The sequence below is a fragment of the Populus alba genome, chromosome 13 (assembly GCF_005239225.2).
Source record: "Populus alba chromosome 13, ASM523922v2, whole genome shotgun sequence".
Taxonomy (NCBI): Eukaryota; Viridiplantae; Streptophyta; class Magnoliopsida; order Malpighiales; family Salicaceae; genus Populus; species Populus alba.
The window spans coordinates 6,131,660-6,191,531 of NC_133296.1; the positions used below are offsets into that span (position 1 = coordinate 6,131,660).

Genomic DNA, 59,872 nt, shown 5'->3' on the forward strand with positions numbered 1-59,872 from the left:
TAATTTGAAATAAAAAATAAAATTTTTTTAAATTTTTTAAAATATAAAAATAAATATGTTTGTAGAAATATTTGAGAATATAATATGGTATTTGTGATTACTTTTCAAAATAATTTTTGTTTAAAATATATTTAAATAATTTTTTAATTTTTTTTAATATTAACATATAAAAATAATCCAAAATCATAAAATAAATAATTTAAAGCAATTTTTTTTTAAAATTGAAAATAATTTTTGAACAAAATAACAAATAATTTGTTCTTTATTTAGATTTTGGTACACATCGATATAATTTATAGATTTTTAATAATGAGTGAAAAGGTTTACTCAATTCTTTTCGTTTCCGCCTAGCTTGCGAGTTCAAAGGTTTGAACTCAAGAACAGAGTGGGAAAGAGGAGAGAGACGAAATGGAGGCGAAAAGTCCATCTGAATGTCCAAACACAGTCACCGTCCGGCGAAACCCTCACAGAAGAGCGAGGCCTACACCTGCCGCTTCCACAAACCCTAATCCCAATGCTCAAAATCCAAATATGAAAAGAGAAATCTCTTCATTCCCAATTCAAGACATTCTTGCAATGGAAATCCCTCAAAAGAACCCACCAGAACCACCAGCACCTGCTACCTCAGAAAACCTTAAAGTTTATCTTAGAATTCGACCCATTGTTACGCTTAAGCCAAACACCAAAGATCAAAAAATTTTTAGGCAAAGACAGAAAAACGCTTGGCCTCAAAACCCTTCATCCAAAAACAATAGTGCGAATGTAAAGAAAAACACCACCACCACCACCACCACTAGTAGTAACGAGGTTTGTATAGATGTCAATGATTCTCATTCGGTTATTCTATCACCACCTGCATCCTTACAAGACTCAAAAAGAATTAAATCCGAGGTTTATGAAGGATTTTCTCATGTTTTTGCCTCCGATTCCACTCAGGTAACCCTTCTCTACCCAGAATCTTCAGTTTTCACGTAAAAATTGAATAATTTCAATTTGCGGGGTTGGGGTTAATTTTGAGTTGTGTGTGTGTGTGTGTGGTGTGTGTAGAATGAGGTGTTTGAGAAGATGGTGAAGCCATTAGTGGATGATTTTCTTAATGGAAAAAGTGGACTGTTAGCTGCATTAGGTCCAAGTGGTTCAGGGAAGACTCACACAGTTTTTGGGACTCCTAGGGAGCCTGGGATGGTTCATCTAGCACTAGAACAGATTTTTAAGGAGGCTCAGCAATGTGGTTCTAAGTTGACAAGGTAATTGGTTGTGTTTCATTTTTGCCGATTCTGGATTTCTCGATTTTGTTTAAGGTAATTGCATTGTTATGTATGATAGTTATTAATGAGAATGAATTTATTGTAAGAGATTAACATTTAGAGGGGTCTAAGAAATGCTGAGGTCTTTTTTTTTTTTTGATATACTCATTGTTACATGGTGTAATTTCAGGGAATTCAAAGTCTCTGTTTTTGAAATATATTCAGATCGAGGCAAGGGAGAGAAAATCTCTGACTTATCCCCAGATGGAGGTGATTTGTCTATGCAACAGGCTACCATTAAAGGTCTCCAAGAGGTTGATGACTTTTCTTTTTAATCTGCCATTAGTGTTTTATTTTTGTTGTCTATGTGCACAGTGCCTCTAATGTTGACATCTGTGTAACTTGATTGGTGCAAACAGGTTGCCATTTCTAGTGCTGCACAGGCAGAATCCTTGATAGCTTGTGCAATGTTGAAACGCACAACAGCCATGACCAATATGAATAGCCAATCAAGGTGCATTGCAACCAAACTTTGCTTTCTGCATGGAATTTTATAGATAGATAGAAAGAAATTCTGGATTGAGTTTTTGTGAGTGCTTTAGGGGTAGGAGTGTCAAGAGTTAGGGTTAATGGATGAGCCTTGTCCATTCCTTGGTGTTTTACACTAGAACAATGGAGCAGGAACTTCTTTGTAATTTGCAATTAATGTAGGATGTTAATAAACATGTTACTAATGTCAATTTGTAGAGTAAAAAATAATTTATTGCTGATCATATGTCCCGTTGCTTTTACATCTACAATTTATTAGAGTTTAGTCCATCATGATAGATAATCTATTTATAGATTTCCATTTAATCATGCACCTATCTATGGAAGATGGACATATTTTCTCCTATTTTACAGATCTTTATATATATATATATATATATAAATGTTATTTTCAGTGACATAGATTACTAGTTTAATGATGAGTTTTATTTTAATTTTCTTGCAATGTTGTTAATGAACTTTGTTGGATTCAATTGTTACAATAAAATTGTACCAACCTTATGATTTTCCTCTTGTAACATACTTGCAGCCGGTCACAGTGCATCATTAACATCCACAGTTTTGTCAGAGATCCAGATGCTGAACCAAACAATGCTGTCCTTACCATTGTTGATCTCGCTGGAGCAGAGCGCGAAAAGAGAACTGGCAATCAGGTTTTGCAATTCTACAAATCTTCCTTTAGTATGATTGCACGATCTGTTGATAGTTTTGTAAATACATGCAGCTTTAGTTTTGAAACACACAATGGGTTATTAACAGATAACATATTGATTTTCTTTCTTTCTTTCCTTTATTTTATAAAGAATTTTGAGTTTTTGGTCTGATGTTGAACTTCTTTAGAGGTTTCTAACTTGTCAAAGTATCACATCCCAGGAGTTTCTAACTTCTTTAATAATCCAACTGTTGAAATTTCAGGTGATGATTTATATTTACTGGAAGTTAGAAAACCGTTGCAATGTTACATTTTTTATGGAGATATAAGCATGATTGGAAAACATAAATTATGATTATGCCAGTTGTATTCAAATGAGTTCATTTGAGATTCCTGATCTCAATATGATGTGCAACATTGACAATCGCAGAGTGGTTCTGAAATATATATTTGTAACACTTAAACTTTGCTTTATCATTTGCAGGGGTCAAGATTGATCGAGAGTAATTTCATCAATAATACATCAATGGTTTTTGGCCTATGTCTTAGAGTACGTGATCTAAGTCCTTTTTGGATTTCCAAGGCATCTGTACAGTGCTCATTTTTTATGCAATGTCTTGATGCCTTAAGAGTTTTTAATTATGTCAACCTGCACAAACAATCCAAGAACATCTATTTCCTTTGTCAGTGTGCTCTTTCTCTCCATGCATGTTATCATGTGCTATTATTCTTTTTGTCTCAGTCACTGTTGGAGCACCAGAGTAATCCCAAGAAACCATTAAAGATGCACTTCAAGAACTCCATGGTAAAGCCTCCTATCAATGAATATCTTGGTTATCCTCATTAATCCTGTTTCTTGTGATGGTTGAACTTATTTTTATTTGTATTTCCATTGCCTCTGAATTATTGGCAGCACTGTCTCTAAAGATATCATAATCTGTTAACTTAGTTGCTTATGAATTTGCCTATTCTATGCAATTTGACTTCATCTCTCCACAGTTGACTCGGTATCTACGAGATTATCTAGAAGGAAAAAGAAGAATGACTTTGGTATGCAGTTTTCATTCTATCATTGGTTTCCTGAAGCTAAAATATTATATCCCAGATAAAACTCCTCTTTTTTATATGAATCATTTATATATATATATATAGCATCAAATAAAGTTGCATCTCATATTCTCATTTCTTCAATTATATTCTCCAAAAAAAATTAGAAATCTCATGCCTTTTCGTTCTTTGTTGTACTTTTGTAGATATTAACAGTAAAACCAGGAGAACATGACTATTCCGATACATCCTACTTATTAAGACAAGCTTCTCCTTTTATGAAAATCAAGTAATCTTTTTTTTTTGCAGCTGTCTCATTCAAATTTAAGTTTCTGTTTAACTTATTTTTTTCATATATCTCATTCAAGTTTCAAGTTTTTTTTTTATAATTAAATTACTTGGTTTTAACATTTGCAATTCATTAGGTTCACTAATGTTGAGGAACCATCTATGTTTCTTAACAAGAGGCACATTGAAATGTTGCCTAGAGTTGAACAAGCAAAAAAAATGAAATGCAGCGGACGTTATGCAAAGGTGCTACTGTATTTTTGTTACTTTCATACTCTTTTATCAATCTTTTCATAATGTTTCATCTTTAATTTAGGAAATCTACTTGAAGTTGTTTTGTATTTTTTGACACTGTAATTAATGATGTTTTCTTGAAAGCTTCATTCCTACAAGAAACATGTTCCCTTAGAAAAGGGATCTATCCTGTGTAGATCATTTCGGATTGTAGATAGAGAATAAGTCAATGATCTTTACAATATCCTTCTTAATATAGGACATTAATTAATTTATGAAGGGTACAACGCTTTGCTGATTGATACAAACTAAGGTTCAAGATTGTACTTGTTTGTTTAAGAACATAGTTTTAACATCTGGTTGAGTGCTTTGTATTTATGTACATTTGCTGTCCATGGACACATTGCTCAAGCTTAATTCTCACGGTCTAGCTTCCAAGTGTTATGAATGTAGTTTCTTAAGTCAGCAATCTGTTTATGCATCACCAACTTTTATTCTTGCTAGAGACTCTGTTTTGCTGTGACTTTCTTTCTTATGTGTAATAAGTTCTAGTATCTAGAGTTGTCTAATGTCAGTAAAGGGAAAAAAACACTATGAGAGTCTATTGCCCATAAAAAATTGAACAACTTGCTTAAAATATGCTTGTATATAAGTCATTCATTATCTTTTCCATGACAGAGGTCCATTCCAAGAACAAAGATGAATTTGAAGTTTATCATATTTTTATGGATTATAATTTGAGACTTGTGGTTTGAGTGAACGTAATTTTCAGTTTTCATTGCAATTGTTGTGGTTTGCTTTCAGACCGAGGAAGGAAAAAGTGTTAGAGACGAACACCAACTCTTGCCAAAAGGTTGTACAAGTCTACCAATACACCTTTTTGAATCTTCATTTACTTGATTGATCTACTTCTTTAATTTTCTCTAGAATGACATGGTTGCTTGGCCACAGTTACCAAAAGAATCTACACATCGGACTCTGTTTCTGCTGCTCCAGTCAAGCTTGACTCTGTTGATTTGCCAAGGGAGAGAAACCATCAAGTTATGCAAAATTTTGCTAAAGCTTTATGGAATGTCTTGAAGCAATATAAAGAAAAACTCATGGTAAAGTTATGTTTAGTATCCTGTGCTAAAGTTCAAGTTTCATTATTTTGCCAAGTTCTTTCTCAAAGTTAACTAAAGATACTTGGCTTTGAATTGGCAATTAAATGTAATTTTGGGTAAACTAACTAGCAATCTGCTCGACGAATGGTCATAATTAGGTGGCAGAAAGGGAAATCGAAAGTCTCAACGAGGTTATTGGAAATGAAAAGACAAGATATCTTAAGCTAGAAAAGGAGCTCAAGGATTTTAAATCATGCTGTTCTTACTCCTTGGAAAACTCAACGGTGTCCACCTTAATTAACATAGATACCAAGAGCAAAGCCCTAGTAAGCAAGATAATGCCATTATCTCTTATTTTCCTCTTTTTGTTGTTGATATTTAAAATGCGTTGTCTTTTCTTGCTTAGCTGGTGAAATTGCATCACTCTTAGTTAAACACCTGTGCAATCATGTATAATGAAAACAATCAATTTCTGAAACTTTTGCTTTGAATCTTGACACCAAATATTAAGGACCCCAGGTGTCAAAATGACTTTGAACTGGGAAATGATCAAGATGTATTTGCTGAGGTTTGTAGACTACTGATTCTCTTCTTCCATGTCTCACTTTGAAATTTTTTACAGTATCTTTGGATTAAAATAATCATTCTCTCTCCTCGTTGTAGGCACCTGAATGCAATACAACTCAAAAATTTGATGGTACTCCTAGACATGATCAAAATATAATTTCTGAGGTACATACCCCTGCTCATTTCCCCCCATCTTACTATCAACTATATCCCTACTTAAATTGGGGTATATACATTGTTGACTGAGATGTTACGTGTGCATTTATGCTTCATGAAAGCAATTACTATGTAAGTCTTCTGTATTCAGATAGAGGAGAGTGTTCATTTTCTGAACTTAAAGGCAATTGAATGCGATGGTTCTCCAAGAAAGGATCGAGAGGCAACTCCTAAAAAATATGACTCCACCCCAATACAAGATCAAAATGTAATATATGAGGTATATAGCCCTATAGATTTTTTATCCTATGATCATCTAAATCACCATTATTAAATTAGAAAATGTCAGACTGTTCACTGAGATATTAAATGTGCCTTTATGCTTAAAGAAAACAATTAATATTTGTTAGTCTTCTTAGATTGAAATAACTGAAAAAAAGAAGAAGCAAAGGCAAATGAGCTTAGAATATCCTAAAAAATCCCCAAATATCTTGATCAAACGGTCCCTAAAAATTGGAGTACTCAAAAAATCAATTATGACCTTTCTATCAAACTATCTCTTTACAAATTAGCAAAGCAAATGACACTAATTTTTGTTGAAACCATGGTGCTTTTGTTGGTGGGTAAAAGAGCTTTCAAATTAGTGTTCTTAGTGCTCTAATACCATTTGGTTTTCTTAGATTGAAAGAATTGAAAATAGAGAAAGAAGAAGAAAGGATGAAGAGAGGAAAATATAAAAGAAGAGAAATAGAAAAAGGATAGAAGTTTTGTGCCTTACACTTTTAGACACACACTTATATAGAATATGTAGGAAATTACATAAATACCCTGACAATACTATATGAGGCTTTTATATTCAGATAGAGGAGAAAGATCATTTTATAAACCTCAAGGCATCTGAATGTGATGGTTCTCCAAGAAAGGATCAGGGTGCAACTAAAAAATGCGATTACACCCCAAGGCATGATCAACCTATATTTTCTCAGGTAAATAGAATTGTTGATTTTTTATCTAATGTTGTTTCTATTCCTGTTTTAGATTGAGAAATGCAATTTTGTTTCTTGATATATTATGTATGCATTATGCTTCAAGAAAGCAATTAATCTTTCTCTTCTATATTTAGATAGAAGAGAAAGATCATTTTCTAAACCTCAAGGCACCTGAATGCGATGGTTCTGCAAGAAAGGATCAGGGTGTAATTATAGAAGAGAAAGATCATTTTCTAAACCTCAAGGCACCTGAATGTGATGGTTCTGCAAGAAAGCTTCAGGGTGCAACTAAAAAATACAATTACACCCCAAGACATTATCAACATGTATTTTCTCAGGTAAATAGACTTGTTGATTTGTTTATCTAATGTTGTTTCTATTCCTATTTTAGATTGAGAATTGCAATTTTGTTTATTGAGATATTATATATGCATTATGCTTCAAGAAAGCAATTAATCTTTCCCTTCTATATTCAGATAGAAGAGAAAGATCATTTTCTAAATCTCAAGGCATCTGAATGCAATGGTTCTCCAAGAAAGGATCAAGGTGCAACTAAAAAATACGATGACATCCCAAGACATGATCAACATATATTTTCTCAGGTAAATAGACCTGTTGATTTTTTATCCAACGTTGTTTCTATTTCTATTTTAGATTGAGAATTGCAATTTTATTTATTGAGATATTAGATATGCATTATGCTTCAAGAAAACAATTAATCTCTAAGGCTTCTATAATATTAAACAGAGGAGAATGTTCATACTTTGAACCTTAAGGCATGTTTTCCAAAAAAATAGATCATGATGCAACTTCTAGAAAATATGATTTGATTCCTGGACATGATCAAGATCTATCTTCTCAGCTAAATTGACCTACTGATTGTTATCCTAATATCATCTCTCTTCCCATTTTAAATTAAGAAACATCATGAAGTTCAATGAAATATTACATATGCATTTATGTTCCAAAAAAAAGCAATTAGCATACGATGCTTCTGTATTCAGACAGAGAATGTTCATTCTCTATACTTTGCATCTAAATGTGATGGTTCTCCAAGAAAAGATCAGGATGCAATTTTAAAATGTGACTCCACCCTAGAACAGTATCAAGATGTATTTTCTCAGGCATATGGACATGCTTATTTTTATCCTAATATCATCTCTATAACTTTTTTAAATTGGGAAATCTCTTTGTTCACTGAGTTATTATTTATGCATTTATGCTCCAAGAAATCAATTAATATATGAGGATTCTGTATTCAGACGGAGGAGCATGTTCATTCTCTAAACCTTAGGGCATCTGAATGTGATGATTCTCCAAGAAAGTATCAGGATGTTGTTACTAAGGTACACAGACTGCTAATCGCTAACCTTCTCTCTCTATTTAGTCTTGACTAGATCTACCCGTGCTTCTCTTGGATAATGCAACTACAAATATGTGAGTAAGTAATGGTAATTTTCAAATATTTTTTTTATTTCAGAAATCTTTGGATCCATCTGTATCACCCAAAGATGTCGCATCCACTCAAAAGTGCAACCTTGATGTGCCAGAAAGTGAATTACTGTCAGATAGTTCTTGCAAACCATTGAATGTTTTGAAACCAAAAAGGTCAGTTTTCTGTCTTTCCATAAATTACACATTCGAAACACTATTCGAGTTTGTTTATGGTTTCTTGAGGTAAATTAATTTCAGTTTTTATAAGCTCCTCATCTATGATTGTAGGAGACTGTTGCCTGCCTCTTCTACATTACTGAGGGATATCCCTTTGGGCATTGAGGATGAATCTGAGAATCCAAAAGTGAGTGAACTGTCCCTCTCCTCTTACTTTGCTCTTTCCAGAAAAATAGCATGTTTGGATAACCGAAATTCACTTGAAAAGGGTGTGAAATGCACATGGGTTGACTTGCCTTTGTTGAGATGTACTTGCTTAGAATTCCTTTAAAGAACTAACAGAGCAAGGTCGGCATGCCAGTATTGGCATTGTTGAAAATTCTGAATGTATACACTAAATGATAGAAGGAATGGATTGGTGAATCTATGCAAATAATATGAAGTCATGGCCTGGTTCCAATATATACACTAAATGATAGAAGGAATGGATTGGTGAATGAGAACTGAAAGGAGAAAATATCATTTACCTTGACCATTGATTTAGTGATTCAGATAGATTCCATATCTGTTTGCTATGCAGGGAAATAGAGGTGCGAAGAAATCAGCAGCAGAGGAAACAAAAAGAACTCAGGGCAGCATCTCTCTCTTGCGTTTGCTTCAAAGCAATCTTCATGTCTAGCATCTAGAAAGATTGCCTTTTGGTCATATTTTTTTGTTTTGTTTTGGGTTCCAACAAAAATTAAAGTAAAATAGTTGATTATACAGCAATTTGTATAGAAAATGCAAGTAAATATAAGTTGCTAGAAGGAATGTAAGCTTTTGTTGCGACGTTGAGGCTCTGAGTAGTAACCTTTGGGGTTTGTCTAGTTTCTAATCAAAGAACGAGGGCTTTATAAACAGAATGCTGCATTGTACTAGGCTTGGATTCTTGTTTTGTTCATTGCCTTTTGCGGAAATGTTGTATACCGCTAATCTTAAAGTTGTTCACATAGAATGAGTCTCGGATCGTTTGTAATGGAGATGTATGTTAGCTGATTTCTTTCTTGATGGCTGAGCTTTGAATGGATGACTTTCGATTTTTATGACCTGATCAAAACAAATCGATACTCTCTCTCCGGTCTTGGTTCCCATTTTAATTTTACCCGAAGGCTTTTTTTTTTTTTTTTTTTTAGGAGAATAGAAAGTTGGGTGCCTTAAAACTATAGAGTTTTCTTTTTAAGTTAGAAAGTTTCCTTTAAAATTAATTGTTAGAATTGTCTATATAAAAATATAGTTTTGACAAGGTAACAATCATAAAAAAAAACAGAAATGAATACTGCAGAAAAACTTCTCATCATTCACTATTATAAAACTCTCATGTCAAAATTCTCAGTAGAGAATAATGTATAATTTTTTTTTTTTTTTTTTTTTGTTTGTAGTATGAAAAATAAGAGATGAAGTAAACCTGAAAAATAATATTGTAATTACATTATTCACTAAAAGGTAGAGGATAGATTCTTGTCTTAATCTACATTATAAAAAATTTAAGTTGTGATGTGTTTTTATTATTTACTTTGCACTTTATTCTCTCACATATTATTATGAATTGAAACAATCAATTTTTTCATATTTTTAATTTGGTCCTTGAATTTTATTTTTTTACTTTTAAGTTTAAATTTGTATTTTTTTTTAAAAGGATCGAATTGAAAGACAAAGATCTAAATGAAAGGGCAAATAAAATAAATGGTGACTTTGAATTTAATTTAAAAAGTTTATTTTGGTCTCTATCATTTTTAGTTAATTGGTTAACCAGTCTTTTAGTTGTTAAAGATTCAATTATGGCACTAATTTTTTTTTTTAAGTTTTTTTTTTTGATAGGAAAGAGAAGGAGAGTCATAGGATTTCGGTATAGAGAGAAAAATTTGTTATATATACAAATTCTAGCCATAAAAAGGTCAATTATGGTGTCAATGAATTTTATTTGATGAAATAAGTTTCACCTACGTGTTACTTTTCCTTCTCTTTGCTGCAAAATGTAGATATGAGTATAGGAAAATTTTGGAGTTCGGGTTGGCTTTAAGTTTTTAAGTCATTTTTTTTGAGTCATATGAGGCCATAAATAGTTTATTAAGGTGTTTAAGGTATTTTCTAGGTGTTTTTGATTAAAAATAAGTTTTTTTAGCAAAGAAATCCGAAACCTAATTTTTACAGTGACTCTCTAGTTGTTGGATTTTGCAAATGTGAACAACATATCGTTTTTTTTTTAAAAGCAATTCGTATACTGGAAAAATAAAATCATGTAGAAGACTCTCTTATTTATCTATACTATTCTCTTGCCTTTTTTGGACTTAAAAAAAAAATGGAAGTTGATTTGCTAAGTTCAAATGTGTTTGTTTATATGTGAAATTACTTTCGAAAAACAACAAATTATATGCTAAAATAACTTATGGAAGGGGTTGAAATATTAACTTTTATAATATTATCAAACCTTTAAAAGCCATAGTCAATCAAATTGATGATTCCCAAACAAACACTTAAAAAAACATCGGTTTTCTAGTGTTTTATCATTTTATATGAATTCACAATGAAGCATTTTTATATATTCTTTTAATCGTTTTATACAAATCCAATTTGCAGTTTAGTTAATTAGCGCTCATAACAAGTTAGATGTTATAGGTTTGAGTGTTGGATAATACATCTATTTTCTAATTTGTGATAAGCAAACTCTTTTCTATTTTTGAAAAAATAAGAAATGGATTTGCCCCTTTAATAGAAAAATAAATAGGGTTAGGTGAGCGGGCCTAGCCTGCTACATGTACGTGGGCTAGGCACTTTGTTGGCCTTTTTTTTTTCTTTGTTTTTTTTATATCCCAAATTGTTTTTATTGAATTCACTTACTTTTCAATTTTGATATGGTTCTTAAATATTATTATAAATTTTTATTTTTATTTAAAAAATTGCTATGAATTATTATGTATTTGATATCAAAATAATAATACTAATAATAATTTTTTTTTATAAAAAATTGATATAAATCGGTTGTTTGTTATTAAAATGTTTAAATAGATTTGGAACATGATTTTATCACATTTATGGTTTTTTTTAGCTTTCAATTACACAAAATATGGACATACTATTTTAAATATTTTTTGTTAACTTGCTTTAACAATTATATATATATAAGAGAAATAATGCTTCTAGTTAAAAATATTGTGTTGAATAAGATAAACAAGATATATGTTGATAGAAAATTTTATCTTCATAAAAAAAATCAAAATAATTTTATTTAATCATGAGATTTAATGACAATTCCTATGAATTTTCTAAGACATGAATTTTTATTTTTAGGTTTTAAAAAATTTGAGTCCCCTTACAGTGTAGCATATACATTCAAACTAGTTACTAATCTATACATATAGATAAATAACAAAGATGTTTATTTTATCATTAAACATGTTTATTACATTGTTTTTTTTTTCCACAATTAATGTTAGATTTTTGCAATTCAATTTAATTAATATTATTTGAGATTATATAAATGTGGTATATAACTGCAAAGTTAATCATGTTATGAAGATAATAGATGGCAAAAAATAGTGTTAATAATACTAATACATCGGTTATCCTAGCAGCCTCTGTTATCCTGGTTATTCCATTAGCTAACCCGATTCCTAAACATGCTTCATGTGAAAAGAAAAGAAAAACTAAAACTTTAAGTGGTATGAACTTAAATATGAAGTATAACATGATAAATTCTCTAACAATCCTAATGATGATGGTGACACTAAAATAAGACTTACAAGAACATGTTTTATTTACAACAAATTAGGACACTACATTGAGGACTACCATCATTGTAAAGGAAAAAAAGAAGCTCAAATCAACATGATCGAGAATGTTGATGAGAAAATTATCAAGCTTACTAAATTTATATCAGAAGTTCACTTGATGGACAACTATACATAATGATGGGTTGGTATTGGAACCACATGTCATATATGTTTCAACAAGAATAGGTTTTTGAGTATGTAGCAGTTGCCAATAAAGAATAATTGTTCATGAAAAAGTTTTTTGTATGAGAAAAATCCCAAACCTTGGAAAGACGATGTTGAGGATGAAATCTAGGAAAGAGCTGACTCTAAACAATGTGATTCATGCTTTTAATATTCAAAATAATATGGTTTTTGGCTTATTGTTGAGCAAGAACAAGTTTATAATGGTTTTTAAGCTCAATAAATTTATCCTTACTAGGAATGAGATGTTTGTGGATAAAAGGGTATTTAAGTGACGGATAATTTAAGCTTAATATTAACTAGAGATGGTAAATCTTTTTCTTTTATTTAAATGGTTGTCTTTTTGATCTATTCACATTAATATCTATGATTTAAAGTTTGTATAAACTAGAGGTGGTAACAAGTATTTTATTATTTTTATTGATGAATGCACAAGATTTTGCTATGTTTATCTATTAATAATCAAATGCAAAGCCCTAGAAATGTTCAAACATTTTAAAAAACAAGTTAAAAATAAACTTAGTAGGAATAACAATATGATAAAAAGGGATAAAAATGGAGGAGTATAAGTTACCTTTTGATGAATTTTATTCTAACAATGGTATGATCCATGATCAAACCATGTCTCTTTATTCATCATGATAAAATGATATTACTGAATGTAAGAACCAAAAATTAAAATAAATGATCAGGTTATGTTGAAAAGTTTAAAATTACCCTGAAACTTGTTGCAGAAAGCTATTTTACCAACAAGTTATATTATACATAAAATATCTTACAAAAAATTAAACAAGTCATTGTATGAGTTATATAATGGTCAAAGACCATCCTATAAATACATATAAGTGTAAGGTGTTTAGACAAAGTTACAATTCTTTTATCATAGCTTTAAGCAAAAAGGAAAAAGAAGCATAATATATAGCAATAAGTCTTGACATGTTTATTTAAGACACTATATTGTAAGATATTTACTTTTAATGAAATTATATCTATTGACTATCTGATGTTAAAGGATAACATTACAAATTTGCTTATAAAAGCTTAACAAAAGATCAAATTGATAAAAATCAAGGGGATGAGATTAAAGCCTATTTTCAAAGAATTGCCATGAAAGCAACTAGACAAGTTGATAAGAGCTAAAATCCATGCTCAAATGGATAACCAAATTGTATGTCAATTCAATAGTAATACTATTACCTATTTCTATAATGAAAAGTGCTACCTGCAACAAAATACATAAATAACTAAGCTTTTAATGATTCTTATAGCTTGAAAAATTCAAGTAGAGGTATTGTATGATAAATAATACACAACTTTCTATAAGTAAGGGTATCTGCAACAAAAAACATGGATAACTTTATAAAAATAACCAATTTGAGTGTGAAATGAGGCTACTTTTATGAGAATTAAAAATCTTAAATTCTCTAAAACACTATCCAAAACCAGAACATGTTCAAGGCTAAAATAAACACAATTGTGAAAACCAAAATTGTAAGAAGAGGAACTGTGTGATCTCTATAATCTGAGTTCCTACAAAAAACTAAATTATTCAAGATATCATGTTCAATAGTTAGCTAAGTGAATCATATAGTTTTCACCAATGAAGGTTCAAGGCCAAAAGCTATCTCACCTAATGCATTGACTTTTTGTTAATACTATTTATATCCGTGTCGACTTTGTATTTTATTTTGATTAAACAATTTTCATTCATATGGACATTATTGGAGTGAATGGAAAGTTGTGTTTGTTAAAACTCTTAAATCAAGAGTTATGTTTGTTAAAAATCTATTTGAAATAGAGTTATGTCTTTTTAAATTAGAAAGTTGTGTCTTCTTGTTTTAAAAGTTTATTTTTTTTTAAAATTAACTATCAAAATTGTCTATATAAAAATATAGTCTTGACAAGGCTTTGAATATTAAAAAAAAAAAAATGAATAATGCCGGAAACTTTTGCTCTTTCAAAAACTTTTCTTTTACAAACTCTCTTGTCAAAGTTCTTCTATCCCTTTTATAAAGAGAGTAATGTATAAATTTTGATTCGTTATTTGTTTTTATTTATACAACCAAGAATAAGATATTAAGTTAGTAAAAAAAATGATAATGCAATTACATTGCTAGTATTAGGACATAAAATTGATTAAATTTACATCAAGTTTATATTTTATCAACAAATATTGTAAATTGATTTTATTTTATATTGATTTATATGTATATTTTTATATAAAAACCAAATAAGAAGGATAACTTTAGATATATCAAAAGTTTAACTTATATGTTGATTTTTTATGACATAAATGTACTTGGATAATATATTTCCTCACTCGACAACCTTACCATAAAAAAAAATCAATTAAAACAAAAAAAAAGTCTTGCTTTCATTTGTAAGCTTTTATCAAAATTTCTTTTTAGACTAATGTTTTTTCATTTACTTTTTTAAGAGATATAAAACAATTAAAAGAATTTTTCTAGTGATTGATATGATCATCTTACCTTTTAATTTCTCCAGGATAAGATCTTGGCTGGTCAAGTTTATCAAGCTACTAGCTTTGGTAGTTGAATTACTAGATAATTGGTTCATGTTATGCTACGGGTTTGATTTATTATTTTTTTAATATAAACTTTTTTTTTGATATTACTCATGTTTTTTCTATATATAAAAATAAATTATGTGGGAATTGATTTGACGTGACCCGATCATCTTGGTGGGTCTAAAAGTAATTTAAATAACCAATAAAAACATAGTTTGACTCAAAATTAATATTTAAGATGAGATTTTTTTTAATAAATATTGAGATGATAACATATTAGATTGATTTTGATCAACCCTCCACGTATAAAGTTATGATTATGATAACTCCATGGTTGTCAAACTCGTAAGTTAACTTGTAAAATCGTACGATTTTACGAGTCAACACAGATATATTGTGTTAAATCAGGTAGAAAACTCGAAAATCAACAAATTCGGTCAAACTCAGTGAAACTCCGTAAACTCGAACTGAGTTTATCGAGTTTGACAAAATTATCAAAAACTATTAACACTTTTGGTTCTTTTGCCTTCGCCTTTCCTAAAAACAACTATTATTAACAAATTGCGTGCTTTAGTTTTCAGTGAGGTAGAAGAGAAAGTTAAATCAAAGTTATTTTTATTGAAAGAAAGTGGGGTGGGAGGAGGTGGAGGAGGGGAGGAGGACTGCAAGAAAAGGAGATGCTAAAGAGTGCAACTTTTGTGAGATCTGAGGGTTCAGTAAGAATGACAACCAAGTAATGAGCAAAAGCCATGGAAATAACACTAAGTTGTTAGTCCTGACAAAAGAGAGCGCAAGAGATGAGCTTTGAAAAGTAAGAGAGGAGAAGGAAAAAGAAAATTGATGATGATGATGTAGATTTGAGAAAGAGAGCGAGAGAGATTGTGATTGTCTGGGTGGCACATGCGGGACAGTCATTTATCATGTTATCTTTTTTTTTTTTTTTTTAAGAATTCAAAATTATTTCAAAAAATTTAAATAAAAAAAATCAAAATTGTTTTTCAAATACAAAAATAAATAAACTTGTTAAACCCCATGCCAAGTTAATTTTTTCATAACATTAAAAAAAAATTATGTAACATCAATGATTTCAAATAAATTAAAAAAAATATAAAACTAAGGTAATTGGAAAGGACCATTTATATTGTTAGAAAGACAATCAAAATAGCAAATTAAAAAAATAATATAAAATAAGTATATTGTATTTATATTAATATAAATTTTAGTTTAAATGAAAACACCATATTGTTTGTTTTAAATTTGTTAATTATTAGTTAATGAAAATTTATTTAAATTATACATGAATTTTTATTTGAACAATTTATTTTAAGGTGGTTGAACTATTTATGAAAAAAAAATTCCTTATGATTTTACTAATCCGAGTTTATTTTATACTTTTTGTGTCGTGTTAAAAAATTTTTTAAAAATCTTAAATAACTCTATATAAATAAATAAATAAAATTAAAAAATATATTTTTTAATAAATTTAATATGGAGTCGAATTAACCCAAGTAAACCATCAAATCAGATTATAAAATTATTATAATATAATGAAAAATAAATTAAATTAATTTTTTTTAAAAAATAATTTTAATTAAATATATATATTTTCCCGTGAAACTTGACACATTATTCAAAGTAGTGGTTGCGGAAGCAGGCGTGGGGAGGTGCATTTTTCTGGCTGCAGATTCTAGACTTGCGGTATTTGATTGTGACTGTTGCATAACTGTTCGGGCACAAACAAAACTGGGCCACGGAAAACGGATATACGTCTTACTATTAGCATCCCATCACATGTCAGAAATGAAATTCAAAAAAGAAGGGCCGAAATCTCATAAAAATCACCCTTCGTTATCCATTCACCGGGCAGGAGAACAGAACGAGGCCAGGAGCCAAATACTCGTCTTCAACAACTGGTCAATCGAACACATCCGCTTTCAAAAGCTACCTCAAAATGCCAGCCACCTGCCCTTCTTCCTGTTGTGTTTTGTCTCTCAACACTTCTTCTTCTAGGCACATCCTTTCTGTTTGTCCAAATCCACTTGCGACTAACAACAATCTCGGAGACTGAAAATCTATCATCCAACGTTGCACCACACAAGGTAACTGTATCTATCCATTTACCCTCTGAATTCAAAAGCTTTTTCCAACTGGGATTTCTTTTCTTTTTTGCCCTTCTAGTGGAAAATCATGTTTTTAATGGCAGAATATAAATGGGGAATATTCATTTGTACAGAAATGAGACTTTTTGTTTCACATAAATAGAAAGAAATGGGGCCATCTTGTTTAACAGCTAAAAGGTAATGAAATTCAAAAACCCAGTTTTTTCTCTTTTGTTTTGATTTGAATATCATATACAAAATTTCATCTTTTTAACGGGATATTGCTTTTCTGGCTGTGGTGATGGATACGAGTGCTAAAGGACTCATGCATGAAATATCTAATTGATCTTATTAGTTCACCAGGGATTTTCAGAGATACTTATGATTGACTGGTTAATTGTTTTATGTGTCTCTTGTTCTTGATAAGCTATTGTTTGTGCTAAAGCTAACCAAGAAAAAACAAAAAAAAAAAAGAAAGAAAAAAAAGGAAAGAGGGTATTAATGTTTATGCTATGGAAAGATTTTTCATTTTGCTCCTTTCTTACTGATCGGAAACAGAATCAATGGATCGTTGATGGTAAGAAAGTGGACGGAACATTTCAAGACTACTTGGATTTTTTTTTTGTTGGCTAAGATTGAATCTCTGTCCTTTGTTATGCTTGTGATTTGTTTAACGATTTAGGCTTTTGGGATTGAGTTTGAAATTATTGGCGAGTCTTCTTGTTCGAAGGATTTCCTTGCTATACTTGCTTGAAGAATCTGAAACCATAAGGAGGAGCAGAAGAGGTGAAACAAGAAACGATATTTAGAATATGGGAAATGGGGAATTGTTAGTGTTGATAGAGAGACCATTGATTTGAAAAGGGGAGCGAGTAATTGAATTTTGTAGTCCTGGATGCTGCTATGCTTGGATCATTTCTTTGCCAGCTCTTGGCATCTGAATTTATAAAATTAGTTTGTAGGTACCATGCTATCATCTTAAATTCATTATTGAGAATATTGATGGGCATGGAAGTGGATTTTCTAGCTGCATGGAAAAGTTTTAGGAAGAAATACCCTTGTACAACATGTGGGGGATATTGAAGATGGGAATTTTTAGAATGGTCAGTTAAAAGGTATTTTGCACTATTATTTTTGAGATATCATGGCTTGGAGAAGTGGAAGAAGTTCTCTTGATAGCCAGCGTTGTGCACTCATATTTCTTTGATATAGATTTCAACAAAGCAAAACAGTTTGTTTTTCTACCGAAGGATCTGAATTGGTAATGTCTTTAGGAGTCCAATGCCATAAGAATGGTCATTTCTCCATACAAAAGGAAGGAAGAAGCCTTATTTTAGTTGTTTAATAGTTGTATGATCAATTTTCTAGCATTATAGTTTGGCTCAGCATGAAATGGAACTAAACCATCATAAATATGCACGTGCCTTCTTGTTGATCGTCGTGATGTAGTATGTCATTGGAGTCATTGGAATGTATTTTCCTTTTATGTGGCATATCTACTTTGAATAACTGTTTGATACTCGAATTAATTGATTACTCAATGTTGGTTTCAGCTTTACAAGCGTCACTAAATTTTGCGAAGATGTCTATCAGAAAGTTGCGAGGAAGCAGTACAGAAAAATCTTTGTCGGAGCAAGAGCAGCTGGCTAAGGTATGTATGTAATGCCTAACAGTAGCTTTAAGAACCATTGATATTTTTTACTTCAATAAAAATGACTTTTGAAATTCAGAGGAGAAAGTCCTGTTGCCTAAGGGTGATTTTAATTGGTTCCTATCAAGTGGAATGATGATTCAGCAATGAATTTCATCAGATAAGCTATCAATTTTGTAATAGGTTTATGCATGAATTCTTTGCTAACTATACACTTGCTTAACACAAGGGCAGGGGGGTTTGCTTCTAGTTTTCCTACTTCCATGGTCATTTCTTTTAATCTTTTCTGCATCATGAGAAACGAGTTTTATTATGCATGCTTAGCAGCTAGTAAAAACAAAAGCATGATCCTGCTTTCTCCTTCAGCAACTTTTTTGCTTCTTCTCTATGGTTCAATGCCTTCTAACTGGGCCTGGAACATAGTCTACCAATCATTTGGAGGGCTCTTCTTTTCTTTAGATTAGGATTTGGATTTGTCTTCTTCTCAAATTGTCACCTTGGGTTGATCAATTTTAATGCTGCCTCTATTTTGTTTAGCATCCAGCATACTGGAAACTTTAACCAATTTGATTTTAATCATTTTCTTTTGATGCTAAGCTCATCATCAATCAAAATAATTCTTTCCATTCCTAGATTTTTCTTGTTGGGTTTTAAATTCTATTTCTCTTTCAAAGCCCCTACCGAGTGATGTATAACTACAGTTGATCAAATCAACTATGTGGGGAGGGAACTAACTTTCTTCCTTTTTTTTCAGATCAATGATGTTAGGAAGATACTAGGTCCTATAGCCGATAAGCTTCCAGTGCTTTGTTCTGATGCATCAATATCAAGGTATCTAAGAGCAAGGAACTGGAATACAAAAAAGGCAGCCAAGATGTTGAAAAACACATTGAAATGGAGGTTGGAATTCAAGCCTGAGAAGATCCGATGGGTATATGCTTCCAGTACCTTTTGAATTGAATTTCTTTGACATAGACTGTATGGAAGTCTTTATAAACGAAGTAAAAGAAAAGAAAAGAAAAGAAAAAGAGCTTTTTGTGCATACCTTACATGGATGTCTGGTAAACGAAGTAAAAGAAAAGAAAAGAAAAGAGCTTCCAGACCAATTATTGCCCAAACATATGGATGTCTTGCAATTCCTTACATGGGCATTGTTTGAAACTGGTATAAACTGTGCCCTGTTTCTGTGCAACTTAAGATGATGTTTTTTCCTTTTCATGTTTTAGGAAGATATTGCTAAAGAAGCTGAGACTGGAAAAGTCTATAGAGCTAATTATCTTGACAAGAAGGGACGGACTGTTCTTATCTTTAGACCTGGTTTCCAGGTGGATCCCTTAATATGAAAAATTCAGCTTACTACTATTTTTGTTTTGGTTCATTATAGTATCATGCTTTCCTGGACTTATGACAAATCCTTTTATATCAGAATACAAGCGACATAAGAGGACAGATCAGACACCTTGTTTACTGTATGGAGAATGCCACAACAACTTTAAATCCAGATCAGGATCAGATGGTATGGCTAATTGATTTTCAAGGGTGGACAATGTCCTGTATATCAGTGAAGGCTGCTCGGGAAACAGCTCACATCCTGCAAAATCATTATCCTGAGAGACTAGGTGTTGGAATCCTCTACAACCCTCCCAAAGTATTTGAATCCTTTTGGACGGTATGTGATGATATACATAATGCTTTATCTTGAGATTTAATATTCCTTAAACCTAACGTAAATGTGGCTCTTGCTTCATGGTTCCTAACGCTTTCTGCTGTAGGAAGAAATCCTGGCATCTATGCACAAATTTCATCATCTATCTTCATATTTGCTCTATCAGTTTCATTCTCATCATTCAGTCGAGTTGTGCCAATTTCTCTTAATTTAACTTCATATTTACTTTATCGTTTGTATTTGCAACCCAATAAATCTGATGTGTTTGTGGTGTTGCAATGCAAAAACTGAGAGATCTTGGAGCAGTTCAGACATGTAAGAACACATTCAATGTAGAATTTTGTTGGGGAAATTTATCAAGTTTAGGTGATGAAGTTCTTTCAGACCCACCATCTTTTTTTCCCTCATGCATAAAGATTTGGACTTCTACTCGAGGGACTACTTTATTTCTAGGGAAGGACATGCACATAATTATATTTGACTGGATAGGTGAGCACCATAAGAAATGGTTTACTCTAAAAAAAGGGGGAAAAGGTAAGAAAGAAGGCTGATTCCCTGTACTCTATTGTTAATATGTTCTTTGATAATGGAACAAATGTATGGAAATTATATTTGATTAGATAGGTGAGAAACATAAGAGTTGGTTTACTCTAAAAAAAAGGGGAAAAGGTAAGAAAGAATGCTGATTCCCTGTACTCTATTGTTAATATATTCTTTGATAATGGAACAAATGTATGGAACTATGAAACAAATCCAATTAATTTTGTATTTGTCCCTGTTGTGTCAAATCTTGTCACTTGGTCATTCCTTGTGGCCTTTATAACGTTACTTCTCCAATGCTAACTGTGATTCCAAAATTTACAAAACTTGCTTTTTTGCAGCTGGTGAAACCATTTATTGAACCCAAGACATCCAAGAAAGTGAGGTTTGTCTATTCCAATGGACCACAGAGCCAAAAGCTGATGGAAGAACTCTTTGATATGGATAAGCTGGATTGTGCATTTGGTGGCAGAAACTCAGCTGGGTTTAACCATGAAGCTTATGCCCAATGGATGAGGGAGGATGACAAGAAAAAGTTTGATATGATGAACTGTGGATCGTCATCACCGCTACCATCCACCATGTCTGAATCACAGAGCTCAGAGACATTGACTCCAAGTGGTATCTCTGTGGCTTCTGACGAAGATGACAGTTCATCTGGTGATGAAAAAACCTTAAACTTGGAGAATATTGATGAGAAAACACAAGGTTTGCCACTTAGTTGTGAAGATGTTGCAGTTAGTGAAGCAGAAGATGTTGCAGTTAGTGAAGCAGTTGACGTAGGAAAAGAACTAAATAAAGGAGAGCTGGCATGATTTTCAAACTTGGGAGAGTGTGGATGAGCACAAGGCTCAGCACTTGGTGTCGATCACACTGTGATGATGAAGCTGAAGTGGAAAGAAGTGAAAATTAGGCGACCTCGAAGTTGGCACGAGAACAAGGATAGGTTCTGGTTAACATTATTTTTCTTTCAAATTTTGAGCATTTGGCTTGGCACCCAAACAGTAGCATGATGAAAACCTTGATTGAAAAATTGGTTTTCGTTCATGTTGAATATCAAAATAAAGCTTTTACAGCCAACTAATTGCTTTGCATACGTTAATCTTTCCTGCACAGGCTGAGACAATAGGTATATCCCACTGAATTTACTTTCCGGGGAAATTACAAACTCCATTGCTCTTAAAACGTTCTTGTATATATCTTTTGTTTTACAGTTTCTTGTTCTCAAGATCTCTTTTTGATGAGTTCAGATATTTTGATTGCAACGTTCAAATCTAGATAGATCAAGCTAGACAGGAAAATATTGGCTCAAACTTTGTCCGTAACAACACATGCTTCTGTTACAATTTCAGGAATTTGTAAGAAAAACACAACATTTTGTTAAAGATATTACGACTAGAGTGCCTTGGAGGAATGACACTAAAACAGCTTGAATCCAAATGATAGCAAAGTCTTTTCACATCAGGCCATGCACCAAACATGAAGATTAACCCAGAGAGGGGGGAAAATAACAGAACCACACCATGAAGGGTAGCCAGTTTTTAAACGACCTTTTTTCCCTTCCAATTCTTAGCAGTGACCAACTTTTTTAGTGATTCAGACCCATTGACACAATTGGTGGTTAAAAAATCGAGGCCCTGAATGATTTGTGCAGTCCACACTTGGTCATCTCCACCATTTGAAATTTCCATTGCTTCTGGCTTGATAGCTTTTGACAGTTTCAGTCCATTTAATCTCCTCTCAAAATCTGATAGCATCTGGGATCATAAAATAGAAAAAAAAAGTCATTTTGTGCCTACAATCTAAGATCAACTTGGTCGAAATACATTAAAATTATATACATGGAAGGGAGTGGACGGGTGATGGTTGGGCACACAGGCCCTAGCTGCCAACTTGGAAAGAATGAAAGAAAAGAGAATAAATCCCTTTATCTAATGGATGTAATGATCGATCCCACACTCTCTCTTTTAAACCAAACCAATCAGCTGCAAATACTTAAAATATTAATTGGGTTATTTATTTTGTGGAGTTCTAATCATATGCTATCATGTGCTCCCTAATCATGATTAGCCTTGCTAATGCTAATCCAACAGTCAGAATTGAGAGTGGTTATCTTAATCCAATGGCAGAAACTCAAGGAGCATCGGGTTGTTCTACTCCTTGACTGTAAATTGAAATATCCTCATAACAGAAAACAATATACTAATTCCATAAAAATAAATAAATAAAACTTAATTTTCATTTCCTTTCACATTCAACCTTTTCTCTTTCTCTGCTTTTTTTAGTACTATTATTATCATACCACCTCCCTCCCCATTTGATCATCTCTGTCTAATACAAAATTTAATCACACTCTACAAAAAGAAAGCTCCCTCTCCATGCCTATTGCTGACCCAAAAAGGAGAAATCTTGGTTAAAAGAGAGAGCTGCAGAGAGAAAGGAAAAGAAAGAGAACAAAAGCAGAGGATTCCATTTCCTTTTTTCGGTTTTGAGTCCTCTGATCTGTATATCAATCTGGTGAGTCATTCATTCATTTCATTCTGTTCCTTTAAAAAGTCTCAAACTTTAGCATCGATCTCTTGCCTTTCTATTGTGTTCTGCCCCTCAGGTATTGATATTGCAATGATCACTAAGTTGATCATAATTTGAATGGTCCAGATTTCTATTTGGATTGAATTTTTCTCCTATCTTTTTTGAACTCTACCCGGAACCCATCACTTAGATTTTCTGATTTTTTTTTTTGTTGGATTTCAGGAGTTGAATTTGATCATCGTTTGATTGCTCTGTATTTCATTTGATTGGGTTTTCTTAGGTCGGTTTTGCTCAAATTGTCAATTATCAGCTCCTTTTATATGTTTTCTAATGTTATGTTTAGCAATTGGGTTTCGTGGATCTAGTGCATTTTAGTTAGTTTCTAATTTCAAGCTCTTTTTGTTTGTTTGTTAAAAAACAGGTTGTGACAGGAGAAGGAGAGAGAGACGAAATGGGTATTGATGCAATGAGAATTAGAGTTCAAATCAGGAGATTTTTGGTGATTTCATTTGAATTATGTTATAGATCAGTTTGCAAACATCCATTTCTTGTGGGCATGGTTTGTTTCTTGTTATTGTTGTATAGGTCATTTCCTTTTTTGTTTTCCCTTTTAGTCACTGCATCCCCTGTTTTGATTTGTACTGCCATTTTGCTTGGGACCCTTTTGAGTTTTGGAGAGCCAAATATACCTGAAGTTGAAGAAGAAGAAGAAGAAGAAGAAAAAGAAGAAGAAGAAGAAGAAGAAGAACAAGTTAGCCATGAGATTTCATATTTAAAGAAGGAAGGGGTTGCAGAGGATGCCACTTTTGTTGTTCAGAAAGATGAAAGCTTTAGTTTAGAGGGATTTGTAGGGAACAGAGATATTGAAGAAGAGAGCTTGCTGGAGAACAAAAATAGGAAGATTGAGGTTCATGGCGATTCAGGAGATTACGTGCCGCTGATCGACGAAACTTCCCGAGAAGTTCAATTTGAGAAGCAAGTTGTTGAGGAGGTGGAGAGTTATTTTGATAATTTAGAGTTAGTAAAGAAAAGGGAAATTCAAGAGGAGAATCTTGGGATCAAAGAAGTGTCAAGTCATGCAGAGGGTGTCGAAGAACAATATTCTTTGCTTCAAAATTCAAGAGATGAGAATCTTGACGATGATAATTCTGTGGGAGAGTTTATTGAAACTCATAATGGTTACTTGGAATTTTCTCAGGAATCATCTTGGAAACGTGCATACCATGATGATGAAGAGGATGATGATGAGGCTTCTGATTCTGGATCTGATGGGGTGGAAAGCTCCTCTCCAGATGCTTCAATGGCAGACATTCTTCCAATGCTTGATGAGCTCCACCCACTTTTAGATGAGGAAGCTCCACAGCCAGCTAACATTTCCAATGATGGATCTGATGCTGGTTCAGAGGGGTCTCATAAGAGCGATGAGAGCAGTATTGAGTCGGAGGAGGATGTGGGAAACCAGGCAGATGAAGACGAAGACGGTGATGATGATAATGATAATGAAGAAGAAGCACAAGGCAGTAAAGAGGATGAAAGTAAATCTGCAATCAAATGGACAGAGGACGACCAGAAAAACCTCATGGATTTAGGGACTTTAGAACTCGAAAGAAACCAGCGTTTGGAGAGTCTTATTGCAAGAAGAAGGGCTCGTAGAAACATGAGATTGATGGCTGAGAAGAATCTTATAGACTTGGATGCTGCTGATATTCCCATCAACATTCCATCTATTTCAACAGCTAGGCACAACCCGTTTGATTTTCCTTATGATGATGTTCCTGGGTCTGCTCCTTCTGTATTGTTGCCAAGACGAAATCCTTTTGACCTTCCCTATGACTCAAATGAAGAAAAGCCCGATCTTAAGGGAGATAGTTTTCAACAGGAATTCTCTGCAACTCAGCATAGGGAACCATTTTTCCGAAGGCATGAAAGTTTCAGCATTGGGCCATCAACCTTGGCGGGGACCAGGCAAGATCTTCGATGGAAGCCATATTTTGTACCCGAACGATTTGCTACTGAAGGGACAAGCTATCACACTTTCCAGCGCCAATTAAGTGAAGCTAGCGAGTCAAAGGTGAGCTCAGTTCCAGATACCGAGTCAGTTAGTTCAGCTTTGGAGGAAGAGGACAAGAGGATCAATGAAGAAGATGTTTCTCAAGAAACAGAAATGATTTCCAATGTTGACCATGCTTCTCTCCTTGTCGAAAGGGGAAGTTTATCATCGGAAGACGTAGATTCTGTGGAAGATGAACAGGTTGAGAAGAGTGATTTACTCCATGACGGGGCTGAAATTGCATTAGGGGACGTTGAAAACCACCACGAAATAGATTCTGGCTTGTCTGAATCAGGAGGGGTAACTCCTGAGGAGCTTAACACAAGTGAAATTCTTCTGCGTATGGGACATGGTGAAGAGGATTACAGCAGTAGATCAAGCCTATCCTCGTTGTCAGAGATAGATGAAAAAATATGTGATGTGAATAGAGGATCAACAAGTCTGGAGCCAACAAACAGTCAGATTGAGGGCTCTCACATTTCAATCCAAACTTCACTTGATTCTGATTTTCATTTTGTGAATGGGTTGGCAGATGATAATGAACACAGGGAGCCTGTTTTGGAGCCAAGAAATGATCATATTGACGAATGTGACATCTCAACGCAATCTTCTCTTGATTCAGATTTTCATTTTACAAGTCAGATGATGGATGGAAGTCAATACAGGGAGCCTGGTTTGGAGTCAACAGGCAATCAAATTGGGGATGCTGGCATTTTGAAGGAAAGCTCAACAGAGTCTGATTCAAATGTTTTAAGTGGACTGGCAGATGACAATCAAGAACCTGTTTTGGAGCCAGGAGGCCATCATATTGAGGAACGTGGCATTTCATTACAAACTTCTCATGATTCAGATATCCATTTGACAAGTTCAGTGGTGGATGATGGTCAACATAGTGATCCTGTTTATGATTCAAGCCCCCCATCAATTGAGACTATTCTCTCCTTTTCCTCTCTTTCTTCCGACACACAAAGATCAGAAATGGGTTCACCTCTGGCAATGGCTGAATTTGCAGATAAAGATTCTGAAGCGCATGCTGAGAACTTGGAGAAGGATACGTCTAGTTACCAAGTGATGCTTGAAAGCTCTTCACAAGCACACTCACCAGAAGAAACTGAATTCAGATCAACAGGAGTTGCAGAAAATACTGGGAATGAGATTACAGAGCTTGGGTTCTCAGGAGCAGAGTCAAATTTTGATGGTCATAATGGGTTTACAAAGCCTGAATCAGCTGCTGAGAATTTCTCAGTTGATTCTTCTCCGTCTCTATCAGACAATGGATCAGCACAGGAGGTTGTAGCCAGCAAGGAAGAAAACTCTCATCACAAAGAGGCTCGACTGCACTCATCAAGTCTTGATGCAGAAATCATTGTTGATGGATATAAGCAGTTGGATTCTGCCTCTTCTAGTTATAAGATGGCTTCTGAAGAGAGCAATTTGCCTGTACTGGAAAAAGATTATCCTCTACTGGTAGTTGAGCAGGTTTCAGTAGACACTAATTTATCTGCTTCAGAGGCTAAACCTGCCGAGGACCATGCAATTGGTATTGAAAAATCTTTTGGGCTTGAGCAGGATCAAGTCAGCTCAACAAGTTTTGATGTGGATATTCATGCTGATGGCTTCCAAGCTGTGGGTGAGAAATTAGATCCAGTGGATTCTAATTCTCAGCATGTTCCTTCGAATGATTTACATTTGTCTGTGCATGAAGAAAGAGAGCCATCAGTGGTGGCTGAGCAAGTTATGGGGACTCATCTAGATGTATCTTCTTCGGAGATGAAGCTTGTGGAGGAGCATTCATCAGAGAAGGGAGAAACCGTCCAATCTGAACAGGATCAAGTGCATTTATCAAGTTCTGATTCAGCGATTGGTGCTGGTTTTCACCAAGATGTGGATGTGACAGTTGTTTCTTCAGAATCTGGTCACCAAAATCCACTGTCTGAGGAAAAACCTCATCTTGAATTGGAGAAACAGCAGTCTTTGTCAGATAAATCCATGCTTGAACAATCTTTTAGCAATCACAATGAACCTCGGGTAAGGCATGCAACTCTTCTGCTTCTAGTTTTACTTTTTTCTTAATTCTTGTATGAATTGCTTCTTGTACATGTTTTGTTGAATGACTGATCTGAGATGAGGACCTCTTGTTTTACACACAGCATATTTCATGGGTTGTGCATAAGATTACCTTCCATGAAGACCTCTTGTTGTATGAATGCCTTCCTTTGGGAATAATTGAAAAATTTATCAATATTATTTTCTCAAACCTATATGAATTTTTGCTCGTGTGTTGGATTTGTTTGCAATTAGACTTGGACTCTACAGCAAATCAGTGATTTGTTAGGTAGCTGAATTAGTTCATTAAACGTGATTTCTATGACACCAAACAGGGACTATCTGTTACCATTTCCAACAATGAAAACATTCCAGAAGTCCACAATCCTGAAGAGACAATTTCAAGAAGCATCACCTCCTTGATGCCAAATTTCACCTCAGACTCTCCCAATAGTCTACCATACAAATCACCAGCTGGTGGAATAGATTTGAAAGATGATGTCCTCGATAAAATTGTATATGAGGATTATCATCAGGTCTTAGAACACTCTAATTACCCAGGAGAAGCATATGGCCCCCCTGTTTCTGAGGAAAATATCAACGAAGATGAAGATGAGTTAAAGGAGATTGATGAGGGATTGTTGTCAGAATTGGATACAGTTGGGGACTTCAGTGTAAAAGAAGTTGTTGGCGAGTCACTCCATGATGAACAAGTACCAGAAAATACTAGTGTTAGTCCTGAATTTGACTTCTTGCCAAAAGATTTAAGCCTGACAGAGGTCAAGCCAGAGCTCCCAGTCCTTGAAGTTGGATCAGTTGAAGATATTGACTTGGCTTTCAAGCAACTTCATGAAGGAGCAAATGTTGAGGAGGTCATCCTTCCAAGTATGGTTGAGGAGCAATTAGCTGAGGATGAATCTAAACATCAAACTGATTCAGACTTGCGAGTTGTTGAAGCAAGATCTTTAGAAGATATTCATATTGCTATGAAGCAAATCTCAGAAGAGAATATTGAGGAACTGGTGTATTCGAGGGATGCAGCAACAGAAGCAAATGAAATGGCATCTGCCAAGGAGATCCCAGTCCTTGAAGTTAAAACAATCGAAGATGTTGACTTGGCTTTCAGGCAGCTTCATGAAGGAGTAGAAGTTGAGGAGATCATCCTTCCCAGTGCAATTGAGCAGCAGCTGGTCGTGGATGATACCAAAGATCTCGGGCAAACCAGTTCAGCTTTGCCAGTTGTTGAAGCAAGATCTCTGGAGGATATTCATATAGCCATGAAGCAGGTTTCAGAAGGAAATATTGAGCAGCGGCCAAAGTTGCTGGATCCGAATGATAAACCAGGACATGAAGCAGCTTCTACCAAGGAGATGGATTCTAGGAATTCAGAAATAATTGAAGAGGATTCCACTGAGGATATTGAATCAAGTACTGTAGAAGTAAATGAAGTGAGTTCCATCAAGGCTGTGGAATCAAGCATTGTGCAAGTAATTGAAGTGACTTCCATCAAGGAGAGTGAACCGGATACTGCTGAGTCTGGTGGTGGAGAAACCAGCACAATTGCTCATCATGAATCAAAGCATGGATTCGATGAAACACCTGGAAATTCGAGTTCGAGCATATCAGATACCAAAGGCAAGAAGGCAAAATCTCATAGTTCGAGTTCTAATTCCAGCTCGAGCTCGAGCTCTAGTGATTCAGATTGAAGATAAGAATTGTAGCGAAGAAAAGAGAGGAAGTTTTGTGGTTTGAGTTTTCCTTCCTTTTGGTTTAGTTGTGTGAGAATGGGTTTTTTTGATTTTATAGTTTGGTCTACCACGATGTATTACTTGGCTGGGTTTTGATTACTTTCTAATTTATTGATCTGATCTCTTCAAGAATGAGTTTTGGTTTGATTTCTTGAAGTGTGAATTTTTTAGGTTCTAAGAGTGAGCAGTTTGAGGTTTTCTGGGATAAAGATTGTTTGAAATCCCTGCATATTGTAAATTACAATTTGTAGAACGAATGTGATCAATTCCAGGCGTATAATGCTTTGTTTCAAATTTGCTCATCAGTTTTTCCTCTTCATCTTTGATATGCCCAGGCATCATCTTATAAGAGATTATTCGAGTAGACTCTGCGCGGGTGATATGCAGGGTTGTCATCTGACCGTGGACCTGTAGCAGCATGATTGTTTCGGATCCGTTCTAGGTCTTGTCTAGTGTAGCTGTTCAATTTGCCTGTTCCTTGAAATGCAGAATTTTGCTGTATATAGCACTGCAAGTTCACAGTAGGACATATTGTTCCATGTATTGATTGGACTGAGGATGTGAGTTATATATTGATCAAGTTTGACAACAGCAATGCTACCCCCTTTCTACAGCTAGGGTTTAAATGTGCTTGGTTGCCAGCCAGACACCATTTTCTAACTGAAACACAATGCAGGGAATATATCTGAAGCTGATCATCTTCTCTGTTGCTTCCTTTCCAAGGTTCTTGAAAGTCAGACTGTTGGCTTTTTCTGGCAACTTCAAAGGGAGTTGGCTACTCTTTCAATGAAACTTTAAAGGTGCACTAGGTTGCGTGTAGACAATCTGTCCTCTCCCAATAAACCACCATGAAAGACCCATTTATGGCTCCTAGTATTCCGCCCAGCGCCACCGGGGACCATGGCGGAGATATTTTGTAAGGTTACTCCCTTATCTATCAGAAAAAGGATTCTTTCTTCTTCCTCCTTTCAGTAAAGGGGTGCGCAAGTAGCTACCTCTATAATCAAAGAGCGCTGCTGGCTAAGGTCAATATCTGCAAAGGGAACAAAAGAGAGAGTGGCGAGTGGGGCTGGTTAAGTAAAGGTGACTAGAACAGCCCACCACTCTGCATTACTGAGATCATAAGTTACGCGTCAATTCTTCTTTCTGTTGGCACAGATATGTTATCAGATTTACGCAAGACAACCGACCCTTGAATTGTTGGATATGAATCCAATCCACCGACCCTTGAATTGTTGGATATGAATCCAATCTAGCCAGGAAACAACAATTCAGGCCGGCTGCTTTTCGAACCGACAATTTGGTGTTGATCTTGTCCTGTCCCTCTCAACATGACGGTAACTAAGAGCAATGTCGCAGCAAAACATGATTAATAAGTGTGATGGGTATTTTGGTAACTATTATGATTGTGATTTATTGTTAAGTATATTACGCAAGGTGAAACAAAATGACGAGTTTTTGTTTGTTTTTATATTTTAAAAGTATTTTAAAAAAATTTAATTTTTTTAATTTTAAATTAATATTTGTTTTAGTGTTTTTAAATTATTTTGTTATTTTAATACGTTGGATATCAAAAATATTATTTTAATATATTTTTAAAAAATAATCATATTTCAACTTTTCGATTTCAATTTCTTTAAAGCCAATAAACAATTGAATTTGAAGGCTGGCCGGCAGACGCCAATGCGTCAGCAGTATTTGTAATAAGCTGCTGAAAAGAAAAAAAGTGAATCTTTATTGGACTAAAAAAATGGAATTTTAATGCGCAGACCCCACCTTCTTTCAGACTTTATACATTCAATTCCTTTCCAGCTGGTAGCCTTGCTAACTTTTTATGAAAAATATACTTCCCTTTTCTTATTCCGCATCAGAGAGTTCTAGTTTGATCTCCCATGCATACTAAAGTAACTAAACACCTAAAAACACACGTTTAATAAAATAAATAAAAAATTATGTATCTTAATAAATAATAATAAATTTATTAGTTCAGTTAAAAAAAAAAAAGATATCCAATCTTATATTACGAGGAGTTTTTTAATTTAAGAAATTAAAAAATTATGAAATAAGTAATATTTTTCTTAAATAATAATAAATTTATTAATTCAGTTAAAAATTATGCCCCAACAGTATTTAAAAGCATATATTAAAATATCTGATTTTATACTACAAGGAGTTTTTAATTTTCACCGATAGGAATAAGTAATTTAAACTCTATTAAAAATTATTTTCTAGTATAATTCATATTTTTCTTATTAATATATTTTTTAAAATTAAAAAACATATCTTTTTTTGTATCATGTGTTTTTAATTTGATATTTTTTTTTTGAATAAATACATATTTTTTTCTCATTCAATATTAATGATAAATTATTATCAAAATGTCATATATCAAGTTGATACATAACCATAAAAAAAAATGCAAATGATTCGTCGTTTGTCAATTTAAATTCTAATTATTTTGAGGTGGTTGAAAAATCAAGCCGGTGTGTTTTCGAGTTCAAAATTCTATTTTTAATATATTTTGACATAAAAACCTAACAAACACAATAGAAGCATCAATAAATTAACTTCTCAACTCAAAACATCCAAAATTGTTCAAAAAACATAAAATCGAGCTAAAGAAAAAAAAAAATCACTCTAGCCCAATCTACCTTTTTATGCAAGCTGAATATCATACACATGGTGGAAATAATAAAACAAAATTATTTAGGAGTCCTTAAGATCCCGTTAGACAGATCTAGAGTTGTTTAAGAATTTATTTTCTAAAGAGCTGATTTTCTTCAGCTTTGAATAATTTTTTAAAGGCTGAGTTGTTGCAAATTACAAGTCATCTAATTGTTCGTCCTCCAACTGTAATCCATACGAACCACCAATGAGAAATTTCATAAATTTCTATTTTGAAAAGAATGTTTGCTATGCCTAGAGTGCTAAATTTCTATTATGTGACTTACATAATTTTTATGTGTAACAGACAATAATTCTAAAATAAAAGGCATAACTTACTATTTATAGAGAAATCTAAAAACCCTATAAATTGATAAAATATCAATTTGTCCCTTGAATATCATATATTAATTCAGGATAATTTTATAAATTAACGTAATCAACTCCTTACTTGATTTTTCCAGGTCTAGAAATATAATTCATATATTAATTATATTCTTGCTTTTAATTTCTAAAATGAATTTTTATCAAGTCATACTTAATTAAATAATCTCAGTTTAATTCTTGACTAATAGTTCTTCATGTGTGTGCCCCATTAGGTTTCTAATATGTTGGCCCAAATATAAATTATAATTATAATTAAATAAATTAATAAATTAAATTTATTATCAATTCAACAATTAATTAATTTATATTTGAAGATCAGATGCATCGTTGAGTAACATATCATGATCCTTCAAATATTAGAAAAGTTATTAGTAATTTGACTTAACCTTTGTTTCTCAATGTAATTAATATCCTTTTATCAATAATGTTTCAATTTAACATTAAAGCATGAAATATGTTCACCATGGTAAATCATGTTTGTTCTCTACAAAATAGTCATTGATTATTTGAAACTCTTTTCAAATCTTATTCCATTTTGGTCAATAATTTTATAATCAATACTATTTAAGAACACATGACATATATATATTTTTTTAATTCAGCTAAGGTGATGAATTCTCTTTTGATCACTCAAATATCTTCATATAGTTTATGTTATACTCAAATGTCTGCCTCTTTATTACTTCGATTAAGATAACATGTACCAAGATTAAAACATAATATTCTCTATATAAGATAATTTAATGATCTTAAGTCTAAGGATTATTTACACAATCATCACATTTGCCTTTCCATAAATATAGGAGATATCTGTATATGAAATTATTATACAAGTAAATTCAATATACATATCTTATGACAAGCACATACTTGTTAGTTCTAGCTATCTATTATATCTCAACTTATGAGAACAATTGTTTTATTTTATAAAAAAAAAAATATGTATAAGTTTTTATGACTAATAAATACCCAGTATTTAAAAGAGTATCAACCAAAAACATTTTAAAAAGAATGTTTTGATACAATAAAAATCTTATAATTACAACAACTTTATAATTTTATTTACAAAATATTTTTGTTCTATGAATTTTATCTTTATTCTAGATTCATAAATTTAATATTATATAAATATTAAAAATAAATTAAACTTTTATTAATAATAAATATATATTTACATGAATATAATAATATCATATATAATCAACTAACTACTTATACAACTTCAATTCACAACTATCAAACTTCCAACCTTTAACATAAATTTTAACCATTTTAGTTGCCTCAACTTTTCTATGAATTTCTCTCATTCCTCTCTAACTCAAATTAAAAAATAAATCAATTAAATTTTTAAACTAAAATGAAAATTGCTGAGAATTAGGGATTAACCAAAAATTTTCTCCATGTTTTACAAATTCAATTCTATTTCTTTTATTTTTTTTTTATTTTGCCATAATTCAACACTAATTTCGTCTCATTAAAACATAGAAAAACTCAATTAAAAGGAGAAAAAAGGCTTAATAATGGGGGAAAAAAAAAAAAAAAAGAGAGTCAGGAGTGAAGCTCCGTCACAAAACCTAGTTGTTTTAGATGTATCAGGTAATCGGATTGGATCACCTCAAAATATCATGACATGGCAGTAAGGGAAACACTATTATTCTTAGCATTTTCTTGCCCCACGATCATAGATCCTAAAATGGGGATTTTGGTTTACATAGAAAATAGAATACACCCTCAAAAGAGCAGGCAGTCAAAGTTTTAGGAAACTAGGATACCTAAACTAGGTGCACAGATTTTGCAGAGGTTATACCTATCCTGCTAAAAATACTCTAAACAATAGGGCATGGCTCGTATAATGCACTTTTGATTGGTCACCCCAATTGAAGAATTTATGGCACAACAAGCAACTGAATGAATCCAGAAGAGCTCCCAACCTGGCCAAAAAAAAATTGTTTTTGCTTCTTCTGAGCTGGTCCAGAAGAGCTCCCATGGATCTACTGCTTTTGCTTCTTCTGAGCTGGTCCAGAAGAGCTCCCAACCTGGCCAAAAAATAATTGTTTAAAATAACAAGTTCAGCTTTTATCAACAACAGGAAAGAATCACACCCCTTGGAAAAATCTAAGCACCCAAGAGTTGCATTTTAAGCATCACCGACTGGTGCAACTACAACATGGATTTCCCTCGCAATATCAAGCATGTGTGCAACCACAGAAATATAAATTCAAGAAAGCACAGAGAATATTTGTAAAGCATCAGATCAGCTAAGCATCCAGGATTTTAAATTGACGACCTAGTTACACCAAATGATGAGGATCTTTGTTTATTTTGGAGTAGCTTGGACAGAAAAGTGAAATCCGACTAAAAGCCAGTACTACCATCATTCACCTCATTTGTTCTCTTCCAATTTATTTATTTCGTAACCTTAAGCTTGACGCCCTTTGTTTTGAAATTTTTTATTGGTATTAAGATTAAAAAAAATAAAATAGAGACCAGTGCAGTCAGTAGTGGAACTATACAACAAGCTTTTTTTCCCCAGAATTTCGCTACTAGGAAAGTGCAGAGATATTAAATTAAGGATCCTACAGTTTCCAAATACACCCTTTTTTCCCAGAAAAAAAGAGAATGAAATGGTAGATATTTGAAGTAATATACCTCTTATATCCATTCATTTATATGAAATAATCCAACTAGCACCAATTTCTATCATCATACTACCACGCACCTAGTTTAGACTTTACACACAATTCTGTGCAAATAATTTTGAGTTTCTTCATAAACAGTTAAATGATGAAACGAGAAGAGAAACACCCATTGAAAATCCCCAGAGCATGAAAAGCATTGGTCTTTTATTTTTTTGACAAGGAAGATAGCAGGCATTCTTTTTCATAATTTTCTCTTCTTGTTTATTAAATGACCTGACATATTTCAAAATTTTGATAAATGAGTCCAATTTTAAAGAACCCTAGAAAGATCATCAATTTTTTAAAAAATTTTTACTTGCAGACATATCAAGATTGAGAATTGTGCATACCCTGCTAGAAAGCTGCTCATTGATGTAGGTCATTGATCTTAACATAGCTTCAAGCGTGTCTCTGCTAAGCTGAAATTTCACTTCTGTTTCTCCTGAAGAAGACTTGCTGTAATCTTGAAGCTATGAATCAAGACAGGAATATATATATAAGATACACAAAAGAGCACCATAAGAAGTTGTAATAACTGAATAGAAAGAGAGTTATGCATTCTGAAAAAGGAAGCACTTGTGAAGTGTTCATTAAATGTGAGGAATTCAAACTTGATAGATACTTGAGGAAAGGTCTAAATTCTAAGTATTATCAAATATGAGGAATTCACACTTGATAAGTACTTAGAGGAAGGTCTAAAATTCTAATTAGATATGTTTTCAAAGTAGATCTAAAACAGCAATGATTCTTGGCCTCTATACACCACTTTCCATCACTTAAGGAATTGTATCCTGAATAACTCACTATATGGAATGCTTTACAAACACACAACAGTACAGAGATCCTATTGCTCTGAATCAGCCAATGTCTATCAATAAGAATACCCATGAGCCGTTACAGCTTGGAATCTATAGTACACTGCCACTCTGTTCAACCCTTGTTTCCTGATGAAGCTACTTTTTTAATTTGAAACCACTATTGACCTCGTCCCCATACAGGCTGCCATTATGAAAGTGTGAAACATATAGGACTGTGCTCATATCAACCCAGGGGGACAAATGACCCAATAAAACAGCTAATAAGTCCAGGCTGGGTAATCTCTCTTTTGGTGACATAATATGCCTAAAGAACCCAATAGCTGACACAATCAATCACAAAGAAAATGAGACCTTTAATGGCAAAATAGTTTGGATCAAAAAGAGCAGGAGAACCAGTCAGAAATATAAAGCTTGCAATTCAACAAGAATAATATCTCTGTAATTTCAAAGTCTACAATTCCAATAGTGCATTAAATGACCATTCAAAAAGTCAGTACAAGTTCTCTTTACTTGTGGAGAAACATGTAGCTCTTTGGAAGTATGCTCAGCTTACTGAGACAAGAAAACAACACAATGCATTCACATACCTTGAGAGTTATGATGGCAACTCTATTAGCTGATGAAGGGTTGCGATTCTCTGCGGTCCATGTCATTGATTTGAGGCGAGGTACATTAGCCTATATAATAGTAAAATCCAGTCACATATAAATTACCAAAGGATTCAAATTTCTGATGTGCATTATCATGAGCAATCTTGTTCACTTTATTGAAGGCCTGAAATTTTAATGTATACACGAAAGCAATTACACCTTAATAGATATTATTAGCCGAAAAAGATATGTAAGTACATAAATAAAATTTCTACATTAGCCTTTTGCTAATCAGAGATGCTCTTTCAAACCCAAATTGCTGTGTATGGTAATGGGAGAGAGATGTAAGGACATGGTGGTATAGTTCCCCCCAAAGAAAAAGAAGCTTGTTAGACTTCTCATGGAGGGTTAAACAACATATTTCAAGACTTCCTTTGAGTTGTAATTGAAAGGCAGGACTCCAACTAAAGTTGCTTTCTCAGGGGGCGATGGCAAAGCTCAATAGGAATATGAACAGGATCATGTCAAAAGAGATTAAAAAAATAGGAACTGGACTAGCATGGTGTTGTAAGCATAAGTGCAGTCAATGGATAGCATAGGACCGTTTCTCACTTCATTCCTGGGAAGCAAGAGAAAAGTAGGTCTTAGTTATTTTTTAATCAAGTAGGACAACGGCAATTTCAGGGATTCGCATGCTAAAAGGCTGGAAAGATAGAATTTTGGAATGGCTGAGATGGTGCAATCTGAAGGATGTTTCAGTATGAATGACGCACTTGTATTAAATGTGGCTTTTGTGGCCTGAGATGAACAGAAAGAGATTTGAAGTGAAGGAGATTGAGATGCATTGTTTTCAGAGCCAGTTTCAATCTCAATTGGATTAACTTCTTGACTGCTGTTCCCTCTATGACCTTGTTACAGGATCTTTCAGCTTCCTAGGAATCAACGATTAGGATTTAGGATTATAAGTGCTGTATTTATAAAATCTCCTCCTCTTCTTTCTCTTTTAAGTTTCTCCCCATAGAAATCCAGTGCAAGTGGGTAGAGTCACTCTTTTCCCCTTCTACTTAATTGTTTCTCTAGAAAGAATTGCCAATCCGATTTTTGCTGGACATACAGCTTCTTTTACCGAGTTAGAGAACAATTCAGCACGACAAAAATAGTTTCACTAGAACAAGTAAACAAAATCAGTCAACCTATTCTCTTTGTTAATTTCAGATATCCTCAAAGCAAATTTGAGCAACCGAGTACTAGTTCAAGGCTTCCTTTCTTTTCACTATTTTTTTTTCAAGTGGGGCACTGAGAGCCAGAAAGTAAGACATTACCGACTAGAGCAGATACCTCCTTAGTGACAAATGATATTAGAGGGTAAAACCAGAGTTCTCATTCAAGGATAACAAACAGTTTAAAATATCTAAAATAAATGTAGCAGCTAACTACTTGTTTATGGCATAGTACATTGAAGAAAAACACAGTAACTAACTCATGTTTACTTCCCTTACCATGTTGTCAAGAGGAGTAACATGATGTTGGGCAAAAACTGAGGCAGCAGTTTCAGCAATCATTGACGTAGGCTCCTCAAAACCATTATGATTAAAACGTCCATTAGTATCATCTTGACGAGGCCAAAGCTGCGTCGGAACCTCAGCCGTAAACGACGGCGGACCACTAATCCCAAAAACACTAGTCCTCGGCAACGAATGCTGGATAGGAAAAAACATGTGTTAACCAAAATGACAAATACAAAAAAAAATAAGAGGCAAGAAAAAACCTGTTCGGTTGTAGCTAAATCATCCTGCTTCCATTGAATTTGATACTTGTGGAGCAAAGTGATAAGAGTGGTTTGCAAATCAAGGGATAAATCAGGTGGAAACAGCTTCAGCAGCTCATCACTGCCCATACTCTCATGTACACATTTTCTGATAATCGAACGAAGGCATGCCAAAACCTACAACTACAACAACCTTTTCAGTTAACTAATTAACTAGCTATTATTCAAAAAAGAATAAGAAAAAAAAGAGGAGGAGAAGGAAGAAGAAGAAGTGATTACGGGATCGAGTTGAGGAAGGGAAGGGAGATCGAGGAGAGATTGAAAGCGGGATTTAAGGGGAGAAGGGAGACCAGTTCTTCTGGTTTTCCAGAGAGAAGTAAGGATGTGCTCAACATCTTCTTCCTTTGTTGCTACTGATGATAGCTTGTGAAGCTGCAGATATAGGGAATCATCATCCTCCATTTTCTCCATTTTAATTTCCAATAAATGGCTTCAATTTCTGCCCCTGCAATTTGCCTACTGAAGTCTATATTATTTTGTTAACATATTTTTATTTTAAAATATATTAAAATTATATATTTTATATTTTTTAAAATTTATTTTTAATATCACAGTAAAATAATTTTAAAAAATATAAAAAATAAAATATCTTGAAAATTCTAAACCGATCTGTTGTTGTTGGTAAAATGATATTTACTATTCTCCTTTTCTTTTTCTACCATTTACATTTTGTTTACAATCACTCACACATAGTTATTTAAGAATCAGTTATTGTATTTTCAATTGGATTTTTTTTTTTTTTTTTTTTTTTTTTATCTTATAACTTAACTATCCTCAATATAGTTTTTAGACCCGACCCGGTTTAAGACCCAGGTTCCGGGTTTTGACCAGGTTACCAGGTTTTGACCAAGTTACTTAGTCGTTCGAGTCAATTTTTTTTTTTAATAAAAAAATCAAAATGATATTATTTTAGTAATAAAAACCCAAACTTTCCAAATAGAGAGATAATATTAACTTTTATCTTCAAAATTTAAAATTAAGTCGATAGAAAAAAATTAAAATTAACTAATTAGGTTAAAGGTTATTAAAATTGAGGTATTAAAATCATTTTATTAGTTTTATATATAAAACGAGATGACATGTCCACGTACTACCACGAGCTTATAAACAAAAATACTTGATAGTGTTATAAGTGTGAATCAACGCTAGATAAATAATAGAAACTAAAGGTATGATGGAGCAAATATTTCATGACGGAAAAAAAAAGTTGTATTAGTGATAAAAAAACTTAGAGACTGAACAAAATAATTTATAGCAATCTACAGTATTTTGTGAGGAAAGATACAATATTTTCGTTACATGATTTAGCTTTTCTATTAATAAAAAGCAAAAAAAAAAATTACAAAGTTAAATTCTCTACCAATTTAATATTAAAAAAGCTAAATCATAAAAATACTTAGAGACTGAACAAAATGATTTGTAGCAATCTACAATATTTTGTGAGGAAAGATACAGTGCTTTCGCCACATGATTTAGCTTTTCTATTAATAAAAAGCAAAAAAAATTACAAAGTTAAATTCTTTACCAACTTAATATTAAAAATGCTAAATCATTAAAAAAACTACAATGCTTTTTCCATATGATTTAGCTTTATTGTAATTATAATTCTTAACCAACTCAATATTAAAAAAAAAAAAAAAGACAAAGATAATTTTGGAAAAAATCATAAAACAATCATTTGGGAAAACACTGCAACAATTCATAGTGTTTTAAATAAAAAAGAATTACAAAGCTAAATTCTTAATTAGCTCAATATAAAAAAAATCGACAAATACAATTTTAGAAAAAAAAAACACAAAAAAGGGGGGGAAATCATGTTAGAAACACTGTAGCAATTCACATTGTTTTGTGATGAAAGCTACAATGTTTCTCATTATGATTTAGCCTTATTTGTAATGACTTGTAATTGTAATTCTCAAACAATTTAATATTAAAATAAAATAAAATTGACAAAGATAATTTTAAAAAAATTAAAAAAAAAACCATGCGGAGAGACACTATAGCAATCTACAATGTTTTATGAGGAAAGCTACATTGCTTTCCTCACATGATTAAGTTTTATTACAAAGTTAAATTCTAACCAATTTAATATTAAATAAAATAAAATCGACGAAGATAATTTTGGAAAAAAAATATTACAAAAAATAAAACACAAAAAGAAACTGGAAAAAAACTATATGAGGAAAAACTATATCAATCCATAATGTTTTGTGAGGAAAAACTTGTATTTACTTGTAATTGTAATTCTTAACCAATTTATTATTTAAAAAATAAAATTGACAAAGATAATTTTAGGGAAAAACATAACAAAACAAAAAAAAACCATGTGGAAAAAAATATTGTAACAATCCATAGTAATTTGTGATGAAAGTTATAGTGCTTTCTTCACATATTGTAAGTGTAATTTTTAACCAGCTCAATATTAAAAAAAAAATAAAAAAGATAATTTCAGAGAAAAAAAAAACCATTCGAAGAAACATTGTAGCAATCAACAATGTTTAAAGGAAAAAAATTACAAAACTAAATTCTTAATCAGCTCAATATTAAAAAAAATCAACAAATATAATTTTGAAAAATAAAAAAATAAAATAGAAAAACTATGTGGGAAAACATCGCAGCAATTCACAGTATTTTAAAGAAAAAAATTACAAAGCGAAATTTTTAACCAATTCAATATTTAAAAAGTAAAATCAACAAAAATAATTTTGAAAAAAAAATAAATGCAAAAAAAAAAGAAAACAGAGGAAAGTTGAAAAAAAAAAACAGGGGGAAAGTTGGAAAAGAAATGAAAAAATGAAAAAAATAAATAAAAATAAAATAGAAATGCACTGTGGATTATTGTTGTAATCCATATTGATTTTGGGTGTGGGGAAACAATGATTTCCCCACACCATTTAGTGTCATAAAAAACAAATCATGAGGAGAAACACTGTAGTAATCAATAATAACCTTAATATTAAAAAAAAATCGACAAATATAATTTTGAAAAATTAAAAATAAAATTGAAAAACTATGTGGGAAAATACCATTGCAATCCACAGTATTTTAAAGAAAAAAATTACAAAGCAAAATTTTTAACCAACTCAATATTAAAAAGAATTGACAAATATAATTTTAAAAAATAAAAAATAAAATAGAAAAACTATGTGGGAAAACACCGCAATAATCTACAATATTTTAAAGGAAAAAAAATTACAAAGTGAAATTTTTAACCTACTCAATATTTAAAAAGTAAAATCAACAAAAATAATTTTGGTAAAAAAAAAAAAAAAACAAATGAAAGTTGAAAAAAAAAGAAAAGAAAAATAAAAAAAGGGGAAAGTTGGGAAAAAAAATGAAAAAATAAAAAAAAAATGAAGAAGAAGAAGAAGAAGAAGAAGAAGAAGAAGAAGGAGGAGGAGGAGGAATGCACTCTGGATTGCTATTGGAATCCGCATTGATTTTGGTGTAAGGAAAAAAATCGAAAAATATAATTTTGAAAAATTAAAACATAAAATTTAAAAAACTATTTTGAAAAATACCGCAACAATTCACAGTTTTTAAAGGAAAAAAAATTAGAAAGTGAAATTTTTAATCAGCTCAATATTAAAAAAATCGATAAATATAATTTTGAAAAATAAAAAAATAAAATAGAAAAATCATGTGGAAAAATACAACTACAATCCACAATATTTTAAAGAAAAAAACAATCACAAAGCAAAATTTTTAACCAACTCAATATTTAAGAACTAAAATCAACAAAAATAATTTTGAAACAAAAAGAAAAAATAAATGCAAAAAAAAAATAAATAGAGGAAAGTTGAAAAAAAAAGAGAAAAGTTGGAAAAAAAATAAAAAAAATACAAAAAAAAGAAAGATGAATTCACTATGGATTATTGTTGTAATCCATAGTGACTTTGGTGTGGGAGAACAATGATTCGCCTACACCATTTATAGTATTATTAATAATATTAATGAAATATTGAAAAAATAACAAACAAAAAAAATCTTGATTTTAAATATATTAAAGTATAAGGCAGAGTTTAAGTAATTTAACATATATTGTACATCATTATTTCAAATGTCGTTCACTATAGTTATGTTATTTTTTCTTCTAATATCATTTTTTATTAATAAAAAAATTAAGAATTTACTTTACATTAAGATTTAAAATACTATTAATTATAATAGTGTAATTATAAAATTAATCTTTAATAAAAAAAATCTTTGAATTAGGCATTAAGAACAAGATAATCTTTTTATTATGACATAATTGTCTTTAACATATTATATAAGGTTAGAATTGGTATTTTTTTGGTACAATGAAATTACTACTTTAACCCTAGAATAAATAAATTTATGGGATGATTATATGGGCCTATGCCAAAGATGTGTTTGAGTGATTGCTCAAGCGGGCTTGCGATGAGATCCATGTTAGCTTTCAAGGAGTCTAACTCCTTTTTGAAGTGGGAATTTCCGCAAGTACGTTCTTTATTCTCCATACTTTTTTGTCACAATCGGGTGTAGTAAACTTTGCGGATTGAGCTTTTCAGGGACCTATATTTCAACCAGTATATGCAAACATGGCATTTAAACAAGAAACATGAATGCATATATGCTTTTGAACACAAGTGTATGTACATGCACATAAAAAATAGATTAACCTATTCAAAGAGCTAATTTATGACTTCTTTATTGAATACGAATAAAAATCCATAGTCTGATTAATTTGAAAAGATCTTTCTGAAATCCTCTTGGTTAAATCCTATACATTAGAGAATGCTAAAACATAAAGGTGGGTCTAAGCTCTTTTTATTCAAAAAAGACAAAATAGTTTCTATGTGCTATAATTTCCTAGCCTTGGTTCTTAGACAATTCTTCCAGCTGGTTACATCATCTCAGATTATTACCTGTATTAAGAAATAATCATGGTCTTAACTTAGAAAATCTTGCAGAGTTCAAGATTATTAATCAGGTATGCTTTGATGTAAAATGGAGGTGACACGTACAAATTAAAGACATGTTCTATTTATTAAGTGAACATATGTAAGTTTTCTACCTAGTCTGAAAAAGGTCTTAGATCTGCTTAGTGACGATCTTTACAAAGACAATATAAGAGCGTTGCGAGGAATGGATAAAGTATGTATACCCATCATTATGAAGAAAGCACTCAAATATGAGTTGAGTATTTCACGCATTTGAATCTTGACCGGTAGCCATAGGACAGATCACTAATCCACCACCTAACCTAAAAGTTTGTGTGTGCTTGAAAAATTAAGACATTTGATGCATGGGCAATATGTATAAAAATTAAAGTATAAGCAAATGATATAAAGAAATGCATGTTAAAAATAAACACACAGACCAAACAATTAAAAATAAAACACAACAATCAGATAAAAAACAAAGCTTATTCCACAAAATATCCTAATTCTATCGCACGTGTGCGGCGTTGAGATGATCTTCCTTTCGGACTAGGAATCTATCTATTGATGGGGAAAATAACAAGAAATTTTTGTTTCTTATTAGAAAAGGGGATATAATCGCCACATAATATTTTGGTCATTAGCAATCTTAACTGATCTTAGAGTTTAGATAATAAGACTGGTTGTGTAATATCCCACATCAGCAGATGAGAACTTGGGGGAGGGCCTTATATGAGCATGCTCACCTTGACTAACAAGACGTGTTTTGGAGCCATGCATGGCTGCCAAGAACAAATCCATGAGGCTCATGGGCCAAAACAGATAATATCTTGCTAGTGGGGTGTTACAGGTTGTGTATAGAGAGGACGTATCACCCGTAGTACAACTTAAGGTAAGCTGTATTGCTTGTTTGTTTGTATAAACTAAGGTATTGTTATTTTTTCTAGCCGTTGGTCTGTCTAAGGTTTTAAAAAAGTTGTCATCGGTAATGAGATTCTTATCTTATCACGTTAAAGCCTAGTCATTTTAGAGTCAAAACATATTTTTGTATTTTTTAGGAATACATCTTATGTATATATTTATAATCCTTGATATTTAGACAAACAAAATAATTTTTTTGATATTTTTAAAATGTAGACCAAGTTCTCATGGGTTTAATAAAATTAAGTTTGAGAGCCTAATTTAGGCTTAATTGAGAAGATTGAAATTTTAAGAGACCAAATTTAATTTTTACCAAGTTAATTGATTGAAATCAGGGGCCAAATTGCAAGAAAATTGAAGTTTTGGGGTCAATTAGGGGCTAAATTGAAGAAATTCGGAGCCAAGGACCAATTTGCAAAAAGGCACAAAAATTGAGGAGCTTAATTGACAAACATCCGGGGGTGAAATTTAAGAAATTGAAAGTTTGATGGTCAATTAGGGGTTAAATTGACAAATTCCAAGACCAAGGACCATATTGCAAAAGGTGTGTAAATACAGGGCTGCAATTAAAGTTCATCATGAGTTTAATTGTATTAAATCAAAAGTTTTGGGTCAATTAGGGGTTCCATTGAAAGAAATTGAAAGACTAGGGACTAAATTAAAATGAGTAAAAATCCCTAATTTAGACCTAAAACGACGCTGTTTTTGATTTAAAAAAAAAAGAAGACCAGACGACGCGTCGTCTAGTCACTGTTCATTGTGTTGTTGTTTTAACTGGATAAAGCTGGTTTGGTCGCTTACTTTGCAGGTGCATTTAATGCACCAAACATCCATCAAATTTAACCAAACTTGCACGAAAATGATCCTCTATAGTCACTCTACATCCCCATATGAATCTCTCAGTCTGAATGACAGCAAATCAGCACCGGCATCGGCCTAAGCATGACCTCTCAGGCAGCTTTTTATGCAGAATTGACAATTGAAGATGCCTACTTTGAGCCAACGGTTGGGATCCTTCCCAACAGAATCAAGGGCTGCAATTTTACCCAGGTATAAACGAGATTACCCTCTTCCACCGCCTATAAATAGAGGCTCCGTTGATGACCTGAAGGAGGAGAAAATCAAATCCAAAATCGGAGAAAAACCAGTTATCTCCCCTGTTTTTTCTTCTTATTTTTCTGCCGTCTTTCCCTCTTTCCTTTCTCCTTCTCAGCCGTGCCTTCAGCCACCCCCACCGCTGTCACTACCAGTTGAACAACCATCGTCTCCACCACACTTCTCCCTCCCCACTGGTGCTTCTCCTTTTTCCTCCACAACAGTAGCACCACCATTTTTGTTTTCTTCCTTCTCCAGCACCGGTAGCAGCAACATCAGTGTCGACCTCCACCTCCACAACCGGCTTGACCACCATAATTTCCATCAACCCAGCTCCTCATCAGTGGCAGAGCAGCCACCGTGACCTTCTCTCTCTTCTCATTCCGGCTTTTCTCTCCTTTATAACTTTTCTTCTTCCTCCCACAACCAACTCCAGCCACCATCACCTCAGCCGACGCCCCCTGAGCCACCGGCCGAACCACCTCATCACGACCGAGACCCCAACGCCAGGCAACTTTCTCCTCCCAGCATCGCCTCCTTCTTCTTCGTCGAGGCCGCTGCATGCAGAATTCATTTCTGCATGCAGCGGTAGAATAATTAACTCTGCCATTGGGCCGGGCTAGTTTTGGCCTAGCCCAAATGGTTGGGCAGGTCTGGCCTAGCTCGGCCCCCCATTTTTTTTTGAAAAAAAATCCAAAAAATTCAAAAAACATTTTTTTTTTTTTATTTTCTAAAATATTTTTCTATCCATTTTGCATAATATCGAGTTTTATATTTACATTATAAAATACAAATTCGGTATTAAAATACCTGGTTTTTCTTCGAAATATATTTTTTAAAAAATCAAAACATTTTCAAAAAAAAAAAAAATTTTGTTGCATACGCCTAAATCCTAAAATTTTTCCAAGCATATTTTTCATAAAAAAAAACAATTCTGACAATGGATATCGTGACCAATTTACGATTATCCATTAGGATTTGACCAATATGTCAAAAATCTTTTTCTAATCAGTTTTGGGGTCCAAATGTAAACTTTAATATTTGTGGGGTGTAAAATTATATGATAACGTACACTCTCAAGTATTAAAGATACAAAGTGTAAAAATGCGATGCTAAAGTTCAGATTTTAGAACGGTTAGGATTTAACCCGATAAGGTAGAGACTCTCTCAGAAAGAGAGATTTGCCTAAAAGACCAACAAAAAACAATCAAATAACAATGCAGCTTACCTTAGGTAAGGTGCACTAGGGGTGATGTATCTTCCCTTTGCACAACTAGTCCTTTACTTAGACTTCGCAAACCATAGGTTCCTAGTGACCATAATACTAGATGGCGACTCCTAAACATTAATCATAATTTTATGATTAAATAAATAAATAAAAACCTTTCCAACACACCACACCTCACACAGGAGGCACGACAAGAGAGCCTTCGCGGTCGCCAAACAACATCGCGACCCCCGCTAGGTGATCCCGACAGCACAAGGAACCAAATTGATTCCCCACTAGCAGTGCCATAAATGGATCTAAGTAAAGGGGGCTTTACTACGTTGAAGTTTGATGTTTGCGCCTATTGTTTTCCTCATAGTTGGTTGCTCCTACCAGTAGCTGTTTTGTGATGATTTGAGGGTTGTCTTAGAGATAGACTTTTCTGGCATGGAAAATGGTTATTCATATGGTCTTTTAATGGTTAAAGCTTTGTATGATTTGGGGTCTATTTTAAGGTGTTTTGGTTGGAGTTTTCATAGATGAAAAGTTTGTTTATGGCAGTGTTCATCTCTTTCCAACCCCCATTGGGTTAGGGTTTTTTCTTTCTTTCTTAGAGGGGGGTTTTATAGGAGAAATGAGAAGGTCTTAGGGCTTATAAATTAATGGGATCTCGACCCTTGATGTTGAAGAAAAATCCCAGCCATTTATTGGAGTTAAAGACAAAAGTTTGTCCTGTTTTGCAACTTACAAAGAGGGGACTAAGACTTTTTTTTCAGGAAGAACAATGTTGGGTAGTGTTTTTAGAAGAGAATCTACATGTGTTTTTTATGCTGTTAGAGATGTAATTTTAGTTTAGCGTCAGGTACAAATACCAATGTATGAGTTGACATAATATTTGTGTGTGATGGACACAAAATTGTCTTGCTTTGCATTTGATAAATGGGGCCAAGGCTGTTTTTGTAGGTAGAACAATGCTGGGTAGTATTTTTAAGAGAGGATCGACATGTGTTTTTGGTGCCATTAAAGCTGGAATTTCATATTAAAATAAAGTACAAATACTAGAGTATAAGTTGAAATAAGATTTGTGCGGTATAATGATGAAGTAAGGGATAAATTAGGGATGAAAGGTGGGCACTTGAACATCCTTTTCTCTTTTTTAAATGAGAAGAAGATGGTGAATAGTGAAATTATAGTATTTTTCAATCTGGTCCTTGAACCTTTGGAATTTTGTAATGCAACCCCTTATCAGCCCTTATCTTTTGGATTCCTTGCAATTTCACCCCTAGTCTTCTTCGATTGAACCTTTAAATTTATGTTCTTTTTACAAAGTGGTGATTGGTTTTGAAATTCTTCAATTTGACCTCTAATTGACCTCCACATTTTGATTTTCTTGCAATTTTGTCCATGATTTCACCCAATTGAGCTTGAAAAAAGTTAAATATATCCTTTAAAATTTCAATGTTCTCAATTAAATTCAAATTATGCTTCCAAACTTAATTTTTCACCAATTAAGTCCCTAATAACATTAATTTGACCAATTAAAAGTTCAATTAAGTCTTTTCACTTAATTAATTCTTTTAATTGGACCTAGATTACTTCTTAAAATTAATCAAATATTTAATTAGGCCCTTGATTACATTAAATTGTCATATTAAAAGTCTAATTAAGTCTTTAAACTTAATTTTTATGCAAATTCATTTGATAATCATTTAATTTGATCATGAGTATGCATAATCCTTTAATTTTGAGTATAATGGGGTACAATTGATCTTCTAGTTTTGTCTAAACCTCTAACATGGTTTCTTCATACATTTGAAAACTTTTTTAGCCTATTCTTGCCAGTCTTTTTCATTTTCATTTTTTAAAAAATTTGTTGTTGCTTTTTATTTTTTTTAAAAATTTTTTTGTTCTTATTTAAAAAAAAAGTTTAGAAGAAACCCAAAAATAAATTATAACAGCAACCATGAAACAAAATCTTCGTGTGTTGATTTAGCTGTGGAAGTTTGTTACATAGTTTGGGGAGAGATTGGAAGAGGGTTGAAAACAATATCAATAGCTAGGTGACTTTTTCAGATTTCCAATTTGATTCTATTTGGGTTTTTTTATTATTATTTTATTATTTTTATTTTTTTTGTTATTGATTTTATAACTTCACAGTAATTTTAGGGTTAATATTTTGAGGTTGCTGGTTTTAGGTTTCACAATATCAATAGTTTATTATATTATTGCAGTACCTCCCAAGATATTTTTAGAGGATCTTATGGAGTTTGTTTCAATTATCTAAAAGTTTTTGGATCATTTGTCTTTGCTTGGTTCCTTCAAGTTTTCTTGCCTTTTTTTTTTCTTAGTTGCCCGAATATGTTTGGTTTACTTTTAAATATAATATGATAATATAAAACTTTAAAAATACACTTTTAAGTTTTAAGTACTTGTTACAAATTTATCCTTTAACCTTTTTGAATAAGTAAATCTTATTATTCTAAATACACAACATCCATTTGTTTCACTAAAGCAATACTAATTAAATGACTAAAAACTAAGTTATTTTATTTAAATTTTACATGTCATTTTTTTTATATCCATGAAAAATTACCTATACTATTATTTGCATTTTGATTTTCAACATAAGTTTTAATATACGTGTAACCAAACACTTATTGTTTACTTTTAAAATAACAATAAAAAAATCATAACCAAATATTTATTAGCTTTTGTTAATAAAACTTTAATATCTAGCGCTTCTACATGCAGCAACAATAATGTTTTAATTTATAAACCCAATAAGTCCAAACAGAGCCTTAGTCAACGAGTTTTTCAATAAAAAATGTCATATATGTTTGTTAAATTACCATCATGAAATGTCATACCATCAATCTCACCATTTTGTTAATTATTATATTTAAGTCTAATATGTAATCTATTTTATTATAATTTCTTAACAAGATTATCAAATTATTTATTTTTTCTTTTAATGGCCTAACATGATTTTAAATATTTTATTTGTTAAAATACCACGATAATTTTTTTCTTAACTTAAAATACTTATGATATTTTCTGATTATTTTAAATTATTCAAATTCTTGATTTTTTTAATTGCTTTTACTCTTAGTTAAAAAAATGGTACTAATAAAAAATATTTTTGATAAAAAATGTATGAGTAAAAAGATTATATATATATTCAATATTTTTTTATTAGTAGCATATATTAGATTGCAAAACTACAAGTATAATAGAGCAAGTAGAAATTAGATTGAAGCAGAAATTTGAATAAAAAAAGAAAAAGGAAAAATCGTGACAGATCTGTAAGTGTATTGTCTCTCCCCGTGCTTCCAGGGAGGACACCGTGGAGAGGAGAGGAGAGGAGAGGAGAGGAGAAATGGCGGTTGCAAGGGTCGAGTCATCGTGACAACAGGACAGGACAGGACACCTTCTTCTTCGTCTTCCTCTTCTTCTCTTTTAAAGAATATAATTTCGGCAGTTTGTTATAAATAGGATAATAATAATAATAAAGAATATTGGTCATAAGCTTTCTTAACTGCGAGGTTTCCCTTCTTTTTATACGCTTTCCATTCCAAACTTCCCTTCCTTCCTTTATGCCAACACCTGCTGTGGTACGCTCTTTCTCTTCTCTTCCTTTTATTTTTATTTTTATTTCGCAGCAGTTACAGGCTTATTATTATTATTATTTTTTTTTTATAAAAATTGGGTTTAGGGTTTTTACATGTTTTATGTGATTTAATTTGATTTGATTAATTCTAGGCTTAATTAATTAAAATGGCGACAAGAACAATGAGAAGGAGACTACATCATGGTGACGTTGATGGAAAAAGGAACGACGAACTTTTTGATTCTTCTGAGGTTGATGGCTTAAGCGAACCTTTACTCGGCAATCACATTGATGATTCTTCTGTTCCCGTCAGTAGCCACCTTTTCTTTTCTTTTCTTTTATTTTAATTGTTATGCTATTTAAGTAAAATTAAGAATTAAACTAATGTTATAGGTACCCATACTTGAAGATCTATGGGACGATGAACGGAGGAAGCAGCAAATTCACTGGACTTTTGTGTTTTCGCAATTGATTGCACAGTGGGCGCAATGGTTAGGTGTGTGGTATTTCTTTTTTCACTCTTTTTTCTGTCTTGCTTTTCTATGATTTATGGAGACTGTGTTGAGCAGCCTTGTTTTAGGAGAATGTATAGTATTGTTTCTTCTCAAATTGTGAATAGAACTGAAGTTGTTGCTCCTTTGTTTCATCTGTTCATACTTGGTAATGTATTTTTTGTTCCTTATAGAAACAATTTTTTGTATTACTAACCTAGCATTTATCATGAATTGTTTATTGAATTTTGTTGATGATCAGCTGTTAGGCATGGCCATGTCATGTTTAGGAGGAAGTTTATTTATTTATTTATTTAAATTTCAAAAGTGTCAGAATCTTGTAAACAAGAATAATTCGGATCTAAAGCGTGGCAGGGCCTGCAAGCTTGTTTTGGCTTATTGGGATTTTCTGTAATCATTGCATTGTGAAGTTTAAGCTGGATATTTCTGCTTATTAGGCTCTCTCCATCTTTCTTCTGAAGGATAAATTCCTATTCATTGAAATTACTCTGCATGACCTTTGAGATTTAAAGGTCTTTGTGATCTTTGATTACATTGCAGATTGTTGTAGGTGACTGACAACTTTATGTTGGTTTCTGTAGCAAATATTGTGCTAGGTTCTGGATCACTTATTGCACGGCTTTTGCCTTTTTCTTCTCTCAGTCAAAATGGATCAAACAGGAAGCTTCTTCAACCTTCTCTTAGTCCTTTACAGGTATATATAGTTATCCGGATAATATCCATATATTCTAAAGCTACTCATTTCACACGCTTGATAATTTTTTGAGCATCATGGATTTTCTTTTATTCTGTCCTCAGTGTGCTGTTTTGTCTAGAAACATAATAGTCTACATTTTTATGTTGTTTCTCTTGTGTATGCTTTCTGTTAAATCAAGTTAAACACTCTTTACCACATAGTTATATATAGTTCTGTCCAGTCAGTTTTTTCCTCTAAACACAACATTGTATGACATTCCTCCTAGATTGAAGTGCTGGATATGGTTGTGTGCATGTGGAGTATACCACCACAAACTGCTTAACTTGCTTTCTTCTTTTTAAAAAACATTTGTTGTCTTCTAATATGATCCTACAGGAAAACTATCAAATGTTGCACTTTCCTCTAATATCTTCATATTTTGCAAGCATTATCAATTTACGTACTCTTTTAAGCTATACATGTGGAATCTTGTCTTTGTATTTTCAGATTTTGATATTTTACAATGACGTGGCCATTTTTCTTTGAATTCAATCAATTTTATGCATTGTTATAGAAGAGCTTGGATTTTGATTCTGTAAATTGGCTTCTTTGAAGGAAACAAGACTTGGAGATCTTCAGCAAAGGTTGGGAGTTCCCTTTGATGGTTCTCAGGCAGTGCATCAAGTAAGTCTTCTTCTGTTTGTGATGTGCATCATGGGGATTATAATCTTTCGAATCATTCACGGCACATCAGTTTCCCAATTTTATTTACTTCTGGCCCCGCTTATTCTTAATTTATTTTCTGTTTAGTTGTTAACATTTAAGGGAATATATATGAAATCTGGATTTTAGTTTATTCAATAAAAATGGATTGGAAATCATGCAGTTGAATTGCATTTGAAGTGCTGGATCATTTTTCTTTTACTTTGCAGGATGCACTTAAACAATTATGGAGGCTTGCTTACCCCGATAGAGAGCTCCCGTCTTTAAAGTCTGAGCTTTGGAAAGATATGGGTTGGCAAGGCTCAGACCCATCAACTGATTTTCGGTATGTAGAAGATGTGTGGAAACTGGTTTTAGATGTGATATATACTCGGAATTATTCCTTTTAAAGTATACTTATGCAACTCTTTTCCATGATATTTGAAGGGGTGGAGGATTTATATCATTGGAGAATCTGATTTTTTTTGCCAAGAAATATCCGGTTTGTCCTTAACTTTGAATGACATAGGTTAGGTATTATTTTCTTTCATGCAGTGTCTGATGCTATTTAAAGTGATTGATAAATGACCCATTCCATGTATTGTATACGAGTCTAACTCCATCAGCATGCACATGATATGATCATGTTTGTTGGGAATGCATTCTGGCACTGGTTTTTTGTTTGAAGTCTGAAACTCTGAAGTACATACCTCAAAAAGAGTGCTCATCATTTCCAGATTCCAAACTGGATGTTATTCTTTAATAGTGAGAATGCTCATAGTCAATGGATTTGAGTTTCTACTGTAAACTATTCATATTTTGGGTATAGGTTCTAGTGTCCATCAATGGATTTGAGTTTGTACTGTAAACTAGTAACTGCTATCTGGCATCTGCCACAATGTGCATCTCAACATTTAGTATTGGCTGTTGGAAGGTGATCCTAACATTGTGATCTCTTGTTAAAAACTATGTTATTCAGTTTCATTGATAGTTGATAAGTGTGATTTTGATTTGTTTCTTTCCCGACATGTATGAGTTCTGCAAATGAGAGGCTGTGAAAAATGAAATTTAGTATGTATTGCCTCCCCATTCACTTTCTCTTATTTTTCTGTGTTGTTTCCTTTTCTGACTGTTGCATTTTATCCTTTCTCATATTAAAAGAAATTGTGGCCTCCTTTCGTTCTAATTTTTTTTGCATACCTGCGTGGAGAAATAATATTTGGTGCATGGTGTCTTGTATGCCTCTTTGTACATGTTTGGATGCTTGGGAATTCTAGCCTGCTCCTTATGTTTTATGGCCTTGAAAGGCATAAAAAATTGTGTTGTGTGTGTAGTCGTCAAGTGTTTGATTTTGGATGGTTCTTGAATGAAAAATATCCAAATGGCCATCATGCGTGATATGGGACTTCCTGGAAGTGCATACATTTTCTATAAAGGTTTTCTGGATTCTATGTGCTCTGAGGTGGCCATTACTTGTTGGTTCCATTTAACATGTTTGAGCTCCATAAGAAATTGTTGATTGAGCAAGCATGTTGCTTTTTCTTTGTGTGATGATTTGATGTTGTGAAAATGATTTTGGTTGCTAGTTCTAAAACTGGCAGGCTTATTAATCTGCTCTTTGGTTGACAGGACTCATTCCAGAGATTGTTGAACAAAAGAGATGGAACTAGAGCTGAGTGGGAATATCCCTTTGCTGTGGCTGGGGTTAACATTTCTTTTATGTTGGCACAAATGTTGGATCTTCAGACAGGTAATTGACATCTGAATTTAGGGGATATCTGATGTCTCTTTAATAGTTACACAGTTCTGGTAAGGCGACTTGATTAAATGCCAGTCAGCATTAGAGCAATGATATTCCCAACAATTTTGTGGGTTAATAATGAATTGCTAAGTTTTGTAATTTTCCTTGTACAGTTGTGATGCTCTCTATCTTCTTTCTTTCCTTTGCAAATTCAAATGCTCCAACCATGGATTGAAAACTTGATGTAAAATTTCATTTGCAGGGAAGCCATCCACTCTGGCAGGAGTCAGATTCTTAGAACTACTAGCAGACGATGAAATGGCATTTGACAACCTTTATTGCATAGCATTTCAAATGATGGATGCTCAGTGGCTTGCGAAGCGGGCTTCATATATGGAATTTAATGTAAATTTGTTTTCAAAATCTTTCTGCTGTCCAATCATTTCATAAATAATTTTCAATTCAACTGTGATTCTATCTATCTGCTCCATGCAATCTTGCACACATTGTCTTATATTTTTACCATTTTCCAGGATGTTTTGAAGTCTACAAGGACACAGTTAGAGCGGGAGCTTTCCCTTGAAGATGTCTACACCGTGAAAGATTTACCGGCATACAATATGCTGATGGGATAATACAACAATACGGTGTGAAAATAAATAAAAAGTTTCCGTGTCCATCTGTGGAATTGATACATGTAGCGTTCCAATCAAATCTGTAAGAAGAAACCCTTTTTATTCATAATCATGAAAACCAATTACAGTTTCCAATAGCAACACTTTCCCCTCCTAATGGTACAACTTTGAATTGGATTACGCCATTCCTTCCAAACTGATACATGCAATGCTTCGTCTTGATGTCTGCTGGTTTTTCGCAGCAGCCCTATTTTCTTATGTCTCCTCGGATTACGATCATGGGTTGTAAACTTATTTCCTGCGATTATGTTATGTTAATATATGACTGGGATGAAGAGAACATAGATTTCATTGCAGAGCATTGTTATGGAAAAGTAATTTTGTCGCTTGAATGCTAAAACGTGATCTTCAGGAGATGAAAGTGCTTTGTGTTGCTCTCTATTAGTGTTCTTATGCCTTAAATTCAAGCAATAAGATGCTGGGTTTCAAAACAAGCTTGAGGGGCAGCCATTGCTAAGAAACAATGAAGAGAATTGCGATTAATTTGCTGAACTTGACTGCGTTATGGGTGATCGAGGTCAAGGAAGTGTGGCTATGCTCAACTCTTCCAAAATCAACGATTAAAGCAGGCATCCCATCACCATAATGGATGGTTGTTGCATGGACAAAGAGACTAAAGATGGGAAATGATAGGGTTCATCCATGCACTTTTTCTTGATTAGAACCTCCACGGCGTTCTTCCGATGGTCTCAGGATCCGATTTACGCGCCAATGACTTCTTTACCTATTGGAAAAAGAAGAAGAGAAAAACAGATACGAAAAGTGTCATGATATACCATGCATGTAGTCTTGCTCCTGGTCTCACATATTTAATAGAAAAGAGGCTTGGAAAAGGAGACGCGTTTTCTCTCTCGCTCTCTCACTCACCTGGCCATCCCAATCAGTTCTTATGGTCATGCAGCAAAGTGCAAGCAATTGCAGTACAACTCCCAGAATCATTCCAATCCAAATGCCCTAGCTATAAAATTGAATGAACTAAGCCAAATGATTATTAAATAAATAATCTTTGCACACCATAATATCTCAATATTGAGTAATTTAAGTACTCATCCATTAAAGAGCCGTGAAAAAGAGAGAGATACTGCAGTTCTTACCTCTCACCTTCACTTGCAGCCTCACGTTGAATACCAGCGCCCTGCGCAGTAATGGAATATGCAATTGTTGTTAGGGAAAAAACATGGCCATGAAATACAAGAAACTCTCTTAATTACGCAAGCGAGTTTAATTCCCAAGTTAATTTTCTCCCTGAAAAGTGTGGACTGAACACTGTTGAGTAAAACTGAGAAAGCTGGTAGAAGCCTGGGACCTCCTCATCACCACCAGACAAGGAAGCAATTTTGTTGCCAAATGCTAAACACAGAATGCAAGAGAAAACTCCAGCTGAAACCCAATCAGTCAAGCTGCTAACTTTAATAGAGAGATTCTCAGCCTTTGTATCTCATCTCCCCAACTCATTTGCAACCGGCACACTGCACAAACGAAACCATTTATTAAGCATAAATTTATTTTCCTTGCTATAGACCCTACATATTAATAGATATAGTAATTTAATCATAGGGCATTATAATTTGTCTTCGAGAGACTATAGTAGCTAGTTGAAGTCGTCCGTTGCAGCAGACAGGAACCCGAGACATGCACAGCATTGCATCCCAAGGTACGACATTGATGCTATAAAAAAATAGTGAAAAAAGGTTCATTTTCATATTTTTTTTTTCTAGTAGATAATCGGAAATAAACACAAAAAGAGAAGAAAGAAAATGGAAAAAAAAAAAAATACTATCTTACCAAATGGAGAGGGCAGATATTGCGGTTTTTGACATTTTTCATGTATCCAGTCAATAGGATTAGAACGGCAAAGTACTATAACTCGAAGATATTGATCCAATAATCCATAAAAAAAAAGGTTGTTGCTGTGAATTGTTCTGAATGAATCAATTTGGTAGAAAAAAATATGGAGAGTGTTTAAGTTTAATATCAACTATAATTTAGAGTTTGTAAGAGTTTTAATATTAACTAAAGTAAAAATCCTAGTTAATGTGAAAATCCTTGATAATGAATAAATATTTGTAATAAACTAGTTTATTAGAATTCTTATTTAATTAGAATTTTATATTCCTTATTAGATTAGGATTTAGTAGTTTAATTCCTTGATTATCTAGGACTTGAGGTCTATAAATAGACTTGTAACTAGAAGCATAATACAAAAAAATAGAGAGATATAAAGAAGAGATAAAAAGATGTATCTTTTGAGAAAAACTCTTACTAAACAACATCAATTCTTTCATTATTCTTCTTGTCCTTAGCTTTGTTCTTGTAAATTAGCTACCACACCCTATCTTCTTTTCCAACTAGTAGTATTAGAGCTTAGGTTTGATTATTTAACATGACCAATTCAAACTTTCAACTTTAATGTTCCAGGTTGACAAAGGACAACTATGAAACTTGGTTTATTCGAGTAAAAACTTGGCTAAGTTTTCAAGATGTATAGGAGACAGTTGAAAAAGGCTTTGAGGAGCCTATAGATGGAGCAACGTTGACTTTAGCTCAAAAAGAGGTTGCACAAAACGCATGAAAAAAGGATCAACTAGCACTAACAATTATCCATCAATGTTTGAATGGCACCACTTTTGAGATAGTGGCCAACACAACCACTGCTAAGCAAGCATGATAAGTTTTGCAAGTATCAAATCAAGGAGTTGATAATGTGAGAAAGATACGTTTATAAAAACTACATGGTGACTTTGAAAAGTTACATATGCTTGAATCAAATAATATTTTAGGATACTTTACAAGAGTTTAACTATATACAATCAAATAAAGTGATATAGGGGGGGATGGAAGAGACACGTGTGGTAGAGCAAATCCTATGCTTACTGCAAAAAAAGTTCCATTATGTGGTGGTTGCGATAGAGAAGTCGTAAAATATGAATTTTTTTTTCAATACAAGGTCTCCTGGGAAAATTAGAAGCCCATGAGAAAAAAGTCAATAAGATTCAAGAGGATGTGGGTGCACAAATACTTTTTTCAAAGCAATATGATTTTGGATATTCCTAAGAAGGAAGAGGAAGATTTGGAAGAGAAGGTCAAGACAACCTCAATAGATCAAACAGTCGATCAAATAAAGAGAATACAAATCTTGTGATAGACTGGTTCAACTGGTAGTAGCAACACAAGAACTAGATTTAACAGCAGGTTTGACAAATCAAAAGTTAAATGCTATAATTGTTAAAAGACATGTCATTATGCTAAGGATTGTTAGAGTCCAACCAAGATAGTTGAGGAGAATACAAATCTTATGATATAAGAAGAGAAGGAAGCCACTTTACTAGCAGTGTATAATGAGAGAACGCAAGATAAAAAGAACATATGGTACCAAACAATGGAGCCAGTAACCACATATGTGGAGACGAAGACAAGTTCATGAAGCTTATGAAACAATTAGAAGTAATGTTACCTTTGCAGATCTTTCAATGGTTGCCATCAAAGAAAAATATACAATTTTGATTAAATTGAAAGATGAAAGTCATCAATTTATTGGTGATGTCTATTATATACCAACAATGAAAAGCAATATTTTGAGCTTAGAACAATTATTGTAGAAAGGGTATGAGATTAAGATGAAAGATCGTACTTTGACATTACTTGACACTAAAGGAGATATGATTTGAAAGGTAGCCATGAAAAATAATAGAATATTCTAGCTAAATATAGAGATGGACGTGCCTAAATACTTAAATGCCTATGTGAAAGATGAAACTTGGCTTTAGCATATGAGACTTGGACATATAAATTTGATGGCATGTAAATTTTGATAGCTTGAAGATGATGGCACAAAAGAGATGTTGAAGGGTCTACCATCCATTATGCATCCATATCAATTATGTGAATGATGTTTAATAGGCAAACAATTTCACAAGAGTTTTTCAAAGGAGTCTACATTAAGAGCAAATCAACCCCTACAAGAAATACATATCGATGTTTATGGTCCTATGAAACCATGTTTGTTTGGTAAAAAAAATAATATATTTTCTACTTTGTATTGATGATTATAGTATAAAGACTTGGGTATACTTCTTAAAAGAAAAGTCTAATGTGTTTATTGTTTTAAGAAGTTTAAGACATTAGTTGAAAAAGAAAGTGACTATTCTATAAAATCATTTAAGATGAATAGTGAGGATGAATTTTGTTCTAATGATTTTAATGAGTTTTGTATAAAGAGACTCCTAATGATGCTTAGATCCCCAGAATAAAATGACGTGGTGGAGAGAAAGAATATAAACATCTTCAATATGGCGAGAAACATGCTCAAAACTAAGAAGATACCTAAAGAGTTTTGGGCTAAAGTTATAGATTGTGCTATTTACTTGTCAAATAGATGTCTTACTAAAAGCTTGAATGACATGACTCATCTTCTTGTCCAATAAGGAGTTTGTTCTCAAGGAGAAAACTAAAAAAATTAGGACTTCTCAAAGCACGAAGCTTAGGGCTACTGAGAGCTATAATAAAGGGGTATCAAATCAGAGAAAAAAAAAGAGAGAAGCCATTCCATATTTCAGAACACCAGCCATAAAAGATATAGAAAAAGTCTCCAATGACTACAAACCAACTTGATATAGTCATGACACTAGCAACCCCCTAGTTTAGTTTGCTCACAAAGATTCATGATAAGAGCACACATTTTTATGATTTGAGTTTGTAAGTACTTTTGAATGGTCAAGTTGAATACTATAGTGTAGAGGAAAGGAATGAACCACTAGGAGATATATTGAGCTCTTCTAGCTATTTCTTATTTTTTTTATCGAGTAGTTTGAATATATTTAGGCTAGAAAGATGGAGACACGGAGGATTACTATTGCAGTAAACCTTTAGGTTTGTGTCGAATTAAAATTTACAAAAACTTCTTTTCATTCAAATAAAAGAATAGTGAACCTCTAGATTTAATTCACTTATACATTGATGATTTAAAGTTTGTGCAAATTGGAGATGAGAAACAATAATACATTACTTTCATAGATGATTCCATGAGATATTGTTATACTTATTCTCTTAGAAGCAAAGATGAGACTCTTAAAATGTTGAAAAATTACAATAATAAAGTTGAAAATCATCTTGATAAGAAAATAAAAGTAATAAGAAGTGATAGATGTGGAGAATACAAAGAACTATTTGGTGAATTCTTTTCCTAAAATGTTATTATCCATCAAATAACCGCTTATTGTTCATCTTAATAAAATGACATTATGGAATGTAAGAACTGAACATTAAAAAATAATAATAAGGAATGCCATATTGATAAGTTCAGGAACCACTTATTTACTTATGAAGGGAAATTCTAACTACCAATTATATATTTAATAAAATACCTTATAAGAAGCTTGAGAGAACATCATATGAATTATAAAAAGATAAAAGATTTTCTTACAAATATCTCAAAGACCAAGTGTGTTTAGCAAAGGTGACAATACCTAATCCCAAAAAGATTAAGATAAGATCCAGAACTATAAATTACGTAGTAAGAGTGAACTTTTTTTGAGAGATTTTTTTTTTAAAAAA

General features: G+C 32.7%; 5 protein-coding genes and 1 long non-coding RNA gene across 13 annotated transcripts; 4 read left to right on the forward strand and 2 right to left on the reverse strand.

Moving 5' to 3' along the window:
* The first annotated feature begins 319 nt into the window (after nt 1–319).
* LOC118042447 (kinesin-like protein KIN-6) lies at nt 320–9,525 on the forward strand. 5 transcript variants are annotated; one of them, XM_035050115.2, is made up of 23 exons: nt 320–936; nt 1,048–1,247; nt 1,438–1,561; nt 1,667–1,761; nt 2,326–2,449; nt 2,933–2,998; nt 3,191–3,253; nt 3,448–3,498; nt 3,702–3,784; nt 3,921–4,029; nt 4,822–4,870; nt 4,969–5,120; nt 5,279–5,446; nt 5,632–5,688; nt 5,784–5,852; nt 5,995–6,123; nt 6,704–6,829; nt 6,967–7,170; nt 7,309–7,434; nt 8,095–8,178; nt 8,313–8,440; nt 8,555–8,630; nt 9,024–9,525. In XM_035050115.2, the coding sequence occupies exons 1-23, from the start codon at nt 409–411 to the stop codon at nt 9,120–9,122; spliced, it is 2,910 nt and encodes a 969-aa protein (XP_034906006.1). In that variant the 5' UTR covers nt 320–408; the 3' UTR covers nt 9,123–9,525. The 5 variants fall into 5 exon arrangements, with proteins under 5 accessions (XP_034906006.1, XP_073259902.1, XP_034906010.1 ...); XM_073403801.1 differs by lacking the exon at nt 6,967–7,170; XM_035050119.2 differs by lacking the exon at nt 5,995–6,123.
* Nucleotides 9,526–16,761: 7,236 nt separating this feature from the next.
* On the forward strand, nt 16,762–22,146 carry LOC118042449 (uncharacterized). Of its 2 annotated transcripts, XM_035050124.2 has the most exons (7): nt 16,762–17,061; nt 17,196–17,259; nt 18,615–18,712; nt 19,467–19,643; nt 19,939–20,037; nt 20,139–20,381; nt 21,260–22,146. In XM_035050124.2, the coding sequence occupies exons 3-7, from the start codon at nt 18,644–18,646 to the stop codon at nt 21,731–21,733; spliced, it is 1,062 nt and encodes a 353-aa protein (XP_034906015.1). In that variant the 5' UTR covers nt 16,762–17,061; nt 17,196–17,259; nt 18,615–18,643; the 3' UTR covers nt 21,734–22,146. The 2 variants fall into 2 exon arrangements, with proteins under 2 accessions (XP_034906015.1, XP_034906014.1); XM_035050123.1 differs by lacking the exon at nt 17,196–17,259.
* A 999-nt stretch (nt 22,147–23,145) lies between these two features.
* Nucleotides 23,146–29,588, forward strand: LOC118042448 (uncharacterized). 2 transcript variants are annotated; one of them, XM_035050121.2, is made up of 4 exons: nt 23,146–23,435; nt 23,673–23,730; nt 23,872–27,528; nt 27,882–29,588. In XM_035050121.2, the coding sequence occupies exons 3-4, from the start codon at nt 23,902–23,904 to the stop codon at nt 29,250–29,252; spliced, it is 4,998 nt and encodes a 1,665-aa protein (XP_034906012.1). In that variant the 5' UTR covers nt 23,146–23,435; nt 23,673–23,730; nt 23,872–23,901; the 3' UTR covers nt 29,253–29,588. The 2 variants fall into 2 exon arrangements, with proteins under 2 accessions (XP_034906012.1, XP_034906013.1); XM_035050122.2 differs by lacking the exon at nt 23,673–23,730.
* Nucleotides 29,589–33,903: 4,315 nt separating this feature from the next.
* Nucleotides 33,904–38,718, reverse strand: LOC118042450 (uncharacterized). Its single transcript, XM_035050126.2, has 6 exons — nt 38,479–38,718; nt 38,200–38,376; nt 37,931–38,131; nt 36,429–36,518; nt 35,374–35,493; nt 33,904–34,381 (listed from the first exon to the last, which is right to left on the reverse strand). Exons 1-6 carry the CDS (start codon nt 38,668–38,670, stop codon nt 34,337–34,339), a joined length of 825 nt encoding a protein of 274 aa, XP_034906017.1. The 5' UTR covers nt 38,671–38,718; the 3' UTR covers nt 33,904–34,336.
* A 10,892-nt stretch (nt 38,719–49,610) lies between these two features.
* Nucleotides 49,611–54,396, forward strand: LOC118042453 (uncharacterized). Of its 2 annotated transcripts, XM_035050130.2 has the most exons (10): nt 49,611–49,997; nt 50,146–50,301; nt 50,387–50,489; nt 51,087–51,199; nt 51,797–51,865; nt 52,114–52,229; nt 52,331–52,385; nt 53,513–53,633; nt 53,887–54,029; nt 54,158–54,396. In XM_035050130.2, the coding sequence occupies exons 2-10, from the start codon at nt 50,161–50,163 to the stop codon at nt 54,257–54,259; spliced, it is 963 nt and encodes a 320-aa protein (XP_034906021.1). In that variant the 5' UTR covers nt 49,611–49,997; nt 50,146–50,160; the 3' UTR covers nt 54,260–54,396. The 2 variants fall into 2 exon arrangements, with proteins under 2 accessions (XP_034906021.1, XP_034906023.1); XM_035050132.2 differs by lacking the exons at nt 49,611–49,997; nt 50,146–50,301 and having other exon boundaries at nt 51,148–51,199.
* Nucleotides 54,397–54,590: 194 nt separating this feature from the next.
* Nucleotides 54,591–56,025, reverse strand: LOC118042454 (uncharacterized). Its single transcript, XR_004686467.2, has 3 exons — nt 55,414–56,025; nt 55,187–55,277; nt 54,591–55,043 (listed from the first exon to the last, which is right to left on the reverse strand). It is a non-coding gene; the product is annotated as an uncharacterized lncRNA (long non-coding RNA).
* Between the last annotated feature and the right edge of the window lie 3,847 nt (nt 56,026–59,872).

Coding starts and splice junctions, on each gene's coding strand:
- LOC118042447 (XM_035050115.2), top strand. CDS start 409: ATGGAGGCGAAAAGTCCATCTGAATGTCCAAACACAGTCACCGTCCGG. Junction 1,248..1,437: donor TGTGGTTCTAAGTTGACAAG/GTAATTGGTTGT, acceptor GTGTAATTTCAG/GGAATTCAAAGTCTCTGTTT. Junction 5,689..5,783: donor ATCAAGATGTATTTGCTGAG/GTTTGTAGACTA, acceptor TCCTCGTTGTAG/GCACCTGAATGCAATACAAC.
- LOC118042449 (XM_035050124.2), top strand. CDS start 18,644: ATGTCTATCAGAAAGTTGCGAGGAAGCAGTACAGAAAAATCTTTGTCG. Junction 19,644..19,938: donor AGCCTGAGAAGATCCGATGG/GTATATGCTTCC, acceptor TTCATGTTTTAG/GAAGATATTGCTAAAGAAGC. Junction 20,038..20,138: donor TCTTTAGACCTGGTTTCCAG/GTGGATCCCTTA, acceptor CTTTTATATCAG/AATACAAGCGACATAAGAGG.
- LOC118042448 (XM_035050121.2), top strand. CDS start 23,902: ATGGGTATTGATGCAATGAGAATTAGAGTTCAAATCAGGAGATTTTTG. Junction 27,529..27,881: donor GCAATCACAATGAACCTCGG/GTAAGGCATGCA, acceptor GACACCAAACAG/GGACTATCTGTTACCATTTC.
- LOC118042450 (XM_035050126.2), bottom strand. CDS start 38,670: ATGGAGAAAATGGAGGATGATGATTCCCTATATCTGCAGCTTCACAAG. Junction 36,519..37,930: donor TTACTCCTCTTGACAACATG/GTAAGGGAAGTA, acceptor ACTATTATATAG/GCTAATGTACCTCGCCTCAA. Junction 35,494..36,428: donor TTGCCATCATAACTCTCAAG/GTATGTGAATGC, acceptor CTTGATTCATAG/CTTCAAGATTACAGCAAGTC.
- LOC118042453 (XM_035050130.2), top strand. CDS start 50,161: ATGGCGACAAGAACAATGAGAAGGAGACTACATCATGGTGACGTTGAT. Junction 51,866..52,113: donor GTTCTCAGGCAGTGCATCAA/GTAAGTCTTCTT, acceptor TTTACTTTGCAG/GATGCACTTAAACAATTATG. Junction 53,634..53,886: donor AATGTTGGATCTTCAGACAG/GTAATTGACATC, acceptor TTTCATTTGCAG/GGAAGCCATCCACTCTGGCA.